The following is a 72,089-nucleotide window of genomic DNA, read 5'->3' on the forward strand; positions in this document are numbered from 1 at the left end:
TAGAGCTCAATATATGATGAATCTGTCAAACCGAGATTTATATCAGAATAGTAACAAATAGATACCCTGGAACTATTCACTTCAAAAACAGAGAAATGTAAAGGTCTCAGATCTGTTTTATACTACCCTCAATATCCCTTCTGAGTTAATACTTCTTTGTGTTAGATCACAATTTGAAATCTACTCTGTATTTGCTTAGGTTTTCCAAAGTTCTCATTAAAATAAAACAATGTAGAGTGAAGTACCTGAACTTCTGTTGATAATTTCCTAAAACTTCATTTTAAAAAAAATATGTCATTCCAATTATCCAAAACTCAAGGCTACTTTATCTGTAAGAAAAAATGCAAAGCTGGCCAAAATCCATTATTGTGAGAATGCCTAGCCTGTGGTTCACTGTTTGTCCCTTCTTGCTTCTCCTGCCAGCCCTCAAAAGAGCTATCAGTTGGGTATACCTGGAGCTTCAGTGCAATTCAACAAACATTTATTAAGTACCAATTATATGTCAAATTAGGGATACAAAAATGGAAATGAAAATAGTCTGTTCTAAGGCAACTTATGTTCTACTGGGGAGAAACTACATGTATGCCAACATATCAATGCAAGATACATACAAAACAAGTATAAAGTAGTGATTGAGGGTGAGGAAAGTAGTCACACTCAGGGGGACATGGAAGAAACAAGAAAGGCCTTGTGTAGGAGGTCAGGGCTTGAAAGGAGCTAAGCATTCCAAGAGACACAAGGAGGAAAAATAATGCAGGTATTAGGCAAGAGATAAAATATTTTCTATGCAGATGGCAAGTAGGACAGTTTGACTGAACTGACAATGTATAACATGGTAGAATACATTGAGGGAAGTGTCTGTTCTGATAAAACACAGCCCTCTAGTTAGGTCTAATTTCCAAAGACTTGGAAACCTTCTGGTTTACCCTGGTCTAACACTGTCCATTGTGGGACCCTCCACAGAGTTAACTGTTTTGATCTGTACAGGTTATTTAACTACCATACAAAAGACTTCAGAGAATATAAACTATGTACAGAAAAGATATGATTTAAGATCCTAGTCTCACATTATTGAATTAGCTTCACTTGATTTAAAGTATTCATCACTTTCAACCCCTTTCTACGCATTTCATTTCTTTGATATTGACTGACTCCTCCTCTAACCCTGACTATTGCTATTTCACCCATATTTCTTCTTCCAGTCCAAGGCTATTAGTGAGTTGATGATGGCATGTCCAATACAGTCAGTAATTCTTCATTATGTATCAGGGTCATCTGTAGTAAAGTGGTTAAGAGACCATAAGCCAGTTGAATGCAACCTATTCCAGCACCTAAGTTGATACTGAGGATCTCTCCATCCCATTATACACCCAATATTCCCTGACCCACCCTCCATTTCTGGGAATCCCATCAGGGGGATAATATCAAACCATTGCCCTTTAGAGGCCTTTGCTAAAGCAGTGGCTACTTCTTTTTGCAGTGACTGATCCTCATTTTCATTTAGGGACACAGGGTTGCCACCATGTTGACTAAGGTATCTCCTTTCTTTCATGTCCACATAGTTATTTAGTGACAGTTTTATCTCCCCTCATGCTATTAGAAAGCAACTCACTTTCTAACATGGTACACTGTAGTCCACCAAGTAATTTCTGGGAATAAGTTGTGCAAACTCTCCAGAGTTTCTCCAAAGTGTACAGAGCCCTTCAAGGGAGGAGAGACTTTGAGGCCCAGTTAGTTCTGTACGGAGGAAGGAATCAGGAATGGTCAGAGAGGATCAATCAGAACTATGTACAAAAAAAGTTCATTTTTATTAGGTAAGTCCAAGAAACCATTGTACCAGTAAGCTATTCCCCTTCCTGGAGTGGTGTTGATCTGTCACACATATGACACAAGGAGACTAGTTAGGTAGGAATAGCTCCCTCATTTTTAATTAGGGGATCATATGGTCCTATATTCAGCACAAAATGGCATTGCCGGGGGCAGCTAGGTGGCGCAGTGGATGAAGCGCCGGCCCTGGATTCAGGAGGACCCGAGTTCAGGGCCAGCCTCAGACACTTAATACTTGCTGGCTGTGTGGCCCTGGGCAAGTCACTTAACCCCCATTGCCTCTCAAAAAAAAAAAAATGGCATTGCCACTTCCATGTCCAGATTGCCAGTGAAACCACTTCCCAGCTTCTATTGTTTTTCTAACAGTTGCAACCTAGTTGTTTAATTTAGTGTAGAACATGATATCTTTGATTGATGCTAACTTGCCCCACAAACAGGGATATTGGGAAGCATTGGCAAAATTCTTCCATTGGTCTTGATGAAGGGCAGCTAGGTGGTACAGTGGACAGAACATTGGCCCTGGAGTTAGGAGGACCTGAGTTCAAATCTTGTCTCAGGCACTAGACATTTACAAACTGTGTGATCCTGGGCAAATCACTTCATCCCTATTTAATCAGATGTCCAGGGCCATCTCCAGTCATCCTGATGTATATCTTGTTGCTGGACCCAGATGGCTCTGGAGGAAAGAGTGAGGTTGGTGACTTTGTATAACCTTCCCTCACTCAAATCCAATTCACTGCAAGTCATGACATCACTTCATGATGTCATGGTCCTTTTTGAGAATGAAGGACAAACAACAACAATTGGTTTTGACTCTAAAGAGGAAGTCCTATTCTCTTCAGGCACCAGACCAGTTAGCTAGCCACTGGGCTACCACATAGGAATCAGTGGGTTCAGTTCAGATCTTCTCAGCCATATTCCTCAAGGTTCTCCCACAGGCCAGCCATACAATCTGGAGCTCAGCACATTGAAAGAACCAGCTAGGACCCTCATTCCCTAGGTTATTTCCCATGAACTGATTAGTGGTCACTGATGTGATATTTTTAAAAAAGGAGGTGACAAAAAGGATTCTACTGGGAGAAGAAGAAATGAGAGGCAGAATGGGGTAAATCATACCACATGAAGAAGCACAAAAGACCTGTTACAATGAGAGAAAGAAGGGAGGGGTAAGCATTGTTTCAACCTTACTGTCATTAGTTTTGGCTCAAAGAGGGAATAACATACACACTGAATTAGATATAGAAATTTATCTTACCCTGTAGGGAAGTAGGAGGGGAAAGGGAAAAGAAAAGGGAGGTGTGAATGATAGAAGGGAGGGCAAATTGAGGCAGGTGGTAGTCAGAAGCAAAACACAGGTGAGAAGAAACAGAGTGAAAGGAGAGAGAAAAGTATAAACAAGGGGAAAAATAGGATGGAAGGAAATACATAGTAATTCTAACTGTGAATGTGAATGTGAATGGGATGAACTCTCCCATAAAATGGAAATGAATAGCAGAATGGATTAAAAAGCAGAATCATAAAATATGTTGTTTACAAGAAACACATTTAAGCAGAGAGATACACATAGAGTAAAGGTAAAAGGCTGGAGCAGAATATATTATGCTTCAGCTGAAGTAAAAAACAAAACAAAACAAAACAAAATAGGGTTAGCAATCCTTAACTCAGACAAAGCAAAAGCAAAAATACATCTAATTAAAAGAGATAAGAAAGGAAACTACATCTTGCTAAAAGGTACCATAGACAATGAAGTAATATTAATACTGAACATATATGCATCAAGTGGTATAGCATCGAAATTCTTAGCAGACAAGTTAAGTGAGTTATAGGATGAAATAGATAGCAAAACTATACTAGTGGGGGACCTCAACCTCCCCCTCTCAGAACAAGATAAATACAACCACAAAATAAACAAGAAAGAAGTTACAGAGGTGAATAGAATTTTAGAAAAACTACATATGATAAACCTCTAGAGAAAACTGAATGGGGATAGAAAGAAATATATTTTTCTCAGTGGTACATAGCACCTACACAAAAATGGACCATGTATCAGGGCATAAAAACTTCACAGTCAAATGTAGAAAGGCAGAGATAATAACTGCATTCTTTTCAGATCATGATGCAATAAAAATTATGTGTAATAAAGGGCCATGAAAAGATAGACACAAAATTAATTGGAAACTAAATAATCTCACCCTAAAGAATGAATAGGTCGGGGGCAGCTAGGTGGCACAGTGGATAAAGCACCAGCCCTGGAGTCAGGAGTACCTGAGTTCAAATCTGGCCTCAGACACTTAACACTTACTAGCTGTGTGACCCTGGGCAAGTCACTTAACCCCAATTGCCTCACCATAAAAAAAAAAAGAATGAATAGGTCAAACAACAAATCATAGAAACAATTAATAATTTCATCCCAGAGTATGACAATAATGAGACAACATACCAAAATCTATGGGATGCAGCCAAAGCAGTGTTTAGGGGAAATTTTATATCTCTAATTGTCTAGATGAATAAAAAAGAGAAAGAAGAGATCAATGAATTGGGCATGCAACTAAAAAGCTAGAAAAAGAACAAATAAAAAAATCCCCAATTAAATATCAAATTAGAAATTCTGAAAATCAAAGGAGAGATTAATAAAATTGAAATTAAGAAACTATATAATTAATAAATAAAACTGAGTTGGTTCTAAGAAAAAACCCAAATAGATACATCTTTGGTTAATTTAATTTAAAAAAAGAAAGAAGAAAACCAAATTACCAATATCAAAAATGAAAATGGTGAATTCATCACCCATGAAAAGGAAATCAAAGTCATAATTAGGAGCTATTTTGCCAAACTGTATGCCAATAAATTTGATAGTCTGAATAAAATAGACGATTAAAAATATAAATTGACCAGATTGACAGAAAAGGAAATAAAATACTTAAATAAGTCCAGTTTAGAAAAAGAAATTGAACAAGCTATCAAAAAATCCCTAAGAAAAAATCTCCAGGGCCAGATGTATTTACAAGTGAATTCTACCAAACATTTAAAGAACAATTAATTCCAATAACGCACAAACTATTTGGAAGAGTCCTACCAAATTCCTTTTATGAGACAAATATAGTGCCGATATCTAACCTAGGAAGAGCAAAAACAGAGAAAGAAAATTATAGAAGAATTTCTCTAATGAATATGGATGCAATAATTCTAAGTAAAATATTATCAAAGGGAGTACAGCAGTTTATCACCAAGATAGTACACTATGACTCAGTGGAATTTATACCAGGAATTAAGGGCTGGTTCAATATTAGGAAAACTATCAACATTTACCATTTTAAGGTCAGTAGAATCAGTTACATGCTCCACATGGAGACTGCTATCAAATTAAGTCAGAGCTCTCCTGACCATCATTGCTATACACACATACCAGTTCCTTTCATATCCTAGAATTGAAACTATCTAAGTCTGGTGACTTGAACTCACTGAGGATATCAAAGTGATTTTTACCATCTCCTCACTTATCTTGAGCTTTGGCAAACTGTCAGAATTTTGAAATCTATTCTTCTTAGTTCAAAGCTTGTTCTCCTTGGTAGACCAAAAAGAAGCAAGGTAATAAATTATTTCCTTTGCGTTCACTCTGTCTTCCATTATCACTGTTTGATTGAGTCAAGTAAGAGGTCATATCCCTTCTTTGATCTTCCTTTTACTGCTAACATGATTACCATCACCAATGGTTTATTAGTGTCTATCTTTCTACAATACCCCCAACATTGACTATTCCAATTTTTGGCCAACTTTACATAATTTACTAAGTGTGAGGTGAAACCTCAGAGTTATTTTGATTTTTTAATTAGTTATTGGAAGTGAATTTTCATATGCTTATTAAGTTTTCTTTTTTTTTTTTACCCGCAAAAGTTTTATTAGTAGATTTTTTTTTTGTTTGGCGGGGCAATGAGGGTTAAGTGACTTGCCCAGGGTCACACAACCGTGTTGTGTCTGAGGCCAGATTTAAACTCAGGTCCTCCTGAATCCAGGGCCAGTGTTTTATCTACTAAAACCATAGTTTTGAAAACCACAGCCGTATACCTAGAATATTTTTTATTTACACATTGCTTTCAATAGTTTTTGTTTTCACGATATTCTGTATATATTCTTATCTTTTAGGAAGGATGGAAGGAAAGGAGAAGAAGGGAGAGGAAGGAAGGGAAGGAAATAAGCATCTATTAAGAACCTTCTATGTGCCAGGCACTATTCTAAGCACTTTACAGATTTTATCCCATTTGATCTTCACAACAATCATAACAACCTTGTTAGGCAGGTTTTATTATTAACAGTTGAAGAAATTGAGACAAAAGAGGTTGTGACTTGCCCAGGCTCATACAACCAGTATTTGTATGAAGCTGGATTTGAACTCAGGTCCTCCTGACTCTAGGCCCAATACTCTATTCACTGCACCACCTAGCTATAGGAAGGGGAAAATTAATTTTTTTTTAATGTGTCATTTGAGAAGTCTTTAGGACATCTAATTTGAAATGTCTATCCAATAGGCAATTGGTGATTTGGGATTAAAACTGAGGACTGGGGCTGAATATATGTGTGAATACATGTGTGTACCTACCTACATGCGTACAAGAATGCATGGATACATACATACATACATACAAATGTCAGGTAAAGATGATACTATCAAAACTGATAGGATCAGAGAGAGTTTAGAGAATGGAGAAAGTGAAAGAGGACAGAGGCTTGGGGAGCACCTACAGTGGCAGGGTGTTTTATATGGATGACGAGCCAGGAAGGGAGATTAAAAGGTAGTAGTTTTAGAGGAAGGAGAAGAAAAGGGAGAGAGTATTTTTATGAAATCCCAGAGAGACAGTATCCAGAAGAGGCTGGCAAACAGTGTCAAAGGCAATCAAAAGTCCCGCATTGGAGCTTCCTACTTGAACAAAATCCCAGGTCTGGCCAGAAATAAAAACGCCTATTGGTTTGTTATAGTTTGGATTCCTTCTGGGTATGGATTGAAGGAGATGGCCACTGAAATCATTTCCCACATTCAAATTTGATGATTCTGTCAAACACCAGGTAATTGAGGGTAGGAGTGGGGGGAGAGATGTGTGAAGCACAAGCTGCTAAGAGTATCAGGAAAGGCCTCATTTAAAAATTGGAGCTTGGGTGGAACCTTAAGGAAACTCAGGATTCTACAAGGCAGAGATTAGGAAGGAATACATTCTAGCAATGTTCAAAGGCATGGATGTGAACCATGGAATGTCTTATGTGAAACACAACAAAAACAAAAACAAAAGCAGCTAAAAAACTAGTTTGACTAGATCACAGTGATCATGAATGAATGAATGAATGAAGTATATGTAGCACAATATCTAGGTAGTTCTCTCCCAACTTCTACTTGCAGGTTGGGTTCCTGGAGTTGACTACCCCAGTTTTAAGGTACCCTGGGGATCCACACTTCTAAATCCATAGCTCAAGAGTCAACACTGATGCACTTACCTCTAAAGGTTAATTGATACAACTATCTCAAAGTCCTAAGAATAATAATAACAAACAATTCCCTTCATAAACCTGGAACACATTTTGTCACAACTTCACACAGCATCAGTGGGCAGAGTGGGTACTTACATAGAGTACACCAATAGAAAGATGTACACATAAGGAACTGACATGGCCCAGGGAACTGACACCTCTGGAATTGCAGGGGCCTGATATCCTTATGATTTCCTCGTGTTGCTCCTCTTCTCTGTAGTTTAAGTACTAATAGCTAGGTCTAACTTTCTCTTCACTCATAAAGCTCCTCCTGTCTTGTACCTCCACTTACTAGGCCTGCTCCCTGTTGGATGAAGTGTTTTCTTTTGGACAAGTATCTCTGATGCAAGAACCCATGGATGATTAGAGAATTTTCCCCTGTCCTCTCCTGTCACTGGCCTCTGATGAAGGATAAAGGCAAAGGGCAAGTCCTTTTCAAGAGCTGAGTTCTTCCTCTATGACTAGCTTTATTCTCTGCTGCCAGAAGTTACACACTTAATAACTATTATCTACCTCATTTTACTCCCTAGAGAATATGTGCTGCTTATTAAAGTTTAACCAGGGGTATACTAGAATCTTTGGCCATTCAATGGTTCGTTTCATCAACAGAACAATTTCTTCACATCCTCATCTCTGTGTTGATGATTCCTATATCCATCCACATACCCACCCACCTACCTATCCATTCATCCATCTCTCTCTTTCATCTATCTATCTATCTATCTATCTATCTATCTATCTATCTATCTATCTATCTATCTATCTATCTATCTATCTATCTATCTATCTATCTATCTATCCACTCATAGTCTCCTGAATTCCAGTCCCACGTCACTAACTTCGTACTGGACATTTCAACTGGATGTCCTATAGACATCCCAAATTTAACAGAACTTACGTTTTCACTAAAATCTATACCTTTTCTCACCTTCATGACTTGATGGAATCTCTATTCTTCCAGTTGCCCAGCTTTGAACCTTCAGTCTTATACTTGACTCTTGACTTTTACTTGCCCTACATAGACAATCAATTGCCAAATCTTGTCATTTCTTTCTCCACAACATCTCTCAAATATCTCCCCTTTCCTCTCACACCAAAACCACCCTAGCTCAGGTTCTCATTATTTTTTTCATGGATAATTGCAAGAGTCTCTCAGTTGGTTTCTCCGCCTTAAATCTTTTCCCACTCCAACCTTTCCTCCACAAAGCTACCAAATGCATCTTACAAAAATGTAGGTCTGACCATATATCTCCCTCTCCACCTCCTCAGGGGTGTGTTGGTAAATATTTAGCAACTGTCTATCCAGAAAAAAAATGCACATACAACACACTTTTAAGTTTAATCTTCATTATTATTTTCTCTACCACTTTTTAAAATCTATACAATCAATGAAACAATAAATCACATAGTGATTGATGGTGTTTGTTGATTTCCCATGTTGTACCTGAAAATTTAACAATGGACTCTTGGAAGTCAATTTGTGCTGGCTCCAGTTTTTTATGTTCCTTCCCCACTGAATAAATTCCAGTGATTCTCATTTACTTCTAGGATTACATATAAACTCTATTTGAGCCACAAGCATTCATTGGTTATGCAATCCCCAGAAGTAAATTTGGTGGTAGTAGTTGGAGGAGAAAGGTGTTTGTTATTATTGCCCAGTTACATCCAACTCTTTGTGAGCCCATTTGGGATTTTCTTGGCAAAGATGCTAAAGTAGTTTGCCATTTCCTTCTCCAGTGTATTTTACAGATAAAGAAACTTAGACAAACAGGATTAAATAACTGGCCCAGGGTCATATATAGCTTGCAAGTTCCTGAGGTCAGATTTGAAATCAGGTGTTCTTTACTCCTCACTGTCTTGTGGGTAACTTTAGTATCAGCTAAACATTAAGTTTGATTATATTCCCCTCAGAATGAGGTGAGAGAAGAGAATGCACTCCCAGTCTGAGAGGTTTTTGTACTTTAGGACTTGCATTGTCTTCTGAGTAAATATGCTTTTGTAAAAACCAATTGATATTAACTGGTTACAAAAGAGATCAAGGAAATTTCAAATGACCAAAATAATATTGGGGTGATAATCACTGGAAATTTATATTGTAGAGAATACATGAGCTGAAGACATCTGACAGTACTGGAGAAAGACATGCCACACACGTGTGTGCATTCTACCTCCTTAGAATATAAGCTTCTTGAGGTGAGGGGCTGTTTTTGCTTTTTATTTGTATTCTAGCACTTAGCACAATGCCTAGTACTTAATAAGTGACAAATAATTTTTAATTGATTGATTCTTTGGAAAATTTATGCAGATAGCTGCATGAAGAATGGATTGAGCATGGGTATGAGAGAGAAAAACTCATGAGGAAACTAGTAAGGAAAGCTATTATTACAAGAGACCAAGTGAGTGGCAATAAGGATCTGAAGTAGTGGAATGTTTGGAATAGTAAAACAGGGTCAGAAGTGGGAGACACTGTTCAATTTGAAAAAGGATTTTGTTGTATGGGTGTTAGACATCTTTTTGGATTAGCCTTTAAGTGAAAGATTCTTATTCTTTTCTGTGTCATGGGCCCCTTTCACTGTCTGGTGAAACCTATGGAATCATTGTCAGAATAATGTTTTTAAATGCATAAAATAAAATGCATAGGATTAGAAAGGAAACCACTTATACTGAAATAAAGATAATTTTTTTCCCATCCTAGTCAATGGATCCCTTATAATCTATCCATGGACTATGAATCTCTTTGGACATTATCTTACTATTTTACTCCACAGTATCAAATGCTTTTTCATAATCAAGTAACAAGAAATACAGTGGGATCATGTATGCTCTACACCCTTAGTCCATTTTGAAATGGAGTGTGTGCTCTGTTATAAAATATTGCTTGTGAAAGCTGGTACCTGGTTTCTAGTACCCTCATCAAAAACATAGGCCCATAATTTTAATACCACTATCTTACCAGTGTTGCTTGCAAGTTTTTCTTAGTCCAGAGGGCAGAACTAGGAAGCAGTAAAGTTTAAGATGTTTAAGTTAAGAACAACTTCCTAACAATCAGAGTCCTGCTAAAGTGGAACGTATTGACTTAGTAGCTAAGTGTTCTTCAAGTGAAGTCTGGGAGACTGCTTTTGCCAGGAATGTTGCATGGTAGTTCCTTTTCAGCTGTCAACTAGATTATATGACCATTCACATTACAGCTTCATATACAATCTTCAGTGTTCTGTTTAAATAGTGTTGGCTTTAATATAAATTTTTTAAAACAAAAAGGAAGCAGAATAAAATGGAGATTTACAGTTTCAGGTATATTCCTCGTTCGTGATCCACAAAAGGAATGCCCTTTTGCGTGCACGTGTTTAAGGTTAAAATAAAATAAAATAACATGAACACTATGGTCCTAGATTGTCTAAGAGAAAAGTAGTTCTGTAAAGTCACCAGGCGGCATTTGAAATACGACCGACCCTCTGGTCTATCTGTAAGTACGTAAAAAGCAAAGATAACCGTCACACAGTAGTCAGGAAAAGAAATCAGGTCAAAGTATGAAACACGGAGAAGAGAAACCTTGATCGGCGGAGAACAGAGAAACACAACTCAAGGGCCCCTAAACCCACACTCGGGATTGGCGCGGAGCCCTTGACGTCATCGTTGCCCAATGGGCCAAGGGCAGTGGGCGGGCCTTGTGGACGTCTTACTCTCGTCACGCACTCACCTTCCGCCAGTGAGTGCGTACCCCCGTTCGGGAATCGGCGGAGCGTTGGCGGCCTTGCGCCCTTGCACTCCTTAGCGGCCCGGGAGCCGGGGGCGGAGGAACCCTACGCTCGGCAGTCGTTTGTTACCTCGGCAGCATGGCAGCTCTGAGCTCTGTCAAGCTCTTGCTGGCCGCGTCGGCGGCGCTCGGGGCTGCGTCCCGGCGCTGCCTTGTGATCGCCGGATCTGGAGCGGGCTCCGGGAGGCCGGGCTGGCACTGTATGCCGAACCAGGGGAGCCCCGCCTCCTCGGAGGCGAGTCGGCGCTTTAGCTTGTCGGCCCCTAGCCGGCTCAGGTAAGCGCCCACCGCCGCCCGCGGGGAGGGGGGAAGGGGAGCTCCCGGAGCGAGGCGGGAGCGGCTCCGCTTGCGTTTGGCCCCAGCGCTTAACGCTGGGGGTTCGTACGGGGAGGCTTCCTCCTCTCCCGGCTTTACCTCTCTCCCTCTGCCTTCCGGGCCCGGTCCGCGCGGGTTGTGGGCGCCGGGAGCATCAGGGCCCCAGGCTCGGGTGTTGTCACCGGCTGCGGTGACCGCTGCTCCCGGTCCGCAGGTTACTGCCCTTTAACCAGCCGGCCCTCAGCTTCCCGAGAACTTCAGGGACCCAGCGGGTTGAGGTCCCCTCAGATGTCATGGAGACATTACCTTCCTTCTTTCTCTTTTCCTTCTAGCCAGCTTAGTCGTGCCCTGCGATTTCTCTTTACCTTTAGCCCTTCAGAGTGGTCGCTCTTCCCTCTCTGGGTCCCTGTCAGTCATACTTTTTCTAAAAACTTTTAACCTACATTGTCCTTTACTCATTTAACTTCAGGGGCCAACCCGAATCCCTTTAATCCCTCTTACATAGGACGGGCCCTCAAATACTTGCTGATAGTCGTTGTGGTCTCTACTCTCTGCCTAGGTCATTTTCTCCAGGGTAAAAATTTACAGCCTCTTCAACTCATCCTTGTATGGCTTGGTGTCAAGACCCTTTTCTACTCTAGTCATTTTTTCTCTACACACTCTCCAAATTAGCATTGATTTTAGATTTGGAAGGTTCCTTAAAAGTCCTTTAGTGGGCAGCTAGGTGGCGCAGTGGATAGGGCACCGGCCCTGGGTTCAGGAGGACCTGAGTTCAGGTTTGGCCTCAGACACTTGACACTAGCTGTGTGACCCTGGGCAAGTCACTTAACCCCCATTGCCCTGCAAAAAAAAAAAAGTCCTTTAGTTCGGGGCAGCTAGATGGCGCAGTGGATAGAGCACCGGCCCTGGATTCATGAGGACCTGAGTTCAATTTGGCCTAAGACATTTAACACTTACTAGCTGTGTGACCCTGGGCAAGTCACTTAACCCCAATTGCTTCACCAAAAAAAAAAAAGTCTTTAGTTCTCCTTTTCCTGAAGCTAGAGAAATTAAGTGAGTTGTCCTCACGGTCACATAGTAGGAAGTAGCAGAACCATAATTAAAACTTAGCTTCTGTAACTCTGAATCCATTTATTTCCCCATTGTCCCAAACGGACTACTTGGCAGTGAGATGGTACAGTGCATAGAGTATTGGAACTATAGTCAAGAAGACTTTAATTCAAATGCTTCCTCAGACACTTACTAGCTGTATCACCCTGGACAAGTCACTTGAATCCCTTAGCCTCATTCCATCATTTGTAAAATTGTGGTTAATAAATAGCACTGGCTATTGAGGATCAAATGAGAATATATGCAGAGTGCTGTGCAAAACTTAAAGTAGTCTGTCTATAGCCAGATATCTCTAAATTGTGGTATGCAAAACTGCACATTCTGCTGAGATTTAGTCTCAGAAGGGTATAGTCAATCACTGCCCTTGCTCAGTATGCCATATTCTTGATGCAATGTAAGATTTATTCATCTTTTGGGGGGGGTTGGGGTGTGTGTGCTGGGGAGGAGTTAGTTTTTGTTTGTTTGTTTTCAGCCCATCATGTTGTTCTATCGATTTGCCCTGTGCTACAGCCTCCAGATTTTTTTTCACACTCTGGGTCCCTAGCCATCACAACTTTATACAGTTGCACTTTGCTGTATGTAAAAGTTTCTAAGATGCTGTAAAGAAGTAAGAAACATTTTAAATGTTTAGGGGGGTTCAGTCTTGAAAACAACAATGCAGTGAATGATTTTGTAATGTAATCACATTTGCAAACAGTCATCCCCTAACATTTCTGTGAGCATATGTGTAAGCATAGCTATGTGTCTGAGGCTTGGTCATTAGTAGTGGCAGGAGCAGCACACATTAGTTTATTAAGCATCATTGATTCCTTTAGTGTCATCCATTAATCCTTTCACAGATTAATAGATTTTATCTATTTATAAAGTTACCTGAGGATAGAAAGGTTAAGTACCACTTGGAAATGCCCACTTACACAGGTAGTGTCAGAGGCAAGATTTGAATGCAGCTATTTCTGTCTTCAAGTGAAGCACTCTATATAATCATACCATGTTGCTTCTCCCAATTTATGCTCATGTTTATATAGCATTTGTTAGATTAAACTGCAGTTTTTCTCACAGCAACTCTGTGAGTTTCGTAGTACAGGTGTTATTATCCTCATTTTATAGACGATAAAACCTAAGGCCCAGAAGAAGTTTGTTTGATGAATAATGTTCACAAGTAATTGGATAGTCTTAGGTGATGTTTTCATCAGACTCTACCTAGTGAACTAACCAAAATACTCATCGCCTAATCAAGGCACTCATTTCCTTGAATAGTTCTGGAAACACACAGCAGAATTATTCCTTACTCTCCTTTGTTGAAGACTCTCAGTGTTGAAGACTCACAGATCATCAGTGTTCTAACAGAATTCCTTGAGATTTAGTTAATTAGATCACTACTTTTTTACATTAATTAGGTGAAATTTAGGATCTATCCTAGTCTTCAAAAACATAAAAACTTGGGTCTGATCTTATCAAAGAGCATCTATCTAGTTCAACCTTCTTTCCACTGTAGAAATCTTCTCAGCATCAACAACAGATTGAATTGATCATCTACTTGAGCAATTCCAATGATTAGGAACCCACTTTATTTCACGTTACTCTTTCACACACTCTGCATTACAGTCAAACTACTGTCAGCCTCTTCCTTCAGGGTTCAGTCCAGCTGTCACCTTGTCTATGAAACCTTTCCTGTCACTTTTCTCCTTTGCCACTTCCAGTTACTGATGGTTTTCTCCCTCCTCAAATTACTTTTTTCTTTTGGTCTCAAGGACTTATTCCTTTTCCTTTGTAGTCCTAGTTAGATATTGAATTGGATTAATTTGAAAGCATTTCCTGACTATCACTTAGTGTGGAATACTTCTGCAGATGGCTAATTTCATTAATTTTATGTTGGTATTTACCTTCACTTTCAGAGAATTGAATTCTCTGATCTTATTTCCACATTGCGTGGGGATGTACAGATTGGAATGCGTAGCTGGATCTCCATGGACTGGATCTCCAATGGAACTGAGATGCAAGGGTGTAAGAAAAATCTGCAACTAGTATTTCCCTCATTATTTGAAGTCCCCTAAGAAATTGATTAACAACAGCTACAGATATCAGTATGAATGCTGTTTGATCTACAGAGTGGATGATACAGTGGTTAAGGTACAACATGTAATAATTTCTTTTTTAATGTAATAAACATTTTTATTTATAGCTTTGGGTTCTAGTTTTTATCACTCCTCCCCCCCAAGTCACAAGCACATGTATGATTATGCAAATTATTACCATAATTGTCATTTTGCACAAGAAAACTTGATTAAAAGAAAAAAAAGTGAAAAATAGCATGCTTCAGTCTGTTCCATCAATATCAGTTCTTTCTTTGGAGGTGGATAGTATGTTTCATCAATGAACCTTTGGGATTATCTTGGATCATTGAATTGTTGAGAATATTTAAGTCATTCACAGTTCTTCATCAAACACTATTGTTGTCTCAGTTCACAATGTTCTCTTGGTTCTGCTTACCTTCACTATACATCAGTTCATACATGTCTTTCCAGGCCTTTCTGAAGTTATCCTGCTTATCATTTCTTATAGCACAATAATATTTTGTCACAATATTTTCCATCAATTTCCATTTTCCACAATATTTTCTCATAGCACAATAATATTTCGTCAAATACCACAGTTTGTTTAGCCATTCACCAATTGACGGGCATTACTTTGGATTCCAATTCTTAGACAACACAAAGAGCTGCTATAAATATTTTTGTACAAATAGGTCTTTTTCTCTTTTTGGGTATGTCTTTGGGATATAAACCCAGGAATGGTATTGATGGATCAAAGGGTATGCACAATTCTATAGCTCTTTGGGCATAGTTTGAAATTGCTCTCCAAAATGGTTGGGTCTTTTTACAGCTCCACCAACAGTGGATTAGCATCCCAGCTTTCCCACATTCTGTCCCACATCCAATATTTTCTGTTTTTGTTACACTTACCACTCTGATAGGTGTGAGGTGATACCTCAGATGTGTTTTAATTTGCATTTCTCTGATCAGTAGTGATCGAGAGCATTTTTTCATATGATTATAGATAGCATTAATTTCTTTGTCTGAAAACTGCCTGTTCATATCTTTTGACCATTTATCAATTGGGGAATGATTTGTATTTTTATAAATTTGACTTGGTTCTCTATATATTTGAAAAATGAGACCTTTGTCAGAGATATTTGTTTCAAAAATGCTTTCCCAGTTTTCTGCTTCCCTTTTAATCTTGGTTACATTAGCTTTGTTTGTGCAAAAGCTTTTTAATTTTATATAATCAAAATATCTATTTTACATTTTATTTTTCTCTCTATATCTTCTTTAGTCCTAAATTCTTCCTGTGCCCATAAATCTGACAGATAAATGATTCCATACTCTCTTAATTTGCTTATGAACATGTAATAATTTGAGGTGATGGATTTAATGGTTCATAAAAATTGAGTGAAGGATCAGGCTTATATCCCAGTACTTAGAATCTGATCTGATCCTAATTGAGAAGCAAGGAGCTTACTGTTCTTAAATTTATGGGATAAAAATCTCTCCATTGTCTGCATGCCTTCCTTCTCTCTTTTTCCTTCTTGGTTCCTCTGCATCTCATAATATTGGAAAATTGGAAATACTGTATCTCTTAAATACTCTTGTCTTTGTTCTAATCTTCAATGAAATCTGTCTTTTTCCAGTTTTTCCATTCCTAAGGTTATACTGCTCATTTTCATTCTCTATGCCTAGAATGCCTGTTCCTTCCCCAGCTGTTAAGCTTACAATCTGTCTGTTTAAAAAAACAAAACAAAACAAAACATTTCCTCTGCTAAGAAGTGTATTTTTTAGAATGTAAAGCACTGTAGTATATGAACCATATCAACTGGCATTTGTTTATTTAATGATCTCTGATACAGTATTGCAATACAACTGTAACATATCTAATAACATTTCTCTACTCCCCAGTTATGATGCAGAAAAAGAAGGTGTCAGGCAAACTACGTTGCCTTTTGGATTTTCTAGAAATTCAATTCATGAAAGCATACGTTGTATGCTTATTAAATGTGAAGCTGACACAAAGCTAGATATCAATCAGCATCCCAAAAGATCTAATGCTAGAATGATGGACTCAATCTAATAAGATGATACTTCACTGGAACGTATGTAATATTTCTAGGAGGTGGTTTGGGTCTTTAAAAGAGCCTTGCAATTTTCTTAAGACTCTAGTTTATTTTCTGTTGAATTCTGGACCCAAGTTATTTTCCATCATACCAAAAATACATATTGATGCACAAGCTCTATAGGTTATCAGTTGAATAGCATGTCATAATCTGGGCAATAGACACTTTCCATCTACTTGATCTGTTCTGTATGGATGTTTAGCCCGTATTCTTCTGAATGGTTAATGGATCCCTTTTATAGGGTTCTGCAATATTCCAGGGCTTGATTCAGCTAACACAGTATCTACCAACAGGAGTAGCTAGAAAATCTAATCATCTACTGGGAATCCCTCTTTAAATTGGAGTCTGCTCTACATCTCCTCCATCAGAGAAGGAAGCATATGTATCATCCTATTTTACCTTGCTTAATGTTTGTAATCAGAGGGTTGTTGAACTAGTATTATTTTTGTTATATCTTTCAAAAAAATCTTGAATGATTTTGTCATATGGCTGTTAGACATCTTTTTGGATCAGCCTTTAAGTGAAAGATTCTTATTCTTTTCTGTGTCATGGGCCCCTTTCACTGTCTGGTGAAACCCATAGAATCATTGTCAGAATAATGTTTTTAAATGCATAAAATAAAATGCATAGGATTAGAAAGGAAACCATTTATATTGAAATAAAGATAATTTTTTTCCCATCCTAGTCAATGGATCCCTTATAATCTATCCATGGACTATGAATCTCTTTGGACATTATCTTACTATTTTACTCCACAGTATCAAATGCTTTTTCATAATCAAGTAACAAGAAACACAGTGGGATCATGTATGCTCTACACCCTTAGTCCATTCTGAAATGGAGTGTGTGCTCTGTTATAAAATATTGCTTGTGAAAGCTGGTACCTGGTTTCTAGTACCTTCATCAAAAACATAGGCCCATAATTTTAATACCACTATCTTACCAGTGTTGCTTGCAAGTTTTTCTTAGTCCAGAGGGCAGAACTAGGAAGCAGTAAAGTTTAAGATGTTTAAGTTAAGAACAACTTCTAATAATCAGAGTCCTGCTAAAGTAGAACGTATTGACTTAGTAGCTAAGTGTTCTTCAAGTGAAGTCTGGGAAACTACTTTTGCCAGGAATATTGCATGGTAGTTCCTTTTCAGCTGTCAACTGGATTATATGACCATTCCCAATTCTTAAGTTTCTGTGCTTCCTTTAAAAATATCTATTGTAAAATAGATTAGTTGCACTTACCAGATGAATAATTACCTGGCCAGTGACCCTGATGTTTCATGTTACTTTTAAATACCTGTGTTCAGGGAAAGTGAATAGACCAGTTTGCCAGCATCCAAGGTTATTGAGCTTCAGAGGTCTGAGGTTGAAAGGTTTTTTTTTTTTTGTTTTTTTGTTTTTTTGGTGAGGCAGTTGGGGTTAAGTCACTTGCCCAGGGTCACACAGCTAGTAAGCGTCAAGTGTCTGAGGCCAGATTTGAACTCAGGTCCTCCTGAATCCAGGGCCGATGGCTTTATCCACTGTACCACCTAGCTGCCCCTGAGGTTGGAGGTTTTGAGGCTTTGTTTTCATAGGTAAAAGTTATATTATCTAGTAAGAACCCTAACAAAGTCTTTTCATTTCCCACAACTGAAGTCTTCCATTAGAAAGAATAGTTTGCCTATGGTCTAAACCAGTGTTAAAATTACAGTATTAGGTGGCTTGGCTTAATTGCAGTGAGAGAAGGGTACTCGTTTTCTCTAGGTGCCTATTCTCTTGTCTTTCTTTTTACCATTTACCTTTAGCAGGGGCTGTAAGATATTGGGGCCCAGATTTGGCAGTTTAGACATTTGACATGATGGCTTAGGGACACAGTAAATTCTGATCCTTTTCGTTAAATTTATCCAAAATGTATTGAGTATCTGTTATGTGTAATTAATTCACTATACTAGGCTGGATATACAAAGATGAAACAATACACAGTCTCTACCCTCAAGAAGCTTATAATCTAGTAAGGAGGGGGATAAGACAAATATATAAATAAAGATAATGCAGATTAAAATTCAAGTTTAGTACATAGGACAAGTCCAAAGATATTAGTATGAGAGATTCATATAGCTTTTAACCTCTTCTGTTTCTACCAGTTATTTTTCAGTCATGGGTCTCATTCCAATATACCGTTGAGTGTAGTTTTTACCTTCTTATTTTAGTATCTCTAGTTTCTCTTCCATGTTATCCATACATTTGTGGGAATTGTATGTAGACGTAAAAAAAATTATGGGCTTTCTTGCTATTTCCTTTATTAGATTTTTGTCTCCTGAGAATCTCAAGATTCAATGCTATACAGCATGGTGATATATTTAAGTAGTTCTCTTTCTTTCCTCCTTTCCTCCTCTGTTTTAGTTTAAAGCCCTTTTGATTTTATTTGCAAGGCTTCAGGCAAATACATTCTTATCATCCCTTTTAAGGTGCACTTCATTCCTGGTCAAATGCCTGTCATTCTTATATTTTACAGCTGTGGTTCAGAAACCCAAATTCTATTCTCTTATACCATGTCTCTTAATTATTTCTTCTCTTCAGTCTGGTATAGTGTATAGTGTGCTGCCCTTGAGGTCAGAAAGACTTTGAATTTTGCTTCTGACACTTATAAACTTTGGGACCCTGGGAAATTAATTTAACCTTTCTCAGCTTCAATTTCCTCATGTGAGAAAATGGGGGAGGGGTTGACTGTGAAGACTAGTTTGAGAATACACCTACAGGTGATTACTGTGTATTCAGATTGAGAGATCTCCTCTTGGGAAAGTTGATTAGAATAGAAGCAGACACCTGAAATTCTAATACCCACAAATGGGGGTTAATTCAAATAGAAAAGAACTTTCCCATGAGAAAAATCAATGCGGAGGGGGTGGGATGCTGAGTTTGATTGATTAGCCAGCTTCCCGCATCTAGGTTGTAACCCTAGAGGGAGGGCCCAATTGCAGTTAGGACTGGAAAGAGATAAAAAAAACCTGAACCTCCATTTTGTTCTCCCTGAGAATGATAATAATGAGCCTTTGACACATCACCAATGCTGAGTGCCAGAAGTTATTGGAGTGATATTTCTGACAGTCATCGTAAAATGAGCATAATAATCTATAGCACTTATCACATAGGGTTGCTGTGAGAATCCGATAAGTGATATACACATATAAAGTGCTCTGCAAATCTTAACAAATTATATACACATCAGTTGTATGTGTATCTATTTTGTAGATGAGGAAATCTGGACTCAGAGGTTAAGGCAAATTTCCTAAGGTCATGCAGCTCGTAAGTGGTTTTAATGCTCATCTTGGGTATAAGAGATGAAGTTGTTGTCATTATGGCCTGCCTACTATCATGGGGAAATGCGGTAGGGGATTTGGGGTTCTTAGGAATTCCTCTTTAAAGAATTACACCCTCTTGCACATAAAAGCAATTAGAATAAGATGGTAGTTTATTTAGAGGAAGGGGAAGGGAAGGGAAACCATGAAAGAAGTCCTTGGACTTCTCATGGGGAGACAGGCATGGCACAGAGAGAGTGGCTCTGAGATACCAATCTCCTTGAGCAGGAGATAGGCAGGTACTTTCATAGAGGACTGATGGGGGTGACCATCTGACTGGAAAGTTCCCTTAGTGAGAGAACCATCCCCCACTGGTGGTGGCTGGGGGAATTGGGTGAGGGGTGGCTGCTGATCTCTCAAGCCATCTCTCTCCTCTGGACACAAAGTAAACAGCCACACCCAAACCTATCTCCCCAGGGTTGAGGGAGACTGGAATGAAGGGTGGAGGTCCCTAAGCTAGCTCTGTCTGATCTGGTTCCACTTATCTCTTTAGGTGTGTCTGTCCTTTGGTTTAGTTTCTCAAGGAGAAGGTTCTTTGATGTGCCCTAGAGAACTTTTGGGGTGCTATGGGCCCATAACATTACTGTCCCTTACCACTTATTATAGTGCCTAACACACAGTAGATACTCAACAATTGTTGATTGATTAAGTGTTGATATCTAGCCATGGATGGTGAACTAGTTATAGCAGCTTTTTCCTCTTCCTGTATCAAGTGCTTTAGTCTTCACACTGAAAGAAATGGATATTTTAAATGACATGCTTCCTTTGAATCACTTTGCCTTCTCTTCCTTATAGGAATGCATTCATACATCCACATCTTCACATATTTTTAGGGTTACCACTAAATTGCAACAAGTAATATACTTTGCCACCTTTTTGATTCCAAAGTTTGTTTATTGCTTGTTTGAAATGCTCGACCAGCCTAGGACTTAGTTCTGAAGTTTTAAATAGCTCCCTGTAGTTCATTTGTGATTCCTATCAGATATTTCATTTATTCAACAGGAATTTATTAGCACCTATCTTTCAGCAGCCTAGGAAGGAAGGAAGGAAGGAAGGAAGGAAGGAAGGAAGGAAGGAAGGAGAGGGAGAGTGGGAGGGAGGGAGGGAGGAAGGGAGGAAACAAGCCCAAATGACCTGGATCTGGATGTTTACCCATGTCAGGTAGGAGGAAGATGCTGCCGCCTGTTCAGGTATTTAATATTTAGGGAAGGGGCAATGGAACCTATGCTGATTGATGTTGACCTTCAACAGGATCAGCAGACTGCACCAGACATCAACTATGAGGTGGAAAATCCTACCCTGGGCATGGAACAATATGCATCCAGTTATAATAGACTGATGCACATTGAGCAGCTGCAGTTTATTGTGGATCACTACCCACAGAGTAGAGGCACTGAAGATGGCGTTGTCCTTTGTACAGGGGACCTTCAATGTGAATTTTTTACTAGAAGCTTTCTCAACATAATGAAGGTCAATGTCTACCTGCAGATTGGCCCCAAGTCTTGAGCTATGTCTGCAAAGCTGAGTCTATTCCTGAATTTTCAGAGCAGCAAAGGGAAAAGGGCCAGCCAGACTCTGTCATTCTTACCAAGCCTCAAGTGTGCAGCAGACCTGGTTGAGTAGACTAGCAAAGTATAAGAATGTGGCCAAGTACTTTCTGTTAGTTTCATTTGGTCATTGTGACTTCCCTGAGCTGCTGTCCTCCAGAATATGGTTGTATATGGTGGTCATATGATTGGTATGTGACACCCCTACACACACACACACACACACACACACACCCCTCTTTCTGACCCCAGGACTCTATTTGAGTGTCTACCCCCAACCCCATGATCCCCAGATCTCTCTGGTTCCAGAGGCTCAGCCTGCTTCCTTCTCCATCAGCCTGGAAGACTTCATCTTTCACTGCAAGCGATGCCTCCTCCTTTCCGCTAGGCCCTGCTACTACCAGACTGCTGCCTCAGTGCCCACCTTGGCAGTAGAGTTGTATCTCATAGATATAGTAAGTATCAGGGGTCAACTGGATTTTTCCCTCTCCACACAATGTTTTCCTTTTCTCCCCCTCTGCACAGCTGGGAACTAGAACCATGGTGCCACCAGTTCCCCTTGCTGGTACACTGTGGGGCACTGGACTGCTGAATTTGGCTGCTCCTAAGGCTGACAGTTTCAGGTACCTGCCTGGCTACACAGATTCCTGGTGACCTCAGCCTTGCTGTCTGTCAGTCTCAAGGGCTAGGGGAACAGGTTGGGGTGGGCCTCCTCTCCTCATACTGTTCTGGAGTGGGAAGAAAGGAGAGATGCCGTAAAATAAACTGCCTTTGGCTTTTATACAAAAATACAATTGGAAGTGCCTAAATTTCTTAAGTATACAGGGGCTTTCAATACAGCAGCTTAGTGTATGACAATGATGATGAAAATGTATCCATTAAATTAACATAATTATGGATAGGAATTGAAGAACTCTAACCAACTGGTTAATATGACACTGGTATAGGCTTTTAAAATGTCAACAAGAATTTTTCTTAAAGTAAACTTGGGCAGGATAGCCTGTTGGGAAAACTTTTTTACCCTTTTTAGTACATGGACAACTATATGACCTTGGGAAAGTTACTCAACTTCAAGGACTGTTTACTCATCTATAAAAAGGGTGTGGTGGCCAGAAAGGAAAGCAAAAGTAAACAAGGAAAAAAAAAAGTTAGGAATTAAATAACTCTATCTCCTCTATTTGATGAATGTCCCATCTACCCCAAGTAAAGATCCTTTCCCTTCTCCATGCTTCTTCCCCTCAAATAGAGCAAAAAAGACAACCTTTTGTTCCTAGCTTCTTTCTAGAGTCTCAACTCATTCTAAGCCTTAGCATTCCTCACATTGTTTTAACAGGCTTAATCCAGAATTTTATTTATATTTACCTTCTTTGGTATATTTCTTTACTTAAATCTAAGTTGGTTGGTGAGTTCCCTGTGAATCCACTGTGGTCTCTTTAGACATCCTATTTTTCCTTCTCACTGAACCTGTTTCCCTTTGTTTCTTCCACAATATCATTCTTGGGCATCTCCCAGCCTGGCTGGGCTGACTTTCCCTATTGTACTTTAGTCATGGGATCATACCTATTTTTCCTCTTTGAACTCTGCTTTCACAAAATATAACTGATTTCCTCTTTAACACAAATTCTATGAAGGAACATTTATAGATTTAAAAAAAAAGAAAAGAAAATGTAGGTGGTGAAGTTCAGTTCTTAATTTACTTTTTTCTTCTTTAGTTTTGTTTTCCTTTCTACACCCCCCCCCTTTTTTTTAATAGATGAGGAAATAGGCCTTGAGAGGTTGGTTGAGTAACTCTCCCAAGGTTATATAGCTGTCCATGAACTAAAAAGAGAAAAAACAAACAAAAAAGCTTGGCAGATTCACTGCTAAACCACTGCCAGTGATATTTGAAAGATTGTGGAAAACAGGAGAAGGTACAGAAAGATTAGAAAATAATAAATATCCCAATTTTCAAGAGAGAGAACAGTCTTCAAACTGTAGGTTAGTGAGTTTGGCTTCAATTTAATAAGAGCAGTCTTAGTTTTATCCATAACTAGACCTCCACTTTCAGTTACATATTTCCACAGTTTAAGAAGCTTTGATATAGGGTACTAAGACAGAGTGAGAAGACTGGCTTTAGAAGGGTTAAGTATCTCATACTTTCACCAGATAAGTTCTTTTTCATAACATGCTAAAGTCCCTGAAGAAAGTTTGGGAATCTTGAGAGGTGAGAGTTTGGGGGTTTTACAAAATAATAAGAGGCCAGAGCAATAATGTCTGGTTAGCCCTAGGCAATTAATTGTCCTGGGATCCTAAATCAGTTCTTAGTTAATTGTGTTTGTCACACTCAAATTGATGTCCTTTTTTTCTGTCCTTCCCTTCCTTGATCTGTAAGCAGCTTTTGACCCTGGCCTCATCTGGCTTCGGATATTAACTGTGTGACCCTGGACAAGTCACTTAACCCCAATTGCCTTAAATTATACATGACCATCTCCAGGTATAGATACTGACACTAGACCCAGATGGCTTTGGAGGAGAAAGTGAGGCAGGTGACTGCCCAAGCCTTTCCTCACTTAAATCCCAATTCAATGCCAAGTCAGAATCCTATCATGGTCCCTCATCAAGACATGAACGCCAAACAACAACATCAATTCTTAATACTTTCCATACCCATGAGTGTGAACTGTCATGGTTCTCCCCTTATCTCTGACTATTCCCTTTGTCTTACTGCTCCTCCTCCTCTTCCCCACTCCAATGGGTGTTCCTCACAATTCCATAGTCCCTCTTCTGTCTTCTTTGGTCATCTCTTCTACTCCTGTGGCTTCAGTAATCACTTTCATGAAGATAATTGTCTACACAATATTTCCTTTCTACACCATTCCCCCTAGAGCTCTCATACTATATTTCTAGCTGCCTGCTGGGCATTTCCACTTGAATCCTACCTGGCACTTCAAATTCAGGATTCCTTAAACTACTCAACCTGCCCCTCCCCTGAACTTCTTTATTTTTGTTGCTGGCATCATCTTTCTAGTCACCCAGGTTTGCAGTGTCATAATCATCTCTCACCCCTCCCATAAAGTTAGCTGCCTAGTCCTATAAGTTTTGCTTCCACAATGCTTGATATCCTATCCTTCCCATGACTAAAGTACAGTAGGGAAAGTGCATAGTAGTCTTGCTTTTCTTTGTTCTCATCCCTTTTCATCTAAGCTATTATAATAGCCTCTGGTTTAAGGATCATAGTGTCATAGACATTGATCTGGAAGGGATTTTAGGAATGAGTCCAGCCCCTTCTTCCAGATGAGGAAATGAGGGCTTCTGTTTCTCTTCTCTCCATATCATCTTTCATACCAGTGGTGTCAAACTCTAAGAGAACCTGGAAATAAGGATCCCAGTGGAATGCATATTTAACTCAGTTTTAGAATGCTGTGTTGTCTGTGGTTTTTTGGGTTTTTTTTTATTATTTTGTTAAATATTTCCCAATTACGTTTCAATCTAGTTCTGGCCATACTGGGAAGTGGTGAGTGTTGAACTGAACCTAGTGTTTGACACCTCTGAGTACTCTTTCTTTAAAAAAAAAAAAAAGTTTTTTATTGCTGTCTTGTTTTTTATGTCATCACAGTATCTCTGTCTCCCAGAGAACCATCCCAAAAAACAAATGGTATTGGGGGCAGCTAGGTGGCACAGTGGATAAAGCCCTGGATTCACGAGTACCTGAGTTCAAATCCTGCCTCAGACACTTGACACTTACAAGCTGTGTGACCCTGGGCAAGTCACTTAAACCCCCATGCCCTGTTAAAAAACCAAAACAAGACAAACAAACAAACACAAATGGTATTTAAAGAGAATAAAGAAAAAACACACAACTAATCAATACTTTGAAAACAATCTGACAGCATATGCAAAACACTTGTGGATCTCCCATCTCCAGGAAGGTGTGGTGGTATCCTCTGATATCTCTTCATTTGAGACATACTTATTCTTTGTCATTTTGCTATGCATTCCATTTCTGAATTTTGTGATATAATTTTTCCGTTTACATCATTGTAATAACAGTCTCAGCTTACTTCATTTTGAATCAGTTCATGTAGCCTCTTTCCATACTTGTTCTGTGTTATCACATATCATTTCTTGCAATACAACAATTTCCCATTACATTTATGTACCACAATTGTTAGATTTTTCCCAATTGATGGGCATCTATTTTATTTCAATTCTTTGTCATCATAAAAAAAGTGTTGCTATAAATATTTTGGTGTCGTCTTCTCATCAGTGACTTCTTTTGGGGTCTAAGCCCAATAATGGAGTCTCAGATTCACAATCTGTGGACATTTTTGTCACTTTATTTGTATAATTCCAAATTGCTTTCCACAGTGGTTGTTTTAGTTCACAGCTCCACCAACAATTTATTACTGTGTTTGTCATTCCATAACTTATTCAATATTGACTCTTGCCATTGTTTGTCATCTTTGTTAATTAGAGAGTGTTAGGTAAAACCTCACGTGTTGTTTTGATTTGCATTTCTCTTATTAGTGATTTTGAGTACTCTCTCCAATGAACTGCACTTATTCATGTCTGTTAGAACAGGTAAACTAAGACACAACTCCTGGTCTGGTGCAAAGAAGGAAGGCCATTTTATTACGATCTTACAAGAAAGAGCAGGCACATCAGAGGAGTGGTGCACCTTCCCACAGTGAAATTCCCCTTTTATCCTAGACCTAATGCAAGGTCCCACTGCCATCTGGGTTCACATTCTTCATGACCTTCTAACATGTAGATCATCCCTCCCAGATGTGGTACCACTGCTGCCCCCACCCCGTGGGACAGAACCAGACCCGGAGATTTTACTATTCTTTGTTATCTAACTTCAGGAAAAACCTTGTTGATTCAGAAGGGAACAAAAGGAGAATTTTAGGGGAGTGGGGAATAAGCCTTTAAGGCTTGAATTTTGTATCTGGTTCTTATCCTGCGGGCACTATGCTCCTCCTGTTTCACATTGGCCAGGCACAAAAGGAAGGAATGGTAGAGATGGGGAGAGACGGAAGAACACCCAGGACTTGAATAATGTATCCCTGCCTTTCTGAGGAGGACACACCTTCCTCTCAGTGTCATTCCTCTGTTCAGAAACCTTCATTGGCACCTCACTGTTGGCCAAATAAAGTTGAAAACCCTTCATTTTAGCATTTGAGGCCCCTTATTGATTCTAGCCTTCTCTGACTCCTATCTCTGATGTCAATTTTACCTTCATTACATCCCTTCAATATGCCCCCTTCTTTTTTTTTTTTTTTTGCAGGGCAATGAGGATTAAGTGACTTGCCCCAGGGTCACCACCAGCTAGTTAAGTGTCTGAGGCTGGATTTGAACTCGGGTCCTCCTGAATCCAAGGCCAGTGCTTTTTCCACTGTGCCACCTAGCTGCCCCAGCCCCCTTCTTTCCTCTGACACTCTCACCACTCTGAGGCAGTCCCTCATCCCCTCACAGCTGCAGTAGCCTTACTAGTTGGTCTGTCTGCCACAAGTTTTCACTCTACTCCAGTGCATCCTCCTAAGCTGTCAGTGATCTTCATAAGCACAGATCTGATCATGTCAAAGTGATCTTCCTAATGCATAGTTCCGACCATGTTAGCCCCCCTACTCAACAGACTTCAGTGGCTCCCTATCACCTCCAGGAACTAAATATAAAATCTTCTATATTGTATTCCAAAACCCGACCATAATTCTTCCCTATCCCACACGTTTTCAGTGTTTTACTTTACTCACCCCCATGTATTCTTCTATCCAGTGATACTAGCCCTGAAATACAAAATACTTCATCTTCTGATTGGGTATTTCTCCTGTGCATGGAATGTTCTTCCTTCTCATCTTTGCCATCTGGCTTTCCCTGGCTCCAGGTCCCACCTAACATCTCCCCTTCCAGTGGAAGCCTTTCCTGATCCTCCCCTGCCCCTTAATTCTAACACTTTCTGTTATTTTTTTCAAATTTACTTCTGTATAGCTTGTTCATGCATAGTTATTTTCATGTCGCCTTCCCTTTTAGATTGTAAGATAGGTACTATGAGAGTATTTTATATGGTGTTTATTAAGTGTTTCTATGTGTCAGGCATCAGGGGTAGCTAGGTGGTGCAGTGGAAAGAGCACCAGCCCTGGATTCAGGAGGACCTGAGTTCAAATCTGGCTTCAGACACTTGACACTACCTGTATGACCCTGGGCAAGTCAACTGCCGTACCAAAAAAAAAAAAAAGTTCTCTTGTCAGGCATCATGCTATGCACAAGGGAAACAAAAACAAGAAATTAAGGTGACACCTACTCTGAAGGAGCTTCTATTCTACTGGCAGAACATAACACATAAAGGGAGGTGGAAAGAGGGAGGTCAATCAGTAAACATTTTTTAAGCACCTGTGCACTAGCTGCACTGTGCTAAGAGCTGGGGACACTTCCTGCCCTTCAGGAGGTTACAATCTAATAAGGGAAGACAACACACAAAAGAAAGCTGAAAGAGGATGGAGGTGGAGGAGGAAAGGAGTAGGGGAGCTAGTGTGTGGTGAGGACTGATGAGAGTAATTGATTTGACTTGGATGACATGACTTGGATTTCTGATGATATGGTGATTCCAAGCAATTACACACCAATAAATCATTAATTCAGCTCTAGGATGGAGTCCCAAGGCACCTGGGACTCTAGAAGGAGCAGACTAGAGAGTGAGCCTGGAGGAAAGTAAGTAGGGTGATGATAGACTGTGTAAATAGCCATGGAAGCAGCAAGACAGGTTCAAGTATTGCCTCTGACACACTTAGTTGTGTGATCGTGAAAGTCATTTAACTTCTCAGTAATCCAGATGGTAACACTCTTAGATTATAAATTATAGACTGGTTATCTCTGCATTGGTTTGAGGAGTTTCCCACCTGAAAAAATCATAGATTTAGACCAAAAAAAAGAATTATTGATAAACAGAATGAGACACTGGGGTTAAGAAAAACTTGCCAAGGGTAAACAAATAGTTATGTATGGAGCTGGAGGCCCTGTCTTCTCAGGGAAATGCATAATCCCTCCTTTCCCCAGCCCACAGATGAAAGGATTTCTTCCTCTTCACATTTCTCTTAGAATTTTCTCTCTCCATTGCCTTTGTACCTCAATCTGGTATCATGATTATTTGTATATCTTTTTTTCTGTACAAGATTTCTTAAGTCTCTGAAAGCATGTCCTGTCTTGGGCTATCTTTGTGTCTGCACATAGGAGTGCTTAATAAAATGTGTATTGAATTGAATTGAATGATGATAGGCTCTGCATTCCTTTAGGTCTAACAACATTTCTGTCACTTTTTAAGGAGTCTTGGATAAAGAAACCATCTGTTTGTCAGATGTTGCATCTATTGATAGTTATGAAAATTTCAAAAGAAGAATTATTTTTATGACTGCTTTTTGCATGTCTAGGATAAAAATTAAGGTAGTCAAAAATAAGGATAGAACAAAACAAAGATGTTTGGATACTTTATCTAGCATCTTGGTGCAGCAGAATAGAGAAGATTATATGGCGAATATTGCTCATATTTCGCTGAATCATTGAAAGCCATGCTGTCAATACTGTGAAATCCTCTGCATAAAAACATCACCAGTTATTTTGTTGTGTTTAATTAATAGTTTTTTAATGAACAAAAATTTATTTTCACTCCAACTCTCCCTTATCTGGAAAGACGAAATAAAACATCACTGTAACAAATATACTAGTGGATGAGTCAATAAGGTTTTATTAAGTGTCTAATATGTAACAGGCACCTGTGTTAAGTGTCTTGTCAGGCAAAACAAATTCCCACATTGACCATGTTAAAAAAGAATGCATGTCAATTTCACACCCTTGATCCATCATATCTCTGTCCGGAAGTAAATACCTCTATCAGTAGTCTTTTGGAATTGTGGTTGCACATTATAATTAATTCTTAATTATAATTATAATAGTTCTTAAGTGTTTCAAAATTGTTTTTAGAAAATCATTTTACTTATGACATGATGTATAAATTGCTCTGTTTCTCTTTCCATTCCACATAAAAGTCTTCCATCAATTCTCATAAACTATCCCTCTTTCTCTCATTCCTTATAGCACAATAAATATTCTGTGCAATCATGTTCCATATTTGTTCAGCCATTCCCTAATTGATGTGAACATCATTATTTATCAGTACTTTCCCTCTGCAAAAAATGCTGCTATAAATATTTTTGTATTTGTGGGGTCCCCCCTATTTCTTTGATCTCTTTTGGGATGAGGCTAGAAGTCCTAGGTAATTCTTTTTTAATGTAGTAAACATTTTTACTTATAGTTTTGGGTTCCAATTTTTATCCCTCCTTCCCCTCCCCCATCCCTGAGACAGCATGCAATCAGATTTGGGTTTGGATTATGTAGAATATTACTATATTTGTCATTTTGTACAAGAAAACTCGATTAAAAGAAAAAAATGAGAGTGAAAAATAGCATGCTTCAGTCTGTTCCATAAATATCTTTTTCTTTTTCTGGAGGTGGATAGTATGTTTCATTAATAGTCCTTTGGGATTGTCCTTGGATCATTGTATTGTTGAGAATAGTCAAGTCAGTCATAGTTCTTCATCAAACCATATTGCTGTCTCTGTGTACAGTGTTCTCTTGGTTCTGCTCACTTCACTATATATCAGTTCATACAAGTCTTTCTAGGCCTTTCTGAAGTTATTATTCTGCTTGTCATTTCTCATACACAATAATATTCCATCATCATCATATACCACAGCTTATTTAGCCATTCCCCAATGATGGGCATCCCTTTGATTTTTAATCTTAGCCATCAGGTTAATTCTAAACACATTTTCTAGCTCCTATCTCATTTTAATAAAAATAGTGGTGAGCCCAAACAGGATTATCCAGGTGCTCTGTGTTACTGCCAGATGTTATTGAGGCCTCTCAGCACTAGTATCCTGGTCTTGCCACAGAATTTAAGAGAACTTCTAACAGTGAGGAAATTTATTTTCTCTGTTGAGATATCCATACTCCTTGATCTTTAATGGAATGTATCTTGGCTAAGCTTAGTATATATAGTATGAGGTTCGATTATAATTGATAAGTGCTATATAAATATGCCCTTGGCTAACAGAGGGAACTCCAAAAGAACAATTTGGAGATAGGAGAGATGGAAGGGAAACTCCTAGCAATCTAGTGATGTTACCAGGCTATATGTTAACATTGTCATTATAAAACAAAATTAGTTCATATTAGCAGATTTAGAGCAGAATATAACCTTAAATATGATTTTAATTTAATCCCTTTGTTTTACATATGAGGAAACTGAAACTTAGAGGATAAACAACTTGCCCAAAGTCTTACAACTAATAATGAAATTGAGTTTCAGGTCACACAGCTAGTAAGTGTCAAGTGTCTGAGGCCGGATTTGAACTCCAGGGCTGGTGCTTTATCCACTGTGCCACCTAGTTGCCCCTACCAGCATTCTTTAGACCAATATTAATGGAGAATGTCTGTAATCTTCGTGTTGTAGATAAACTTTTATTAAATGAGGTCCTTGTTCCCAGTCATTATAAATTATTTAATTACTAACATGGTAGCTGTGTTTCAGTTAAGTCAATCTGATTCTTGGTGTAAAGAGATTATTGATAGATGTTGAACACACACAAATTGTTGGTTTGCTAAATCCCAGAATTTTTGTTTTGTACTAGTCTCTTCCCACTAGGTGATCCTTTGAAAAAGAAAGGTTGAAACATACAGATATATATTTAATGATGTTTAGTTACATTGTTATTTTTGACCTTATAGGCTTTAAAAAACTTTATTATAAACACTTATCTAAAGTTAAGGAATACTAAAGATAATGCTTTTTTTTTTCTAGCTCAGAAGATAAAGTAACCATTCATTTTATAAACCGTGATGGTGACAAATTAACAACCCAAGGAAAAGTTGGTGACACTCTACTAGATGTTGTTGTTAATAATAATCTAGACATTGATGGCTTTGGTAAGTAGAAATCATTTAATATAAAAATTATACATGGAAGCATAAGGTATAATTAAACTTTAAACCATAAAATCGACTTGAGAATTATTCACCTCACAATCAAATAACAAGCAGTTATTAAGTGCCTGCTGTGTGCCTAGTATAATATATATAGTATCCATAATCTTTGAATCAACTAATCCAACCTCCTTATTTTATACAACCTTAAAAGAATAGCCCTTTAGGGTTATTCATGGACAAATCATTTAACCTCTCAGTACCCATAAGTTACCTATAGTGGTTTCTCTGTATTGGTTCTGGGAGTTTCCCACACTGATGAAATATAGGTTTAAACCAAAAAAGAAACTTCCTTTTTGCTTTTCACATTTAGGCTCAACTACCTGCAACCTTACTACTTACCTTGTAAGAACTAAAACCAAGGGGTATGTTAGAGAATTTATCTGGACAGGGAAAATGCAAGGTCCTTTTCAAAGATAGAAGCAGCTGGGTGGTACAGTAGATGGAGCACTAGGCCTGGAGGCAGGAAGACCTGAGTTTAAATCCAGTCTTGGATGCTTACTAGCTATGTGACCCTGGGCAAGTGACTTCATCCTGTTTGCCTTAGTTCTTCATATGTAAAATGAGCTGGAGAAAGAAGTGGAAACTACTCTAGTATCTGTGACAAGAACACCCCAAATGATGTGATGACTTAAAGGATTGAACAGCAAGATTCAAAGATAGAAGTTGTCATTATAGATTAACATAGAATGGAAATTTGCTTAAGTTAAAGTAAAGATGTCGTTATAGACTAACATAGAATGGAAATTTACTTAAGTTAAAGTAAAGATGTTTCTTTAAAAAATTACTGCTGACAGAAATTTAATCCCTTGTAAACTATTTTTAATATGTGGGGAGCAGCCCCAGGACTATCTGTTCTGTGTAGAACAATGAACTAGAGATTGTAATGATTTACAAGGATATAAAATGGATATAGTTCCGTCCTCAAATATTTTATCATCTAAAGAGAAATAGCATGAAAGAACACACTGGTGTGTTTCCCTTTCAGTCTTTGCTGCATTGATTTATGTATACATATACAAGAGATGTAAACCTCCTGGAATCACAGAATCTAGAAGAAGAAGGAATTTCAGGGACCATCTAATTCAACCTAAACTTTAGTCAAAATTCCTTTTACAACAGGCATTTTAAAAATATTTTATTTTTCCACAGTTACATGCAAAGACAATTTTTAACATTAATTTTCATAAATTTTTGCATTCTATATTTTCTCCCTCACCTCCTCTTTCCCTGAGATAGTAAAAAATTTGATATAGGTTATAAAATGTTTGATTATATAAAACATATTATCATATTAGTCATACAACAGGCATTTTTATCCTAAGGCCCCTTGACCCTCAAGGGGTCTGGGGATAGATTTCAGGGGACCCCTGAATTTTGATGAGAAAAGAAATTATATCTTTATTTTCACTAATCTTTAACTAAAATTTAATATTTCCCTCATTTATAAATTAAAAAAAAAATTATTCTGAAAATGAGTTCATTGACATCATTGGGTCCATGACACAAAAAATGTTAAAACCCCCTTCTCTATATTATACCCAATAAATAGTAATCCAGCTTTTGCTTGAAGATCTGTCATGAGGAGGATTTCACTACCCTCTGAGGCAACCCATTCCACTTATGAATAAGTCTTCAAATTATTTTTTTGGGGGGGGGCAATGAGGGTTAAGTGACTTGCCCAGGGTCACACAGCTAGTACGTGTCAAGTATCTGAGGCTGGATTTGAACTCAGGTCCTTCTGAATCCAGGGTTGGTGCTTTATACACTGCTCCACCTAGCTGCCCATGAATAAGTCTTAATTGTTAGGAAACTTATCCTTACATTAAACCTAAATTTGCCTCTTTGCACATTCCATAATTTCTTTGTCTATAAGATGGAGAATATAGGCTGAGTGGCTTTAGGTGGATGGTTTTATAGCCACTTTAACAATAGATCCAAAGAATATGTGGATTGCTCTCATCTTGGAGGGAGTTTCTATATGTTTGTTACTGGGTTCTATCATTAGCCCTGTCTTGTTCAGCTTTTTTTATTAATGATTCCATATATGAATACATTGATGCTATGTTTGTAGTTACTTTACAAATGATAATAAGTAAGGGTTCTTAGTTGGGATGTTAGAATTAAGAAGACAAAATTTAATAGAGGTAAATGAATGCTTAGATTTATAATAGTCACATGTACATGATGAGGTAGTCTTGGCTAAGAAGAGCTTAAGTGAAAAAAGATGTGTATATTTTAGTTCACTGTAAGCTCAGTATAAATATACAATGTGATCTACCTCCTCCACCTCCCCATAGCTATTTGCAGTCTGCAGTCCAAAATAAGGTAGGCAGTAATCTCATTGTATTTAGCCCTAATGAAGCTACATGTAGATTATTGTGTTAAATTCTGGGTACCACATATTTTAAGAGGGTCATTGAAAAAATAGAATTTGTCCAGAAGAGGGCAACCATGACAACAAGTAGCTGGTCATATAAGGAACAATGAAAAGAACTTTATTCTTAAAGAAACTTTGCTAGAGGCTATAATAATTCTCCACATATTTTAAGGGCTGTTTTGTAAAATAGGGGTTAAGGTTATTTTATGTACTTCTGCATAGTAGAGCCAAATCCAGTGACAGAAAATTACAGAAGCAGGTTCATCTTGGCATAAGGAAGAATATAGTAATAAAGCTTTTCCAAAATGGTAATGAATTTCCAATCACTGGTGGTATTGAACCAGAGGCTGGATGACCACCTTTCTTGTTTTTGTTTTTTTTTGTTACTGTTTTGCAGGCAATGGGGGTTAAGTGACTTGCCCAGGGTCACATAGCTAGTAAGTGTCAAGTGTCTGAAGCCGGATTTGAACTCAGGTCCTCCTGACTTCAGGGCCGGTGCTTTACCACTGCGCCACCTAGCTGCCCCCGATGACCACCTTTCAGAGAAATTGTAGAAAGGATGAGATAGGAAGTTGGAGGTCGATGACTTCTAGCATTACTCTGATTCTATATATAGTAATTTACTGAGGTGTGCTTGGTGGCACAGGGGATAGAATACTGGACTTGGAAACAGGAAGACTCATCTTCTTGAGTTCAAATCCGGCCTCAGTCACTTACTATGTGACCCTGGCATGTCATGTAACCCTGTTTGCCTCAGTTTCCTCATCTGCAAAATGAGCTGGAGAAGGAAATGTCAGGCTACTTCTGTGTTTGCCAAGAAAGCCCTCAAAGGAGTCATGGAGAGTTGACATGATTGAAAAACTACCAAACAACAAAACAAAATTTATTGAGTGATATATCCTAACTAATGAATGACTAATGACTAACAGTATATCCTGATTAATGACTAACACTGCAATGGCGTCATTCATTCATTATAACTAAGCCCCCACTGTAAATTCATTTGGCACATTGTTGCAGTATCTCTGTGGAACTACCTATTGCATTTTTAGGTAATAACCTAACCTGGAAGGTGGCCAGAATCTCTTCATCTCTTTAAACCTTAAAGAATCTTCCCTGAAAGCTCTCTGTAGTGCCACACTAGAGAGAAAATTATTCTTTTTAAATTCCATTTTGAAGTTTTTCTTAAGTAACAAGGTTTCTTCTTCCTTTTCCTTTCTTTTTGTTAAGTGATCTCTCCTTGCTAGCTCAGTTGATCAAATTTTTAAAAAATAAAGCAAATCTCTAAATACAGTACATACTTATGTCATCCAGTAAAACAAATTCCCACATTGTCCATGTTTGAAAATGTGTGTCTCTTTTTGAAATTTAAATTCATCATCTTTGTCAGGGGGTGAGTGGCATGTTTCATTTTTATTCTTTTGCTTCATCATAGCATTGATCAGAGTAATGAAGTCTTTCAGAGTTGTTTTTTTGTAGAATATTATTGTATAAATTGTTCTTTTTCTTCTCTTCACTCTGCATCACTTCATAAAGATCTTCCCAGTTTCCTTTGAACTTGTGCATTATATTCATTATATTCCATTATATTCATAAGTCAGTCAAGCAACAAGCATTTATTAAACACCTCCTATGGGCCATGCCCTGTACTAAGCATTGGGGATATAGTAAAAGGCCATTTCCCAATAGGAGGACAGCCCCTTAGTTTCCCATTTTTACATACCATGAAAAGAGTTGTTATAAATATTTTTGTCGATTTGAATCCTTTTCTTCTTTCTTTGACTTCTTTGGGATAAAGGCCTAATAGTGGCATAGCTGAGTCAAAGGGTGCACACAGTTTGGCAACTGTCTGGGAATAGTTCTAAATTGCTTTCCTGGATGTTTAGCAATACCAATTCACAGCTTTAACAGTGGTGTATTAGTGTACCTATTTTCATACAGTTCCTCCAACATTGGTCATTTTTCTCTTGTCATCTTTGCCAGGCTTAAAGGTGTAAGATAAAACCTCCAAGTTGCCTTAATTTGTAGTTCTTTATTAGTGATTTAGAATATTTTTTCATATGACTGTTGATAAACCTGGGTTTCTTCCTTTGGATGGAACCAAAATTATCTTTTGGTTCCATGGCTAGGATAAGAGTTCATGACTAAACAAGGGATAGAGATGATCACACAAGATAATAAAGACAATTTTGATTTTGTAAAATTTTTAAAAATTTACAAAGAAATATAATGTAAATATTAGAAGGGAGATGGTAACTGGGAAAAATATCTTCCCCATAATAAAGGTCTCATTTCTAAAATAAACAATCACTGATAAGTTGTTTTGTTTATGAAAGTTTATTTCTAAATAAGAAAACAAAAGAGGGATAGTGACTAAAATAGTTGTGAACTGCATTTATTACCTTTAAGTTGGTACAAGAGCTGTTAATTGAGTATTTCAGTGGTTTCCTGATTGGCATCCCTGAGTCAAGTCTATGCCCATGCCAGTTCATCTCCACATTGATTTTCTAACCTTTACTGAAGTGATTTTCCTTAAGTGTAGATCTGACCATGCTACCAGTTTAATAAATTCCATTGGCGCCCTATTGCTTCTAGGATAAACTGTAAGCACTTTTGTTAAGATTTAAAAGCTCTTCCCAACTTGGTCTCAACCTGTGCTTCACCCTTATTAAATATTATTCTCTCTCCCATACTCTTCAATCCAAGAAAATTGTCCTTTTCCTTTTTCCTCACAGATGACATTCCATCTCCTCTCTCCATTCCTTTGCATTGTCTATCCCTGATGCTTGGAATGTACTGTACTTTCCTCACCTCTGTCTCATGGATTTCCTTTCTTCCTTCCACATACAGCTTATATATTAACTTTCCCATGAAGCCTTTCCTGTTTCCCATAGCTGCTAAGGACTTTCTTCCCAAACTACCTTGGATTGAACTGCTCTTTTTATTTGTATTTACTTCAGTATGTATTCATATCCCACATTTGAATGTAAGCACCTTATAAGTAAGGATTGTTTCATTCTTTCTACTTCTATTCCCAGCATACATAGTTTATAGTGTCTGGCACATAGTGGGTGCTTGCTTGATTATTTTCATTGTAATAGAAAGGTTAAGCTACCAGAGTAGTCAAAAAGGCACAGTTAGTCTTGGGAAAAGTCAGATTTCAAATAGATCAATTATAAAATTTACTTTCAGAGCTGCTGACATTCTGGCACTAGGGGGCAAATGAACCTTTCTGAATCAGCCCAGTTTGCTATCTTAGAAGACCTTTTTCTGTAATGCATTACAGGAATTTTGCATAATCTGTTTTGAAAGAATGCTTAAATTATGAGTGTGAAAATGATCATTTGAATCTGTATTTGGTCTGTAATTACGTTTATTTGTTCCTTTTTAATATAATATTTCTGACTCCATAACATTATATAATATGACCTAGAAAAGGCTTTAGAGATTATCTGCTCTGTACAGTAGAACGAATAGAGGATGAATTTCTTCTGTCAGTCTGAAAGTCTATTGTAAGCCCCTTCTGTGAGTACTTTCTTAAGCCCTGGGGAAGAAAAAAAAAAGATGAGATGTTACTCTAGGACCTTGTAGTCTAGCAGGGAAATAAGACACCAAATAGAGCTTTTATATACTATATTATGTGGAAAATGTATTGTATTAGAGTGTTAGGTAGATAGATGATATAGATATAGATAGATAATGTGTACCAGGCACTGTGCCAAGTGGTGGGGATACAAAGAAAGGAAAAAAGTCCCTATTTTCAAGGAGCTTACATCGTAATGGTGGAAGACAGTATGTTAAAGGGCAGGTGGGGGTGGGGGGAGGCACTTGTTATATAAGTGGAACAAACAGAATTAGCCTAGTGGGCCTGGGGCTTTTGACGATAGGTTGATTCCTGTTTGGTCTCAGGGTGGACTCACAGTGGGGAGGCCAGCGGCTGGTATATGGCTGAAGTAGGTTGGTGAGTGAGCCAGGAGGAAGATTATAGGGAAAAAAGTTACTCTGTCAGATCTTTTTGGAGAATTTCCTTGATAGGGGTAGGAAAAGGAAGATCAAAGAGGGCTTCCTAGAGGAGGTGGCATCAGAATTGGCTAACCTTGTGACCCTGATCAAGTCATTTGATCTCTGTTTTCCTTAGTTTCCTCATCTGTAAAATAAAGAAAATAATACTATCTACATTCCAGGGTGTTGTGAAGATCAGATGAGATAATAATTGTAAAATGTGTTAATAGTGCCTGGTCTATAGCAAGTACTTTATAAATGCTGGCTTCTATTGTTTATTATTGTTATTGTTATTACTGTCATCATCATCATCATCATCGAGCTCAGAAACTAAACATGAAGAGAAAGGGTAATCCAGGTATTCAGGACAACCTGAGCAATAACATGAAGAAATGAGGACGCTGGGGATTCAAGGCCCAGGGATATCTGATTCAGGAAGCAGAATGATATGAGAGAGGATTGTAAAGGTAGTAGAGGGCCTTGAATGAAAGACCAAAGAGTATGAATTACTTTGGAAACCATATCCAGTGAAGGTTTTGGAGCAGAGAAATGTGACCAGTAGTATGGGTAAGAAAGTTTATTCTGGTGGCTGGACAATGATGATAATAACTTTTTTATTATTTAAATTAAATTAAATTTTTTTTTATTTTTTGGGTGCAGCAATGAGGGTTAAGTGACTTGCCCAGGGTCACACAGCTAGTAAGTGTCAAGTGTCTGAGGTCAGATTTGAACTCAGGTCCTCCTGAATCCAGGGCCTGTGCTTTATCTACTGCGCTACCTAGCTGCCCCTTTAAAAAAATTATTTTTATTTTTTTTATTTTTTAGATAATATCAATAAATAGCTAGCATTTATGTAGTGCTTTAAGGTTTGCAAAGTGCTTTGCATATGTTTTCTCATTTGGTTCTCAAAACAACACTGAGGTAGGTGCTATCATTATTCACATTTTATAGATGAAATTAAGGGTGAGAAGGGTTTAGTGTTTTGCCTAGGGTTGCATGTCTACTAAGTGTCTGAGCAGGATTTGAACTAAGGTTTTCTTTATCTCATTTATTTTTATAATTTTATTTTCACTTCTAAATTCTCTCCCTCTTTTTCCCACCCTTTGAGAAGGCAAGAAATACAATACTCATTATACATGTGGAGTCATGTAAAACATATTTCTGCATTATCTGTGTCCCAACCCCACTACCCCCCCCCCCCAAAAATGTGCTTCAATCTGTGCTCCAAGTTCATTAATTCTCTATTGAGAGGTGGATAGCTTTTTTTTTGTTTTTGTTTTTGTTTTTTTTTGCAGGCAATGGGGGTTAAGTGACTTGCCCAGGGTCACACAGCTAGTAAGTGTCAAGTGTCTGAGGCCGGATTTGAACTCAGGTACTCCTGAATTCAGGGCCGGTGCTTTAACCACTGCGCCATCTAGCTGCCCCTGGATAGCATTTTTTATCATGAGCCCTTTGGAATTTTGTTGGATCATTGTATTGATCAGTTACTCATTCTTTCACAGTTGATTATTTTTAGAGTATTGCTTTTACTGTGTACATTATTTTCCTGGTTCTGCCCACTTCACTTTCCATGAGTTCATATAAGTCTTCTTGAGTTTTTCTGAAACAATTGCCTTCATCATTTCTTATAGCACAATAGTATTCCATCACATTCATATACTATATTCCCAATTGATGGCCATCCATTCAGTTTTCAATTCTTTGCCACCACAAAAAGAGCTGCTATACATATTTTTGTGTATGCTCTTTTCCTTTTTCTTTAATTTCTTTAGGTATAGATCTAATAGTGGTATTGCTGCGTCAAAGTGTATGCATAGTTTTATAACCCTTTGAGATTAGTTCCATATTGTTCACAGCTCTACCAACAGATCATTAGAGTAAGTATTTTCCCATATTCCCTCCAGCATTTATTATTTTCCTTTTCCTGTCATCTTAGTTAATCTGATGGGTGTGAGGTAGTATCTAAGAGTTGTTTTAATTTTCATTCTCTAATTATTAGTGATTTAGAACATCTTTATATGACTATTGATACCATTGAATTCTTTCCTTTAAAACTACCTGTTCAAATTCTTTGACCACTTATCCCATTTCCAACACTATATCTACTGTACTATTACCTGCTTGTAATGTGAAGGTTGTGTTGGAGGGAAGAAAATAAATGTAGGAAGATCTAGACATTATTGTTGGTCTAGGCAGCTGGCCCAAAGACCTTGAACTAAATGTACTTTGCCAAGTGTTCATCCAGCTTTTATTTGATACTTGTCTCGCGAGAAAGTAGAGTGTGTCAAGTAAATTCACTAGCCTATAGTTTGCAGAATCAACTTGCCTCTCCTTTTTGGAAATTATAATGATGTTTGCAGGTCCTGCCTCACTTCTCTCAATCCCTACTCTTCCTCATTGATCACAGGTAACAAATCAGCAATATTATCTTCGAGTCTTTTCTGTATCCTAGGATATAATTCTTGACCAAATGACTTAAAATCATTCAACATAACTGTACTCTTGTGCCATCTTCTTACTTATCTTGGATTTCATTTCCTATTAACTATTTTTGTTCTTTCCTTCCTTGTCAGAAAATAATTCTTGGTAGAGAAGACAAATGAAGTAGATGTTGAATGGTTCACCTTCTTTTCCATATGCTCTTATCACCTGTAACCATCCCCAAGTATTAGTTCTTTCTCTTCATTATTCCTCCTCTTGATGACAGCAGTTGTTCATTCATTCATTCATTCATTGTTCTTAGTTCACATTGGCTTTAGCTACTCTGATTCAGTTAACAATTAAGTGGCTCCTGCTTTCCACACACTGTGCTAAGCTCTGGTAATACAAAGACAAAAAAAATATTCCCTGTTTTCAAGGAGGTTATATTTTTTTTTTGGTGGAAAAATAACATATACATGTATAGATTAGTGTTGGATTTTGTTGTTGTTGGACCAATTATTTCATTGGTTTCGTGAGCTCCTGATGAGGAACTTCTTTTTCCAGTATAGATCTGCAGTCTTAAAGACTGTAAAAAAACCAAAACCCACAAAACATCAACAACAAAAAAACCCAATTTAGCTGGGTTACTGAATGGAGTATGAGAAAGGGAAGACTCAGAGGTGTCTTCAGGGTTTTAAACTCAAATAAGTGGAAAAATGGCAAGACATTAACAGAAATGTGGATATTAAGGGGAATGAATAGAGAGCTGGATCTGGAGTCAGAAAGACCTAAATTCATAGCCAAGCTCAAACACTTATTAGTTCTGCGACCTTGGACAAATCATTTAAGCCTTACTTGACTCAGTTTCTTCATCCATAAAATACTTCCCAGGGGTATTTTTAAGTGCTTTGCAAAACCTTAGAGTTATATAAATGGTAGCTGGTGCTACTACTATTTTGAAGGGCAAAAAGATGTTTAGTTTTCTGGAAAGGCTTAAGTGGACTGATGCTGAATGAAATGAGCAGAACCAGGAGAACATCGAAAAAGTAACAGCAACATTGTGTGATGATGAACTATGATAGACTTGGCTCTTCTCAGTAGTGCAATGATCCAAGACAATTCCAAAGAACTTATGATGGAAAATGTTCTCCACATCCAGAAAAAAGAACTGTGAATTCTGAATGCAGATCGAAACATACTGTTTCTACTTTTTGTTTTTGTTTTTTGAGGTTTTTCCCTCGAGTTCTGATTCTTCTTTCACAACATGTCTAATGCAGAAATATGTTTAATGTGATTGTACATATATAAAAGATGAGTTTAGTTTTAATCTAGTTATACTCATTGAGCATGACACCTAGGATAGCACAGATGAAGACTAGCTGCCTCTAAAGGGCAGTGGATAGAACACTGGCCCTGAAGTTGGGAGGACTTGAATTCAAATCTCACCGTAGACACTTATTAGTGGTGTGACCCTGGGCAAGTCACTTAACCCCAGTTGACTTAAACATCCTAAGCCATCTCCATTCTTCCTGATATGTATCTTGCCACTGGACCCAGATGACTCTGGAGGAGAGAGTGAGGTTGGTGTCCTTGCATAACCCTCCCTCACTGAAATCCAATTCACTGCAAGTCATGACATCACCCTGATGTCATGGTCCTCTTTAAGAATGAACAACAAGTGAAGAACCACATATGTACATATTGGGAGAGAGTCAGATTTTAAAAGAGCAGTGACAGCAAGTGAGGAGCTGCTAACTGGGAAGACTGTTCTAATGCAGGTGTTTCATGCTGAAAGCATCATTGATAGAATACAAACTTATATGCTCCATAATTACTCTCTAGGGATAAAAACCTATGTGTCTTACTTTCTGGACCTTAAATAGCTATATCTGTGTGGTAGTTTTCCTGCCATAAACTGTCTTCAAACTCCAGACCAGATTCTCTGTTACCTCTTGGTTCTGTTAAATATTGAAGGAATTTCAGAAACATATGCACATCAGTGCTCTGTTGGTAGAGCTGTGAATTGGTATATAATTCTGGAAAGCAGTTTGAAACTATGCCTCCCAAATTAGTAAATTATGCATACCTTGTCATATTATAACTAGGCTTATGCCCCAAAGATATCAAAGAAATAGGAAAAAGTCTTATATGTACAGAAATATTTGTAGCTATTTTTTTGTGTGGTGGCAAAAAACTGGAAATTTAAGGGGATGTCAATCAGTTGGGGAATAGTTACACAACTTTATAGTATATGAATGTAATGTAATAGCATTGTGTTGTAAGAAATGAAGAGGGGACAGCTAGGTGGTGCAGTGGATAAAGCACTGGCCCTGGATTCAGGAAGACCTGAGTTCAAATCCAGACTCAAACACTTCACACTAGTTGTGTGACCCTGGGCAAATCACTTAACCCTCATTGCCCTGCAAAAAAAAAGAAAGAAAGAAAGAAATGAAGAAAGAGTTTCAAAGGAACCTGGGAAATGATACAGAGTGAAATGAGCAGAAACAGAGGAACAATTTATGGCATAACATTTTAAAATATATTTTAAATATTTTTCCTCAGTTCTTAAAACATTTTTTTTTAACATTTGGGTTTTTTTTTTTTAAGTTTTGAGTTCCAAATCCTATCCTTCTGTACCTCCCTTCCCTCCCCCCTTGCTCAGAGGTAAGCAATCAGATAAAGGTTACAGATGTGCTTCAATCATGTAAAACATTTCATTAGTTATTTTGTCCAAGAAGATTTGAATAAAAGAAAAAGAATGAAAGAAAGTAAAAATAGCATGTTTCATTTTGTATTCAGACAATATCACTTTTTTCTCCAGAGGTGAATAGTATGCTTCATCATTAGCCCTTTAAGATTATCTGGGATTACTGTCTTGCTAAGAACAGCTAAATCATTCACACTTCTTCATTGAACAATATTTGTTTTACTACGTATGACATTTACTGGTTCTGTTTGCTTCACTTTGTGACAGTTCATGTAAGTCTTTCCAGGTTTTTCTAAAATCATCCTGCTTCTCATTGCTTGTAACAAAACAAAATTATATTCCACCACAATTATCCATTCTCCAATTGATAGGCATACCTTTGATTTCCAATTCTCACCCACCACAATAAGAGCTGCCATAAATATTTTTGTACGAATAGGTCCTCCCCCCGCTTTTTTTTGGATACCTTTGCAAGTATTGATGGAACAAAGGGTATACACAATTTGGATGCCCTTTGGGCATAGTTCCAGATTCCTCTACGGAATGGTTGAATCAGTTTACAATTCCACCAATAGCACTTTGGTGTCCCAGTTTTCCCACATCCCCTCCAGCATCCAACATTTTACTTTTTTTGTCATATTAGCCAATCTGATAGTTATGAAGTAGTTCTTAAGAGTTGCTTTAATCTGCACATCTCTAATCAATAATGATTTAGAGTACTTTTTCATATGACTATAGAGAGCTTTGATTTCTTTTTCTAAAAACTTCCTGTTCATATCCTTTGATTCAATTGGGGAATGACTGGTATTTTTATAAATTTAACTCAGTTCTCTATACATTTGAGATACTTGTTACAAAAAATTTCCCCAGTTTTTTTACTTTCCTTATAATTTTGGTTGCATTGATTTTGTTTGTGCAAAAAACCCTCTAAATTTTATATAATCAAAATTATCTATTTTATATTTTGTAACATTCTTTATATTTTCTTTGGTGCTAAATTCTCCCCTAATCCATAGATCTGACATAAACTATTCCATGGTCTCTTAATTTCCTTATGGTATCACCTTTAAACATCAACACTTTAATAAGAAATAATTTTGAAAAATGTAAAGAAGTCAAATCACATAATAATGATCAACCATGATTCCAGAGGACCAATGATTAAGAATGCTACTAACCTCCTGACAAAGAGGGGATAAACTACTATGTAAAATGAAACACATTTTTGGACATGGCCAATATGGGACTTTGTTTTTCTTTACTGTGTTTATTTGTTACAAGGGTTTTGCTTTTCTTTTTTCCCTAGAGTCTGCAGGAGTCTAGGGGGTAACAGGAAGAGAGGGGAAAATGCTCAATAATATAAAAATAAAATAAAATTTAATTGAAAAAAATTAGTGCTTGGCACAATTACTCCTGACATGGGTCTTAGATGTCATTTAACTGTAGGTTATAAGCTCTACCTTAACTATTCATTCTAATTTTTGGTTAAAATTTTCAATTTTATATGAGAGTTACACTCTTGAGGAGTTGGTTGTACCTGGTTTTGATCTTCTGCTGAAGTAGTCTTGTGTGGCTGTCTCCTCCTCACCTACTCACTTGAGGCATATTAATAGCCAGTCAGTTTAGTTAGGTTTGAGATATTGGTAGTAGCCCAGCTGAGACACGAAGTAGAAGTTGTTACAGCCATGACTCTGTAGGAAAAATCATGTCGTTGCAAATAAGAAGAGAAATTCTTTTCTGTGATTTCTCTTCTAGGCTACAACTTTTTTTTTCCTTTGTCCATAAGCTGCCTTCTTAAACATCTCCCTTTTTTGTGGCACAAAGCTCTTATGAATATTTTTACAGTATTTTAAAAGCTGATATTGAGGTTTTTAAAAGGAGTCAAACTCTTAGATATCAGTTAGAGAATTGAACCTTTTCAACTCTCTGATATTCCACCATATAAATGTTTATTTACTTAATTCATATGTAAGACTATCTCTGTAGAATCTTTCTGGAAATTTTGAACTTTAAGATATCAGGTACAGGGAAAGTTTGGATATAATTCTACTTGAATCTGAGATAATTTAGACCTTGATGTTCAAATAATTCTATTAGGCACTTAAGTGAGGCAAAAAGACCACCCCCCTTCCCCAAAGTAATTCTTTTTCCAGAGAAGGAAAAAAAACCAGACATGTCACTCAAATTAATAGAAAGAATGGTGCTAATTTTAACAAAACTATTAAGAGTTATATAAGAAATAAATGAAGGAACTGTGGATGTTTAGCCCAGAGGAGACTTAGGAGATATAATTGCTTTCAAGTATTTGAAAGACCATCAAATAGTTCTAGGGGACAAAACCATAACCAGTGGTTAGAAGTTACAAGGAAACATTTTGGCTCAAGAACAATATTCTAACAATTAGCTATTTCCACAAAGTGGATTAAGCTTCTTTATGAGATATTAATTCCTCTCTTACCAAAGGGAATTGGTGTTGAAGATGAACTCAAAGATTCATTGATGCTTTCACACTATAAGGAATGAACTTAACGTAAAGACTTTGTTTTATGGATCTTGGAGGGAGTGTGGGAAAACTAGGATGCTAATCCACTGTTGGTGGAGTTGTGAAGAGATCCAACCATTCTGGAGAGCAATTTGGAACTATGTCCAAAGGGTTATAAAACCCTTGTGTATACCCTTTGATCCAGCAACATCACTGCTAGGTTTATATCCCAAAGACATCCCCAAAAAGAGAGAGAGACCTATTTGTACAAAAATATTTATAGCAACTCTTTTTGTGGTGGCTAAGAACTGGAAATCAAAGGAATGTCCATCAATTGGAGAATGGCTGAACAAGCTGTGATATATGATTAGGATGGAATATCATTGTACTATTAGAAATGACAAGCAGGATGATTTCAGAAAGGCCTAGAAAGACTTGTATGAACTTGATAGATAGTGAAGTGAGCAGAATCAGGAAACTGTTGTGCAATATTATTTGATGAAGAACTGTGTTCAACTTAACTATTCTCAGTAATACAATGATCCAAGAAAATCCCAAAGGACTAATGATAAAGCATACTATCCATCTCCAAAGAAAGAACTGATATTTATTGAACACAGACTGAAGCATGCTATTTTTCATTTTATTCTATTTTTTCCTTTTATTCAAATTTTCTTGTACGAAATGACTAGTATGGTAATGTTTTACATAATTGTAAATGTATAGCTTATGTCTGATTACTTACTGCCTCAGATAGGGGAGAGGGGAGTGAGGAAAAGAAGGATAGAATTTGGAACTCAAAACTTTAAATAAAAGTGTTTATTATAAAAAAAAGACGAGGATAAAAAAGACTTCGTTTTAAAGTTAAAAAATTTTTAAAGTGTGCGTAAGTACCTGCCAGCTCTTGCCTTATATGTAAGATTCCATTTCTTCCCATGTCCATGTCTTAGCAGAGGTAGTCTCCATGTTTATTCTGTGCTACACACACACACACACACACACACACACACACACACACACACACGACCACGTCCACCTGACTTAGTTCCTTTAAAGCCAGCTCAGTGCCACCTCCTCCACAAGTCCTCTCTAGATTGACCTCATTTTAAAAATTACTTTGTATTTGTATGTATTTATCGTTTGTGTTATGTTACTCCTATAAAATGTAAGCTCCTTGAAAGCAAAGACTACTTTACTTTTTGGCTTATCCTCAGTATCTAACACAGAACCTTGACTCTATGAGTAAGTAAAATATTTGAACCAGGAACCAAATTAATCAACCTACTTGGAGAAAATTAGTCTGCCTATACTATGCAGGTTGCATTGGAGGTAAGAGAAAGAGAGACAAGTACTGATACTGGGGTGTTATTGGTGGTCATGGAAAGAAAGGAAGGAATTAAAGCAACATTGTGAAGGAAGAATCAGTAAGCCTTACTGATTGGATGTCTTAGGACTTTAGGATTAGAATGTATGACATTATAAAAAGATTTTAAGCTTAAAAGAAATCCAACATGAAAAACATACCCCCACCCTTTTAACATCATGTAATTCATAGTGACAATTTTATCATTCTCTGATCACGTGTAGTGAGATATTGATAAAGAAACTTCATCTCATGTTTTCTTCCTACAAGTATTTCATTTTTTCCTTACTAGTTGTTTAAGTATTGTAAAATAATTCATTGTGCTGAGTTTTGTAGAAAAAGTTAACTAATGTTAAAAATTGCATGTTTTCTTTTTATGTGTATATCTTGTTTCCCCTTTAAATTGTAAGCTCTATGATGACATTTACCTTGTATTGTTTTTTTCCTAAATTCTCCACAGATCTTATCCAATTCCTTCAAACAGAAAAGCTTAGTAGAAAAAGTAGCTGAATTTTTTTATCATTCTTTATTCTCATCCATAATTACTTTTTTTTGTGTGTGTGGGACAATGAGGGTTAAATGACTTGCCCAGGGTCATCTCATCCATAATTGATAAAAGCATGCTACCATTTTAACTTCCAAATTAGAAACCTTTCATGGGAAATCTTTAACTTTAGGCAAACATTGTATTTCTTTTAGTGTATAGGAAATCAATCAATTGAATCTTTGTCCCTTTCGTAGGTGCCTGTGAAGGAACATTGGCTTGTTCCACCTGTCACCTTGTCTTTGAAGACCATATATTTGAGAAGTTAGAAGCAATTACTGATGAAGAGAATGACATGCTTGATCTAGCCTTCGGACTAACAGACACGTAAGATTTTAGGACTATTATACGTCTGATTAAAAGATAAGGAGTTATAAAATAATTTATTTTCAAGGCTAGTCACATGAAAATAAGGTCTCTTTACTTAACACATTATACTTACAGTTCAAGTAGAATGATGCTATACATATGGCATTTCTGTTGGCTAAATTAGAATCATAAATATTTGTAAACTGTTGTCAGTTTGAGATTTCTCAGTATAATAAAATTCTCATTAATTGTAATCATTTATTTGGAGTTTTGTGATAACTTATTTTGACTGGTATATACACATATACACATATGTATCCACATATATGCATATATATACACACACATTGTGTTATGCTTTTTCTCTACATATACACATATCTCTATATGTAAGTGTTCAGTATAGAATGAACACAGTAATGGGATAAATTTAAATGGAGAGAACACTCATGACTTTTTAAGGACTTTAGCACATATTAATAACTATGCATTATTTTTATCTCTTGAAAAATCTCTACCACATAACACTTTATCAGTAAAGTTATTTTTTATTCCAGTCAAAACTGGAGTTGTAAAAAGTCTTAGGAGTATTACATAATGAAGTTTTATTTAATGTTTAACTGTATATGTGACCCTAATTAGAAATAAGCTTTTTTAAAGAAAAATTATGAACAGGTAAGGGACAAAGTCAGTATAAACAAAAAATAATTTAACCCCTTCATGTTAGGAAATGAGACAAGCATTGGTTGACAGTGGGAAAAGTCAGTTTTTTAGGATTTTGAAATAAATATCCTCTGGGTCTTCAGGATCCATAATCTCCATTAAATTGCATTGTACTGTACTGTATTGTGTTGTATTCTTCTATAACAATTGTATTCTACAAGAAAATGTCAGAGTTTTCTGTATAACTAGTATGTCATGGAAGTAGTCAGCTAAAACTAACGAGTATGTTTTTGATTTTGTTTTTTAACAGATCACGCTTGGGCTGCCAAATCTGTTTAACAAAGTCTATGAACAATATGACTGTCCGAATACCTGACGCAATTGCTGATGCTAGGCAATCTATAGATCTGGGCAAGAATTCATAAACTGCAGTCAATAAGAACATTTTCATGAAATTTTACCTAGATTTTTATAACTATAGTTTATGTAATTAAATGAGAAGTTGCCAAATGGAATTTATTGCTATTGCTAGCTTTGATATTTTAATTTGCCTTATAAAAACTACTGTATTTTGTAATTCTTAAAAATTATGAGCCTTTTTATTTTGGTCAAATTTCAGATTGTCCAACAGTTGTTATAAAAATTCACATAATATTACTTTACATTTGTGTAGTGTTTTCAACTTTTCAAATTGCTTTTCCATTACCTCATTTTATACTCCTTATACCCCATGAGGTAGGTATTATCAAGTGGTATTATCATTATTTGAAATGTGCTGAGGCAGAGAGCAGTTGTGATGTGTCCAGCACAGCTACTTAGTTATAGAACTGACACTAGAATATAGGTCTCTTGACTCCTTGGCTTTTTCTAGTAGAGTGTTCACCATCAGATTAGGGAAAAAACAGGAGAAATTATGAATGTTCCATTAAGAATAATTGCTGAATGTGTATATTAGTGCAGAAAAACACTTAACTGCTCAATGAGCTGCTTCATTTTCTGATTAATATGTTAGAATAAATATAAAGATAATTGTCTGCCTCTTACTGTGACCTTTTAGAATTATGAACATTTAAGATAATTTGAACATAGGTGCTACTATACTCTATGACAAATCTGGTCATGCTATTTAAAAAGCTACAGGAATACTTTAAAGGAAGGTGAAATTCCTGATTCCTTTCTAAGGAAAGTAATATGAACATGTGTAATCTTTCCTAAGTGTTTGATTTGTAATATTCTTTAACAATTAGATGGAATCCTTTTAAAATTCAGCCTTTTTCTGCAGAGCCAGACAAGAAAAAAAGGCAATAATTTTAATGGGCGTTGCAATGTGATGGTTGTATATGGAAGCAGGTTGGCATTTTCATTTTGCCTTATAATAACAAATACATTCATTAGTAGATTACACAATATACCTTTTGGAACTGGCGTAAAACCTTATGAATCTGAACTAATTAAGGGGGAAGCTAACCTTAATTAATTAAATTAACAGTTTTAAAGAAGTTTAGGAGTATTGCCTTAAGTCACACATGGCAATATGAACTAGTGTTGCTTAATAAAGTTATTTCCATATTTATTATATAAAATTTGTAGCAAACACATAAATGATGCTTTTAAAGAACTTAACACTTTGTTAAACATTCTTCTCCTAGCCTTGCTTCCCCTCTTAATTTGTTTAGCAGTCTCATTTCTCTGTCATAATCTTATAATGAACTTAAGTCTAAATAGCTAAATTTACCACATATTCCAAATCAGTGGGGTCCCAATTTAAAAGGTTTCATTGTATTCATTCAGGAATCATAGAACTGAAGAATTGGGGAGAAACCTGAAAGGTAACCTCATCCAAATCCCTATCTGAATCATGAATTGCTTCTTCTCTGATGCTTGCAGACCTCTAGTGATTAAGAACTTATCTCATAGCAAGCATTTTTCACAGCTGTGATTGTTAAGAAGTGCTACTTCTTTCACCTAAACCCTGGTTCCTTCTAACTTTTACAACTCCCAGGGACAAACAAAACAGAATCTTTTACTAATTTTTATAAAAATCATAGCACTCCTTTGTAAAAATTTGAGGTTTGCATTTATAGAGATAAATTATTTTTTAGAGTTTAACTTTGGGACCTTTCATCCACATATAAAAAAGTCTGACTTTTTTTTTTCATTGTCATTGTCCTCCTGCACTTCTTAATTGACCTTTTTTCCTCTTATTTTAACATTTTGAAAGATCATTCATTGTGGTTTATTTTGGTTTTATAGAGAATGTTCAGTTTTAATTTGTAGTTTCTAACATTTCTTCTCTTGCCAGCCTAATACTACTGATTTAAATGGCAAGGCCTGGAAGAGATGTACTTCAATTCCATACAACATTAAAGTTGCATTTTCTGGCCTCTGCTCAATTTAAAAAAATATTTCACATTCTATGAAATCCTGCCAAATTTAAGCCCCACTTTTTCTTCTGCATACACTAATACATTCAGCAGCACATGTTTTTGTTGTTTGTTTGTTTGTTTTTGAACACTGTACTTATGTGGTTCAATCCAAACCACACAATGATTAGGCTTCATTGTGATGAAACTAACTTTGCTATTCCAAGTAACAATGTTCCTTCTCCTGTAGTTTTGTATCAGAGGCAGAATCACATAGGGGATAGAGGACAAACCTGAGAGTCAGAAAGTCTTGCTTTGGACTCATACTGATGTGTGATCCATAGGCAGGTTGCTTAAGCTCATAAGTGCCTACTTAACTCGGTAAGCCTATACATTTTATGCAGTTTTCCAATCTGTTTCCTCTTCTTTAAAAGGAATGGTTTGAGGTAGGTTTCTCTAAGCTCTTAAATCTGTGATGAATCTGAGATTTGAGTTGGTGATGGGAGTTTATATGCTGGGAATTTTTTTTAACCAATAAAATCACAAGTCCACAGTCAAAAGTGTTTATTTTCATTATTATGTGGTAATATTTTACTCTCACAGTAAAAAAAAAAAAAAGATCAATATATACCATGGATGTTCACAGTTTCATGGTGCAATTATAATTTAACAATAGAGTAGCTATTTAATATGAATGTTTCATTTTTCAAGGTTATAGGGAGGAATATCTGGTAAAAGCTATTAAAAATTAAGTTTAGTGTATTAATTTTTCTTTAATTTTGATTCATTTTACCTTTTCTCAGTTTTTTTTCTTTTTCTGTTGATTGCTTCTTACAAATCTTAACTACTTGAAATTTCATGATATGCCACATCTTGGATCATCAGTTTTCTTGAATAAAAAGACTTTTTTCCTTCACTATGAATAGGAATAGCTTAAAAATTAAAGAACTATTTGAGCAAAGTACATAAAACTTTTAAATATAATCACAATTAGACATTTCACATACTTTATCATGGTTTCTTATTGAGCAAATATACAGGCATACCATTGTGAATGTAGTTGTGTGATCAGACTTCTTTTAATGTGTCAACATATCACATTACGCCAAGTTATTTTTATCCTATTTTCTTATGTTTATGAATATCTAGAAACTGAAATTTTGTGATCCAGCTGGGAGAAGGCATGGCCAACTAGTAGCATACATAGCAAATATATCCCAAGCTATAAGTAGAACACATGTGAGGTGGAGATCAGATAGACACACCACCAGCTTTTCAGGAAAGATGTGGAATTTTCATGGTGAAAGTCACTTCTCTCTAAACTGCCAATTATAAATCTTTAAATATGTATTATTAATTAACCAGTTACTATGATTTATTATTCCAGTTTACACATTTTTTAACATAGTTTAAGTTAGTTCCTTGAAGCAGGCATTTCCAAAGCAGAATCATATAAGTTTTACTGATCAGCTCAGAACATTATGAATCCCAAGTCATGCAAATCAGTAAAAATCTACAAGAACCCACTGAGCTTATACAATTTCTTCTAGACAAGAATAGCAAAAGTAAATGCCCATAGAGAAGATTTTCCTTGAAAGACTTAAAAAATGACAAGTGTCTATGTCTGTAAAATAAGAAGACTTGGACTGGAGGACCTCTGGTTATCTGATCAGTTCAACTCTGTATTTTGCTTTACAGCAATGGTATGACAATCTTAAGACTATTAATAAAGTCATTATCAGTTCCAAGGTGAACTTGAGACAGGAAATTTGTCTTTGTACTTCCACTTTCTAACTTCAAAAGGTTATACGTACATGTTAAATATATTTCAAATATGGAGTATTGTATAGAATATTGGACTTGGAGTCAGGAAGACCTGGGTTCAAATGTCACCTGAGATACTAGCTATATGATCTTAGGCAAATCACAACTTCTCTTTGTGTTATTTTCCTAAACTATAAATGAAAAGGTATTTCATGGACTCTAAGGTCCTTTCCAGTTCCCAGTCTATGATCTTATGATCTGGATATACCAGACTGATTTCTTGCACCAGAGCTTCAGAACTTATGTTAGTTGTTGGATATCATTTTTAGCTACTAATGGATAACCTTCACAAAGTTTTGTTAAAAGTTACAGTTAGGGGGCAACTAGGTGGTGCAGTGGATAAAGCACTGGCCCTGGATTCAGGAGGACCTGAGTTCAAATGCAGCCTCAGACACTTGACACTTTCTAGCTGTGTGATCCTAGGCAAGTCACTTAACCCTCATTGCCCTGCCCTCCCCCCCAAAAAAGCTGCAGGTAGATGATACTCTTTCCCCTGGTAGTCTCAATCAGCAACCACTGATTAAGTATTTATGTGCCAGGCACAGAGCTAATTGCTGGGGATACAAAGAAAGCCAAAAACATGATCCCTACCCTTGTCCTTGCATTCTAATGGGAGAGATAACACATAACATGCATTTTCACCCATTAAATATCATCTCTAGTAACTACTAAATCTGTTTTCCTAGCTGACTTCCAAATCTGTATTTCCAACCATCCAATAGGCAAACGCCCCCAAATTAAGTCCCAAACCAAACTTAACCATTTGCCCCGCCCAAACCAAATCTTTTTGACTGTTTTCTTTATTTCCATGAGTCACTTACACTTGAAATGTTGTTAGTATTAAATATGAACACAAAAAAATATGTAATGCAGGAAGAAAAAACAACATTACAAGTTTGCAAACAGAGGGGGACACAAATTATTGTTCTTTAGTTTCATAAAATGTGAATGCATAAAGATTTTGTAGTTTTATTTTGAATTTTATTTTGTTTGGTCATATTTGTTGAGATTATAATAAATAATATTTGCTTAACATTTATGAACTTTATAATAAATTATTTCAAAAAGGAAATAAAGTACATTGGTGGCATCTTTGATTCTTCTCTCTTTTACCCCATAGATCATAAATTATCAAGTCCTGTCCATTCTACTATTGCAATTTATTTCCAATCCCATAACCACCATCCAACTTCAGGCTTTCATTATTTGAAGCTCTGCTACAATCTCCCAAGTTCTCCCTGCATCTAGTCTTTTCCCTTTCCTCTTGTGAATCACCCTATACATGCTTTCTAGGTTAGCCTCATTCACAAATCTGATCATCCCATACCTCCTCAAAACCTTCCTTTAGAGACTATAAACACTAGTTACTAAATAAATATTAACTGATTTTAATGGTTTTCCATTGCCTGGTAATCAAGTTTTAAACAGCATAGTGTTTAAAGCCCTTTACAGTCTGGTGCCTCCCTACCTTTCCAGCCTTATGTCAAAGTAGTCCCTTCCAGTTGTGTTATGCTCCAGCCCTGGTTTACAACATTACTTTCTGGCTTTCACGTTTTATCTGTGTCATTAACTATGCCTGCAATAATCTCTGCCCACTCACTTTTCTGTCTAAAAATTAGGTTTCTAAGAGCTGAGTAGATAAATGATTTAAGAATATGAATAGTTTTCTGGGGGCAGCTAGGTGGTACAGTGGATAGCACACCAGCCCTGGATTCAGGAGGACCTGAGTTCAAATCCAGCCTCAGATACTTGACTCTAGCTGGCTGTGTGACCCTAGGCAAGTCATTTAACCCTCATTGCCCTGCCTCCTCCCCAAAAAAAGAATATGGAAAGTTTTCAAAAGAAAAACTATAAATGATCATATGAAAATCCAAATATAAGAGTGAAATGCAAATCAAAATAACTTGGGTTTTCCTCTCACTACCTACAACTTTACAGAGGTAACAATGAAAAAATGTGCACACTGCCACTGCCAGCATAACTGAATTGACTCACCATTATGGAAAACAATTTAGTCTCAGGGGATGAGAAGGGGGAGGAGGAATAAGCTCCATACCTTTTGACCAAGCATTGGGCATATCTGTCCTAAGGCAAAGAATGAAATGAAATTCAGTAGATATTAGAATATTCAGAGCACTTTTGTGGTGCCAAAGAAATGGAAATACAATGGGGATCTATCAGAAAACATAGTTATAATGAAATCTTGTGCACTATGATGATAAATATAAGGAATTTGGAGAAACATGATCTGTATGAATTGGTGAAAACATAGTTATAATGAAATCTTGTGCACTATGATGATAAATATAAGGAATTTGGAGAAACATGATCTGTATGAATTGGTGGAAAGTGAAATAAACTGAAAACAATATATACAGTAACAACCATGATTGAATGAAAAGTTTAGGATAAGGAAATGTAGTTGGGCAACTGAAAAACCCGAACAGTCCTTGAGAACAGCTTGCGAAACATTTCCTTCTACTTGATATAGAGGCAGGACACTACTTGGACAAAATTCATACATTGTCAGTTACTGTATTGGGGTTAATTCCTGTTACAAGGGTGAGTTCTTTGTCTCTGTGTGTTGGAAGTGGAGTGCCAACTGATCTTTTATGAAGATTTCACTGATTCTTCTCTTTATTTCCAAAGGTTTTGTATTTTCATCCCTATTTGTCCCTATTGACTCATTTTGTTGTTGTTTTTTTTAAAACTGAAAATCATCAATGAGATGACATTTGAATCCCAACAGCATTTATTTGGGGCTTTAAAAAAATAGCAATGCAACAAAGATACTCCTCACATGGTATTCAACATTCATTAACTGCATACTGTGCCAGGCACTATTATAGGTACAAAAATTGCAAAGACAAAAGACGAGACAATTCTTGATCCCTGAAGATTTCATTCACTCTATCCAATACATTCAAAAACTATTCTCCACACAGCTGCCAAAGCAATATTCCTAAAGCACAGGTGTGACCTTGTCACTCCCCTACTCAATAAAATCCAGGGGCTCCCTATTGTTTCTAGGATAAAATGGATACAACTCTGGCATTTATCCTTTCCACCTCTCAGTGCCTTGTGCTGTTTGCAGTCTGACCAAATTGGCTCTCTTCCTCTTCTTCACATGGTATATGTCTAGGTTCATGATCACCTGCTCAGTTCTCTGCTGTGAAGGGTTGGTGAGTGTTCCTTTTTAACATCAGGACAAATTTTAAGTGTTTTTTTTTTTTTAGGAGAAAAGTAAAGGAAAAAATCAAAGCAGTGTGTGTGTGTGTGTGTGTGTGTGTGTATTTTCAGGATATAATGTGTGCATGTTTAGTTAACACTTGTGGGATTTAGGAGACTCAATTTATCTGACAGTTAATTTGTTGCAAAGACAATTTGATATTGATAACAATTATGTTCAAGCTACTGTGATTTGTGAGACTTTATTAATTGATAGAAAAAGCTTTTCTGAATATCTAAATATTTGAGTTTAATTCTTAGACCTGTGTGTCCTTGTAACCCTTATGACAGAAGAGTAGACAAAGTGGAAGTTTGTTATTGCAATATTGAATTAAATTAATACTAGAGCATCTAAATTGCTACACTAAGCTGTGAAAGGGATCTTGCTGTTTTAATCTGAACTTTTTGGTATCGTTGGTAACCTATTAGAACATGTGTAGAAACACATGCAAACTAGTAAGATGTTTCCATTATTTAAAGGAATTATGCTTACATGGTTAATACATGAGAAATTGTCCCTAGATATGGCTTTCCTGCTAAAATTGATTCAGATAAAAGTTCTTATTTTACAAAATTAGTTAGAGCATTATTCCTATCTAATCCCATTGATTTTTCTTACATGATTTTGATTTGGTGATTTGGTATACATGTGAAAATTTTAAGTTCTAGTTCAATTCAACTTATTTAGGAAGGACCTATTCAAGTCTTTCTGACTATTCCTACAACAGTCAAGGTTGTATGGAAAGCTTCATGGATTCATTATTCACACAGCAAACATGTTCCTTTTACTTCTTGGAGTGGTCTCCAGTCTTTTTTAATTTGTTTCTGTTTTATTGGATCTGAACTTAATGTACCTTTTACAGTTGTTTTAATCTCTTTATGTTTCTGGTAGGTTTACTTCTGTTTTAATGTTGGAGTTGTTTATGTTTTACTTTACTTATAACACAAATTTTCAGAAGAATAGGATTTGCAACTCTTTTATGGGATTCCTTCTATATTTCTGTGTTGCTTGGGAATCTTAAACTGTTACACTTCTTGGAGAAATTATCCCAATTCCAGATAATAATAATTAGGAATTTCTAATATGGTATTCATTGAGTTTGTAGAACTCATCACTTGTGTAATAGCAAAAAGAAAGCTTTAGGAACATTGGATTATTGAACAAAAATCAGAAACCTGTTGTGATTCTGTAAGATTTCTAGGTGATTCTGAAAGGTTTATATGATTTTTCTGATGAGAACATATTCAATATATGATACAAGAGAAAAGTAATAGAATTACTTTCAAGTAATATGATATCTTTTCACTGCAAGTCTCTGTTTTAATTGATAAATTGTTGATGGATAGAAATTATACATTAATTAATATGTTACTAATTATTATGTAACTTAGGCTAATTATAATTATTTTATGGTAATATTTAGAAGTTGTTGCATGTTATATTCTGAGTCTACAAACCTATTTTGCTGTTATCATTATCCTCAGTTATTAAATCTGTATGAGACTTGGATTATGGGAATTTACCATTTGAGACATTAATTGCCTTTATTCTGAGTTATCAGATCTGATCAGCCAAGGTGACAGCCATCCATGAAGGAAATACATACAAGAGAAGGCATTGAACTGTCACAGAAGGGGAGAGATGCATGAAGTCCAGGTACTGCACTGCTTTGGGAAAGGCCAAGAGAATGGTCATTAACAAGAGCTGAGGTAAGATTCTCTTGGTTTAATTTCCCGCCCCCCACCCCACCCCTACCCCCAACATAGCACAGGATGGCCGGGCTATGCCTTCTCCTATGCCTGACTTTGATTCCCCCTCCTATATGCCTGGTGCCATTGACATCTCAGTCCCATGCATCTGACTAAGTCTGACTCAGTTTCCCCTCCACATATTGCACTGGCTTCCACGAGGCTTTGCAACATTCATTTTTGTTCTTTTATGGTAACCCCCATCATCATCCTAGGTGTCATGATCAACACAATGTTGAATTTGGCCATGGCATCTGTTACCAGTTATATTAGATTTTTAAATTTCTCATAACTGCATGAGGATAATTAGGCAGATGATGCAAAAAGTGATGAAACAAAGATGAAAATTCTTTTCTTAATTGCCTTGTATTAAAGAAGGGTATATGAGTATAACTTATGGACTCTTTTGTGTAAGGCTTGGGAAAATTTTATGCATTTTATTGTTTGTTTGTTTGTTTTAGTGAGGCAATGGGGGTTAAATGACTTGCCCAGGGTCACACAGCTAGTAAGTGTTAGGTGTCTGAGGCCGGATTTGAACTCAGGTACTCCTGACTCCAGGGCTGGTGCTCTATCCACTGCGCCACCTAGCTGCCCAAATTTTATGCATTTTAAAACTGAATCAGAAACATCTCATGTGTTTCAAGAAAAGTAGATGAGGGTAACTTATAGAATGTTTTGTTACACCTGATGAAAAGTCAGTTCTAAATTTATTATGCAGTGTGGAAATAACATCTATCTGTGGAGCATGTCCTGTAGTACAAACATAGTTTATTATGGACAATTTATTTGACATTCACTGTTTTGAAATTAATTGTTTAAGCATACTACAATTGAAGTTAACTTTTATGTAAATTCATTTGTGATCTATTCTGTAACCTAAGTTTTATGTGAAGATTAGTTCTTAAACCATTGAGTAAGAATCTTTGAAGAATTGTTGGTCAAATTGATATATATATAATTTGGAAAGATTTAAGAGTTCTACTTTCTGTGGTGTTTTGAAACATTTAAGTTATAGTCTGCAGGTATCAAGGCAATGTAACCTTTGGGCCTGTTGTTAATAATGTTTGTTAAAGATAGAATTGGATGAAGCTGTAAACAGTATGGAAGGGGCACTCATGTTATAATTTTATTGAGATTTTAATAGGAGCTATAAGAAGTAAATCTACTGGAGAAGTGCCCTGGAGACAAGACATCTCCCATGACAAAATGTTTTTACTTATGTTTAATGATTTGTTAACTTGATTGTTTATTGCATTTATTCCTTTTTGGGGAGACCTTAAATCTCCTATTTTGGGGGTAGAATATTTTAAGTGAATTGGAAATTGTTATTCAAATTTGAAAATTGATGTTTATTGGGTGCTAGAAAATACAGTAATTGTTAAAAAGTTTGATGAAGATCCTCAAATCACATTTTCTATTTATGTATTAGTACCAAAGGAGGGAACCCACTATTTGTGCCTTGATTATTTGTAGGTCAGAGGCTAACACTCCAATTTTTCTAGTAAAGAAGCCAAAGTCTGATCCTGACAGTGAGTCCATCTATTGTTTTGTTCAGAATTTTAGAATGTTTATGTAATTATTCTTCATTTTGTGATGCCTAACCCAGCCACTATTGTGACTGTCATTTATTGTGGTGCCACCTGTTTTCCAGGATTTGATTTATAATTCTTATAAGCCCTGAATCCCAGTATCTGTATTTACCTGGTTATCATTTAAAAGGTTCCACTTTGCTCCTAACTCAGAAACTTGCTATGGAAATAGACGTCATTTAGTTTAAGAACTATTTCAGGGGCAGCTAGGTGGCGCAGTGGATAGAGCACTGGCCCTGGAGTCAGGAGGACCTGAGTTCAAATCCAGCCTCAGACACTTGACACTTACTAGCTGTGTGACCCTGGGCAAGTCACTTAACCCCAACTGCCTCACACACACAAAAAAAAAGACTCACCAAAAAAAAAAAAAGGGGGCGGCTAGGTGGCGCAGTAGATAAAGCACCTGCCCTGGATTTAGGAGTACCTGAGTTCAAATCCGGCCTCAGACACTTAACACTTACTAGCTGTGTGACCCTGGGCAAGTCACTTAACCCCCATTGCCCTGCAAAAAAACCCAAAACAACTATTTCAGCAAGGACACAGATCCAAGGTATTGTGAAACCCCTTACTGCTTGCCTGTTTAAGATTTACTACAATGTTTTGTGATCAGTTTCACTTCCATTATCCTTGAGCACACAGGCAGCAGAACTTAGAATCTTAACAAAAGCTTGTCATTGTTCAGCTCATAAGCTGATGCCCTGCAAAGACAGCAGCCACTGAAGGCCCCATTTTACAAAACTCAATGCCCAGACCTTAGTTATATAGAAAAGGGAGTAGTAACCTGAATACAATGGTATGCTAAACAGATATCCAGAGTTTGGGAAGTGAGGAAACCAGGTCTCCCTGGCTGTTTATTCAGGAGTTTGTTATGGTGCACAGGCAATTACAGATAGAATAATTGGCAATAATTGGCTTCTTGTATTATAATAAATTGTTTTGAAGATTTAGTTTTCAATCAATTAAAGGAAGGTGACATATGGTGGTCATCCTCTAACATATTTCTATTTGAGTCATTGTAAATTGGTTTTATAATTTTGCCAAAGGTTAGATATCCTAAAAACTGTTTGATTTTATTGATTACCTAAAGGATTTCATTGCTTCCAAAGCTGATGCAGTCTTTATGTCTCAAATAATCTGAAGAGAAATTGTCCCTAGATATGGCCCTCCTACTCAAATTGATTCAGATAAAGGTTCTCATTTTATTTTACCAACACAGTACTTTCTAGAGTTTATACAAATTTGGGAATTGAACCAAAATTTTATACTCCTTGCCATTCTCAATCTTTTGGACAGGTAAAGGAAATTAAGCTTTTGATTGGGAAATTATGTCAAGAGACTAATTTGAAATGGCCTGATGTACTCTCTCTAACCATTTCATTTTAGGAATAGGCCCAGAGGAGATTGTCATGTTTCTCCTTATGAGATGTTATTTGGTTATCCTCCCTTGAAAGCAAGACCATTTGTGCCTGTATATAATACCTCTGTGTTGGGGGGAGATTTATCAATGCCTAAATAGTTGAATATATGAGAGAATTATAAAATAGTCTAAAGGAATTGTAAATTGTTAAAGCATTATCTCAATCTGATACTATTGATTTTTTAATCTGGTGATTTAGTATTATAAGGGGCTAAAATTCTAGCTATACTGTCTAAAATATCTAATGACTGGTCGCTAATAAATTATAAGCTTTAGCAAGAGTTAGACTTTTAAGCATTTATTAAGGAGAATAAGAATTTAGTGAAGAGAGAGAGAAAGAGGCCTAGATTCAGCTATCTATCTCAGGAAGCCCGCATTTCTGCTCCACTCTTCATGAGAGTCCTGAGGAAAGAGAGCAAGAGAGCCAGCCTCACCCCATCTTCCTCCCACAAGCCTCCTGTGAAACTGGGAACATCCCGTCCACACGCACACACAGCTCCAAGCTAATTGTCTTTGATAGACAGTACCCATGAGCAAATGCCACTTCCTGATGCCAAGGAAAAGCCGCATGGCTTGCCCTCAGATGCCTTCTCTTCATGGCGCAGCTTTCCTACAGTAACTCTCTCCAGCAAGTGGCTTCACTCCAATCGTTACAGTATACATGAAAAGTTTTCAAGTTCTAGTGGAATTCAACCTGTTTGGGGGAGGACCTTTTCCAGACTTCCTCACTAATTCTACAACAGTCAAGATTGAACATCAAATCTGCTCTTTTTACTTGTTGAGAATTCCCTTTAATTTTTTAAATTTGCTTTTGCTTTATTTGAACTGGAATATAAGGTCTCTGTACTGTTTTCTAATTATTTCTTTCTTTCTTTTCTTTTTCTTTTTCTTTTTTTGCAGGGCCATGGGGAGTTAAGTGACTTGCCCAGTGTCACACAGCTAGTAAGTGTCAAGTGTCGAAGGCCAGATTTGAACTCAGGTCCTCCTGAATCCGGGGCCAGTGCTTTATCCACTGCACCACATAGCTGCCCCTCCAATTATTTCTAGACAATTATATTATGAGTACTTTTAATTCTGATATTAATCTTAGAGTTATTTATTCTAGTTGATTTATGACTCAAATATTCAGAAGAACAGAATTTGAACTTCTCAGTAGATGTGATCTTATTTGAAATGTATATATGTGACCTGATCTTTGTGTTCATTTTTTTTGCTGTGTTACTAGCAAAATAAGATTTTGTATTTCATTCTCTGAAAGTTATTTTCCTTGTCATCCTTGAAATGACTCAAGACTACATCCTTTAAGGTTTTTTTTTTTTGTTTGGTTTTTTTGTTTTTTGGTTTTTACTGAGGCAATTGGGGTTAAGAGACTTGCCTAGGGTCACACAGTGTTAAGTGTCTGAGGCCGGATTTGAACTCAGGTACTCCTGACTCCAGGGCCGGTGCTCTATCCACTGCGCCACCTAGCTGCCCCTACATCCTTTAAGTTTTGAACATTTGATGATGAATAGTAATAGAGTTTCAAGTGTGCCACAACTTCCTCTTTTCTCTGTTAAGGCTAATTTTACTAAGAAGAGATATTCACTTGGAAAAGTACAATGACACTACAAATTCAGTTCTAGAGTATACCTAATTTTTGAGAGGTTTGTCAATGTGAACTATTTCTCTGTCTCCCTGAAGGTGTTTTTAATTATACCCTTAGCAAATGTCAGGGACATTTAATTGTAATGACTTATTCCACTTATGTCTTAAAGGGTATAGTGTTAATTTTTGTGATTACATAATATGTTCTTGATTGAAAACTCTAAAAGGAATTATGATGATTTAGTTGTTGGAGATGACATCTTGAATATTCCATTTAGCCCTGGGATGCATTGTGATTTTTGAAATAGCTTTTACTCCAAATTGTTGATCAACACCACTGCCCTGAAAGGAGGGATAAGATAATAATAGGATATTAATTTATGGGGATTTTTGCTGGGATTTCGATTATTGGGAAAAATTTTAATAAAAAAAAGAATTCAATTTAATTTTTGTTTTAGGAATTCAACTTTAAATCCTGAGACCTTCACTTTTAACTTAAGCAGCATCCTTTTGGTTTCTAGACATAGCAGGTTAACATTTTATTTATGGATTTTCCTATTAGTCTTAGTTTATTTAATTTTTTTGTGCTGCTTGGTAATTTTTCATTGTTACACCTATTGGAGAGGAATTGTCCCAATTCCAAAAATTAATTAGGAAATTTCTAATATGGTATTCATTGCTCTTGTAGAACTCATCATGTATGTAAAAAGATAACTTTATTATGAACTTTAAATTAGTGAACAGAAACAAGAAACCTATTGTGATTCTAGAAGATTTCTACATGTTACAAACCAAACTAGTGATTCTGGAAATATATTGAAAGGTTTATATGATTGTTCTGATGAGAAGATACATTAGCACATGACACATTAGAGAAAGGTAATAGAATTACTTTCAAGTATTCCTATACCCAAGAGATCTTTTGTAAAAGATGATCAATGGTATTTGTAAAATTATCACATTTTAGCTCATTTGCACTATTTTTCTATGAAGTATATAATCTTTCTGTAAAAACCCTAAGCAGAAGTCTTGTACAATTTAGGGTTTTTTTTAGTGCAAATATGTTCTCATTGGTAAATTATTAATTGCTGGAAATTATGTATTAATGAATCATGTTATTATTATGATGTAATTTGCAATTGTAATTATATATTTATAGTAACATTTAGAATTGTTGTATGTTATATCTTGAGTCAACAAAGCTAATTCATATTCTTTGTTATCATTATTGTCCTCAATAGTTAAATCCATATGAGATTTGAATTATTGGAAGTTATTATTTAAGACATTTTGGGACTGTAAATTTTATTATTCTGAGTCTGACTCTAGGTATAATCATCAAGGACTACTGTTGAACCAATGAGTAATGGTGCCTGCAACCCTAAGGGGTTCTACATCTATGCATTGCAGGCGGTGGAACTGTCATGGGTAAGGTTGGGAGAACAACTCTTAGCCAGAGTTGAGGTAGGATTCTTCTGACTCAATTTCCCCAAATGTGACACATGGAGCAGATCCCATCTAGCTAACTTAGAGCCTGACTCTATGCACTTGGCTATCTGCATAACTTTTACTTGGAATTGTCCTGGATATTGGGAAAGAATACCTTCCCTACTGTATAGTTTATTTCCCTAATCTTTTGTGGTAACTTCTAATAATTGTGTCATATGTCATGTGGTGAATACAATATTGGCTTTAGTCCTGACATTTGTTATTAGCTATGCAAGATTTTTACTTTCTCATAATGGTATGAGGATGATTAGGAGAATGATGCAAAGAGTGGTGAAATCTGGATATGAATCTGTCTATCACACCTGTTCTAGTCTTATGTTAAAAGAAGACATGTCAACATGACTTTTTATCTATTATGCCTTAAAAGAGACATCTATTTTTGTTAAGAGGTTATCGATTTAGATATGGCTAAAAGTTTAAATTATTTCAATAAGTTAATTACTTAATATTGTGAAATTGATTATTTAATACTTTTGTATACTATTCTTTTTTTTTTTTTAGTGAGGCAATTGGGGTTAAGTGACTTGCCCAGGGTCACACAGCTCGTAAGTGTTAAGTGTCTGAGGCCGGATTTGAACTCAGGTACTCCTGACTCCAGGGCCAGTGCTCTATCCACTGCGCCATCTAGCTGCCCCCTGTATACTATTCTTGGATTCATTTTACAATTGAAGTTAATATGACAGCTTTTATATAATTTTGTTTAGTACATTAAAGCTTGTGCTATGAAACTAATCAATCCTGTTGTTCTTATGTAAACTATTCAGGTGATATTATTACTGATGTTGAAGAATTGCAAAAATCATTGAATAGTATATTGCAAATGGCACAGCATACTTATGTACAAGAGGGTACTGCTTCCTGGTTGGATCCCTCTTTATGGTTTTCATGGATAGCCTCATGGTTCAGCAGTGGAGACTTGTTACAATTTGTTTTAAAATGGTTTTTAATAATTTTGGGAGTTTTTATTCTTGTTAAAATTGTTGTATACTGCTATACTTCTCAAGTTTCTCAATGTTAAAGATATGTGTTCTTTAAGTGTATTTTCTTAGGCATGAACTCTTCCAAAATATTATACATATTCTGGATCCTATCTTCTTGATTTCCATCTTTTACAAGTATAGAACTACAAACTGTTTGACATCTGCAATGATCCTTTACTTCATTATCTGGACCCTGATTTAATATTGATGGATTCCATCTCATCTATACTATTTGTACACTTGTACTGCTTGGACTTTATTCTTTCTTCTGGTGAGGACAACACACCTATCAACCAAGGACCAGTAGCTGATTCTATTGCTTCTGATAAACAGGAACCAATACCTGACATCTCTGCTTTTAAGTCATCAGAGTCTGCTACATCTTTAAATGACAATATGAAAGATTGTTTCTGAACTGAACATTGCTCAATCTTCATACACCATTGCTACTGCTGTACTCAATACAATGTTGCTGTGTATGCTTTGTGGCAAGGGAGCTCATGGGCTTACAAATGAGGTTTTGTGCTTTAATGACTGTTATGAATTTTATAGGAAGATTGTAAGATTAATTAATTCAGGAAGATTTGTTACTGGTAAATGAGAAGCTACACTGGCTACTTAATTGTTATTCTTACAGATCCAAGAAATGTGTTCAGGTTGGCTTGCAGTTAAGACCTTCTACAGTAATGAATTACCAAGCTAATGTTGACTATGGTTCACTATGTATAAAATGTCTTAAACCATTATTTTATGGACATATTACTTATTCTTCTTGTGTTTTAAATTCTGTAACTGCCCTAATATGGATTATTCTAGAATTAGTTATTGAGTTTGAGTTTTCCTGTGTTTTTTAACTATACTAACCTAAGTTGTACCCATTCACATTATTTTGAAAGCACTTTTGTGCCTCAGTAGGGGATTGCCCCCTCTGGAATTTGTGCTGTCCATAAAGGACTTCCCTCTATGCATTGAATTACATCTTTTAGATTGTTAATGATCCAAGAGACAAATATTAATATTTGTTTTTGGATCAAAGGAGGGATAATGTGAGTGAGATTTTCCCCCAACCCTTAAAGATAATTGATTTAACTATGGTAATAATCAGTATTTAGCCTACAAATTGTGATTTAGTGTGTTTAGGCATTCTGTAGTGGTATTCTTTAGTAGCTTAATCAAATAATAATGGAGTAAGTAAGATAGATACTAGTAGATAAAATTCCAATGCCATATGATCATCAAGTCTAGAAACCATTTAATTGACATTTCTTCTATTCCTCTAACCATCATCTTTTCCACCTTAGTGCCTCTAGCAATCATCTGGTTCCACCTCAGTACCAAGTGTTCGGCAACCCAATTTGGCAGATTTTGGTAATTTGCTAGCCAAGTGGCTAGCAAATCTTGATGGTAAACTTATGTACATGTACCATCTGGAGTGTATTCCATTGTGGGAGGGGTATAAAAGCAGCTAAGTGACACTACTTAGGGTCTTTGGGTCCTAGACCTGAGACCGGCTTTATTGTGAGACAGGTACCCTCTCTCAATAAACCTGTCTTTCTATGGCTTGGAGACTTTGCTGTTTCTTTTCTTCGTCAGACTTAGAGATTTTCACAACATTACCCCTGTTATACATTTCTCCTAAAAGTAGCCTCACCCCAACCCATACTTTGTAATCTCAAGGTTTTAGGAACAGGAAAAGTAGCTACTCAAAAAAGACCTTTTTTTAAACTGAGCTTGTCTGTGTCTTAAGAAGATGAAGATGCCTGTCTTCTGTACCCCAGGGGATAGTACTGGTTGCTAGAAATTGGTCGTGTTCCATTCAGACACAACTCAGTGCCAGCACATGTTGTTTGCCCTTCCTACCTCCTCACCTTCCATTTACTGGGAGACCTGAGAAAGAGACATGACTTAAAATGAAGTATAGGAATTAGGCAGCTGTTCTTTAAATATAACATTCCCTATTGAAAAGCCTATGAAATAGTTCTATTGTATGAAACTGGTTCACATTGCCTTTGGCTTTTTTATTTGTTGTGGAAACCTTGTTGTTATCGTATTTGAGAACATTATTAATAAGAGCATGTTCTGTTTCCAGCTAAATGACTTAGTTCAGCCACATGCCACCAAAATATAGTTGCAGTTGCTTTTAGAGTTTTTTGTAAGAAAAGGGGTCATACCCAGGGGTCCCCCACCTAGGAAATGTCTGAGGCCAGATTTGAACTCAGGAAGATGATTCTTCCTGACTCCAGGCCCAGCACTCTATCCACTGTGCCAGGGAGTCAAGTAGAACACACCTGATCTTTCTTCCACAGGATAAACCTTCAATTAGTTGATCCAATATCATGTGCCCCCCTACGTCTACCCTTCATATTAAGGGTCTTCCTTCAAGTGAGAAGGATGAATGGCCTGGTTTCTAGTGTTCTCACCATCCTGGTCTCAACCTTCCTAAATGGTACTGCTCAGAACAGAACATAGGTCTTCCAGGTGTTTTCTAACAGTCGTCATGGAGACACATCCACTTTCTGTTCAGCCATTTTGGTATTGACTTACTAAGTTTATAGCTCTGTGAAATTCCCAGATATTTTTTCTTTGTATTCGTTGACTAACTGAATTTCCTTATTTTGACCTGAATCATTGACATACAGGTGACTTTAGGGTTCCCTTAGGGGGATATTGGGGAAGTTGCTGTTGATAACAGTATTTGTTAGTGCTGTGGCCAATCAGTAAAGCCACAGGACCATTTGGGGTCTCTTATAAATTACTTTGAGTGAGGATTATTCTTTAGTAGGTTCGAGTTATCAAGATGAACTGCTACTCCTTATTGAGATCAAAGCTCAGGATCAATAGAAAAAGTATGGAGGGGTAAGTTTTCTAAATGCTACCCGTTTTCCTTTTAGAAACTTGGATATTCAAGACAATTCCAAAGAACTCATGATGGAAATTGTTCTCCACATCCCGAAAAAAGAACTGTGGATTCTGAATGCAGATTGAATCACACTGTTTCTACATTTGTTTTTTGAGGTTTTCCCCTTTTGTTCTGATTCTTCTTTCACAACATGACTAATGCAGAAATATGTGTATTGTGATTGTATATATGTGTGTGTGTGTATATATATATATATATATAAAACCTATATCAGATTACTTTCTGCTGTAAAATATTTTTGTTAACTAGTGCTAATTTGGGGGCTGATGCTGACTGGAGGACTAAACTGGGGACTTTTGACTATTTGGCTATCTGACTTCGTTAATTTAATGTGGACCGTTTATAAAGTTCCACCACACTGCTCCCAAACTAATAGACTAAAGATTAAGAAGCCTCTTAACCAAATAATCAAAGCAGAGTTCATTTATGAGATACTATTTCAAATTAGGAATACAGGGAAATAAAGTACAACCTGACTGCTTTCCTGCTGTCTCTTTCCCACCTGCTGTGCTTCGAACTTCTTGAATATAATAAGGGCCTTAGCCACCTGAGGCCTTAGGGCACTCAGGTCCTTTATTCTAACTCCTCTTAATCTTCACTTTCTCCAACCTGTACCCTGTGCTGACCTGCTTCTGTGCTCTCCGCTGCCTCCTGATCAGTCTGTCTTCTGCCGCCTTTGCTCCTAGTCCTGCGTTGCTGTTTGTCTGGTCCCCCGTCTCTCCTTTCTAATCTTGTCAGCCGCCCTCTTGACCTCTTCTCAGCCCCCTGTCTACTTGTCCAAACCGAACTCTCCTCTGTCCGTGTCCGCACTCCCCTCTAGTCCTATCTATCTAGTCCCTCCTCTCTCTAGTCTGTCCTCCCTCCTGTCTCACTCCCAGGTCTATATATACCTTTTTTTCTCTCCACTCAAATCTCAGGGCTTCCTTTGCCCCCACAGACCAAGCTAATCCGCCAGCCAGGGCTGCGGCTGGTTGGGGGTGGGGGGGGGTTTGCACTCCCACTTCACACGCCTCAGCACAGGCTATCCAGGATCTTTCAGATAGCTCCGCTCAGGTCAGAAGGAGCTGGGGCTTTTTCCGCCCCCACCCCAGCTGTCTGACCTGGTGTCTTGTATAGCCCACGGGGCTTTTTCCGCTCAGCTGAAGCTGAGGAGGAGGGGGAGAGACCCTGAGGGCCTAAGGCTTTCTAATCTCAGCCTAAAGGTAGGGTCCCCAAATCAAAATAAATTTCCACACTGCCTTGGGGAAAGGAGAGGGAAGGAAGGGAGGGAGAAAAATTTGAAACAACCTTATGAAAACAAATGTTGAAAACTATCTTTATATGTAACTGGAAATAATAAAATACTTTTATGGTTTAAAAAAAAAGAATTGAAGGAAAAAACAAAATTAAAGAAATAAAAAAACACAAAAGAATAAAGAAACTTGGATGTTGTTGACATGTCAACCTTCAGAGAGAACAATTTATTAAATAAAATGCAGCCTTTGAGGGATCTCAATTTTAATTTTTGTCATGGTATCCCCAGGATCTAAGACAGTTCCTGGCACATGTTGCTGTTAAGTCATTTCAGTTGTGTATAACTCTCTGTCACAGAGATACTTGGCCACTTCCTTCTCCATCTCATTTTACAGATGAGGAAATTTAGGTAAACTGGTGCCTAGGGGTCCTTTACCTAGGAAGTGTCTGTGGCCAGCTTTGACCTCTGGAAGATGATTCTTCCTTGACTCCAGGCCCAGCACTCTATCCTCTGTGCTATGGAGTCAAGTAGAACACCCCTGATTCTTCTTCCACAGGATAGTCCTTCAAATAGTTGCTCAGTTATTTTCTTCTAGTACAATAGCCTTATATTTTAAAATTCTTGAATCTGTTAACAATTTACCTGCTTTCTGATTAAGTATGGTCCTTACGTGGTGAGGGGTACTCACTATTAATGCTCCTCCAATTGCCAATTTCCTGCTGTCGTCTTCTACTTCTTCTTCCTCTTCTTTTTTGCAAGGCAATGAGGGTTAAGTGACTTACCCAGGGTCACAGCTAGTTAAGTGTCAAGTGTCTGAGGCTGGATTTGAACTCAAGTTCTCCTGAATCCAGGGCTGGTGCTTTATCCACTGCACCACCTAGCTGCCCCTCTTGCTGTCTTCTACAAGGAGTGTGGTAGCTTCAACAACCTGAATATATTCTGGCCATCCTTTAGCCACTGGATCTAATAGTTTGGATGAAAAGGCTATTGGTCATCTTTGTCCTCCCCAAGTCTTAGTTATAACTCCCAGTGCTGCTCCATTCCCTATGTTTACAAATAAATGAAAAGGTTTTTCTAGAGAGGGAAGAGCTAAAACTGGGGCTTGTATAAGAGCCCGTTTCTCAACTATTTCCTCCTCCTCCTTAATGGTCCATCTTATTCTATTAGGTTCTTCATCTATGGATAGAACTTCAAATACAGGGGTTTGGTTAATTGAGCATTTAAATCGCCCCACAATCTACAGTAACCTACCAAATCTAAAAATTTTCTGAATTCTCTTTTTGTAATAGGTAATGATAATTGGAGAATTCCTTTAATCTGGACAGGATCTCATTTTCTCTTTCCAGCACTATTCCAGTGCCCTAAGTATTTCACCTCCTCCATGAATTGCATTTTATTTTTTAGATACTTGAAGTCCCTAATCTCCCAGGAAGGGTTAATAATTTTATAATAGCTTGTGCAACTTCTATTCTCTTCTTTCCTGCTATCAATAAATCATCCACATATTGTATAAGAGTGATTCCCAAGGGAGGTTTAAAAGCTACTAATACCTGATCAAGAATTTGGCCAAATAAATTGAGTGACTCAGTGTGCTCCTGGGGTAATACCAACCACCTTAACTTTTTTTCTCCCTGTGGTTGGGTCTTCCCAATCAAATGCAAATACATCTCTACTAGTTTCACTTAAAGGAGATGTCCAAAAAGCATCCTTTAAATCTACTACACTAAACCATTCACTATCATAAGTGATTTTACTAAGAATAGTGTATGTGTCAGGTACTACTGAATGTTTATACTGAACAATTGCATTAATAGCTCCAAGATCTTGAACCGATCTGAAGGACCCATCAGGCTTATGAACTGGCAATATGGGTGTATTGGAGGGTGACATGCAAGGCTCTAACAATCTCTCCTTCAATAATTCTGAAATTACAGACTTAAGTCCCCTCTAGGGAGATTGGGTACTGCCCAAGACACACAACCTGTGCTGAATTCTTCAGCTGTATGTGGATTAGACATATATTCAGTCATCCACGATTCCCTGGCTTAGCCCACACACTTGAATTTCTCTCCTGTTCTTCATGAGTCTCTAACAAATTCATATGAAGTATTATTTCCTGTCGGAACACTTTAAGTTCCAAATTCAGACTAGTTATTAAATCTCTTCCCAAAAGAGTGGCCCCTGCTTCTGAAATGAACATGAGATGTCCCAATACAGTCTTGTATTTATATTCCAATTCTACAGGTTCAGTATAAGGTACATGGATGATATATTGTGATTCAGCATAAGCAATGTGATGTATAAGAGTCATGATTGTGGGCTCTTCCTTCACTGGAGACCTCTGGAGCATGGAGTTGACCGTAGGTTTTGGAAAGCTATACTCACAGAAGAGAAGCCATAAAGGTTTCCTTCATGGTCTCTCATATCAAATGCTAACCTAACTAAATTCATTGAGACATCAGCTTAGAGATAGAGCTGGGTACTAGGTAATGGATTATTTGAGGGAACAGTAATTCATTAAGGTATCTTCTCAGGAGTAGAAAGATTGACATCTGAATTGATGGTGGGAGTACTTAGGAGGACAGGGAGTATGAGACAATGGAAAGACGATAGCTTCTCAAGGTAGCTGCCTTCTGATGCTGCCTCTGATCCTGACTCTTTGTGCAACCTTGGGCAAATCACTCAAGTTCTCTGGGCCTGTTTCCTCATCTCTAAAATGGGGGTCTTTGAACTAGATAGCCCTTCTAAGCTCTAAAACTACAAGCCAAAATTATAGCTTCTACAGTATGGTTAATTCTTATAGAGTCAAATCCTTTGTAGGTTTAGTGGTGAGCTCAAGTATTTTCTGATCTTTGCATTGAAAAATCAATGCGTGGAGTTTGTAAGATGCCAAGATCTACTGTAGCAGTGGGTTTTGATTCTGTAGTACGAGATTACGTTGCATTTTGTTTGTGCATATTTTAGTTTACATATGTGTGAAAGAAAAATTATATTTCCTTTTCTCCTGTTTAAAAAAAATGTACTTAGAGTACATTTGTACTCTTACTCAGGTGTAAGACCCCTGAGGGCAGTGACTATTTCCTCTTTGTCTTCATATATCCAACACCTGGCACAACATCTGGTCCATAGGAGGTCAGTAATAAATGCTTATTGAATTAAATCGAGTAGAATTGAATCAAACTGTGAGTCATTTGACAAGTATGGGCAAAGTTCCATTATAGCATGTAACATAAGCAGAAT

General features: G+C 37.0%; 1 protein-coding gene across 1 annotated transcript; it reads left to right on the forward strand.

Moving 5' to 3' along the window:
• The first annotated feature begins 11,031 nt into the window (after nt 1-11,031).
• On the forward strand, nt 11,032-51,375 carry FDX1 (ferredoxin 1). The gene is made up of 4 exons (XM_043995163.1): nt 11,032-11,374; nt 31,400-31,524; nt 47,678-47,807; nt 48,763-51,375. The coding sequence occupies exons 1-4, from the start codon at nt 11,178-11,180 to the stop codon at nt 48,875-48,877; spliced, it is 567 nt and encodes a 188-aa protein (XP_043851098.1). The 5' UTR covers nt 11,032-11,177; the 3' UTR covers nt 48,878-51,375.
• The last annotated feature ends 20,714 nt before the right edge of the window (nt 51,376-72,089 follow it).

The sequence above is a fragment of the Dromiciops gliroides genome, chromosome 3 (genome assembly GCF_019393635.1).
Source record: "Dromiciops gliroides isolate mDroGli1 chromosome 3, mDroGli1.pri, whole genome shotgun sequence".
In the NCBI taxonomy this organism is placed as follows: domain Eukaryota; kingdom Metazoa; phylum Chordata; class Mammalia; order Microbiotheria; family Microbiotheriidae; genus Dromiciops; species Dromiciops gliroides.

What these genes read in the sequence shown, in the direction of transcription:
- FDX1 (XM_043995163.1), top strand. Translation starts at nt 11,178, where the DNA reads ATGGCAGCTCTGAGCTCTGTCAAGCTCTTGCTGGCCGCGTCGGCGGCG. An exon ending in TCGGCCCCTAGCCGGCTCAG is followed by an intron (nt 11,375 to 31,399) that starts GTAAGCGCCCAC and finishes TTTTTTTTCTAG; the next exon opens with CTCAGAAGATAAAGTAACCA. An exon ending in TCTAGACATTGATGGCTTTG is followed by an intron (nt 31,525 to 47,677) that starts GTAAGTAGAAAT and finishes TCCCTTTCGTAG; the next exon opens with GTGCCTGTGAAGGAACATTG.